This window comes from Schistocerca piceifrons, chromosome 7, assembly GCF_021461385.2.
Source record: "Schistocerca piceifrons isolate TAMUIC-IGC-003096 chromosome 7, iqSchPice1.1, whole genome shotgun sequence".
Classification (NCBI taxonomy): Eukaryota; Metazoa; Arthropoda; class Insecta; order Orthoptera; family Acrididae; genus Schistocerca; species Schistocerca piceifrons.
This window is the reverse complement of record NC_060144.1, coordinates 206,614,969-206,687,057: the sequence shown is the minus strand read 5'-3', so window position 1 is coordinate 206,687,057 and position 72,089 is coordinate 206,614,969. Positions and strand designations below refer to the sequence as shown.

Genomic DNA, 72,089 nt, shown 5'->3' with positions numbered 1-72,089 from the left:
TAGCGCCGAATTCGCCCTGTTTACATATCTATATACGAGTTTCTTTGGCGCTTCAATGTAGAAAGTTCACGCTTTCCGGTAATGCAGAATTTCGACGATTTTTTACTGTTTTGGATATTGATACTGGTGATGTATCGGCCCATAGTATTCCAAATTTTTCTAGATTATCTTAATTTCAAGTTTGACGTCATTTACTAAGTGACAAAAGAAATAACTTTTCGTGATATAGAATTAAAATTACCAATTTTCTGATTTTTTCCTTCACTTGTCCTGTGAAACATCGTCTCTTTTTCAAATCTCATGATCGTAAGTCGGAGAGTAGTACCGTATAGGTTTTAATGAGTGACTTTGCGAGTATCAAAATATGCGACATATATGGCCGTATTTTTGATTACATTGACTTAGAAGCTTCAATTTCTTGCACCACCAAGGGACTATAGATCTTAGTATAAAGTTCAACTTGACACGTTTACCCGTCCCTGAGAAAAACCTGTTTCAACAGACGGCCGAACAGCGAGACAGCCTGATAGCACATGATAAAAATGTTTTTTTCGTGTGATACAACTAAAATTTAACAATTTCGGATATTTCGCTTAACTTGTACTATGTAGACTTTCCTCTTACCAAATGCCAAGATTCTGTGCCAACAGGAAGCTCTCTTTAAGCTTTGATGAGTGAGATAGCCAATATCAAACGAGGCAACACAAATGGCCGTATCTATCGCTGCACTGATTTAGCAGCCAACGTTTATTACACCGCCAGGAACCATAGACCTTAGTATGCGATATAAATGTCATCTTTACAGATGTACTCGTTCCTGAGAAAAAGAGTTTCTAACAGTCGGACATACAGGCGACGGACCACCAAGTGATCCTTTAAGTGTTCCGTTTTCATCGGTTGAGGTCTAAACATTAAATTACTTTCAATTTCCCACTTGAGTTTAGCCACTGTGGAGACCGTGGGAAGTCCACGTGTTGTTACCTACATTTGTTTTGACCGGTGTGGAATTTTTAAAATATTTCGGAATAAGAGGAAAAATATTCATAAAGCAAGGCCGCTTCACATTGACCGACAGCAAGAAAACACTAACGTCATTAAAAAGTAGTTTTTAAAATTATTGAACTTAAATTGAAGCTCTCCTACTGCATCAGATTATTCTTAGAGTTAATTAAATATCCGATACATGTGTAGTTACATATCATCAGGCACAGAAGTCGTTGTTGGAAAGTGGAAAAGCTTCGTGACACATAAATACGTAATATTCATCTTCCATGCAACAAAATGAGTTTTAGGAGAGTAACAGTGACAATCGGACTTCGTAAAGAACATTAGATTGCAGGATAGATTTTCTGAAATTGAAATCCATGCACGATAGCACGCTGCTTACTTATTCACCGCTGGTGGTAACACTCCTGAGGAGTTATCGTCAGGTTGAAACGGGAAAAACGTATCCATTGCCATTTCAGTCCAGTGAGCTTGGAGCAGAAGGAATGATGTGAAGCCTGTAGCCTTTCTTCACCATGTTGTATACGAGTATTTTACCCAGTTTCTCTGTTAACATCAACTTAAATCGAGAGCACATCTGATTCGCTGTTTACTGCCTGCGGCTGACGCGATGTCCGGGGAGGGGTGCAGGCCGGGTTGCTAAGTGGCGCAGAGATCTCTGTAAACAGCGTTGCAGTCGCGTGGGACACACAGTAGTCGAAATGGGAATAAAGGCGGGATCCTACGAAACTAAACATTGTAAACTGGTTTACAACGTCTAAAGCAAAATGTCTTTCACTATCCTGTTGTATTGTATTTTTTAGCACTTTCACCAGCCTCCTTCTTCCCAATTACCTCAAAAATTCTCTTCGGCACTGATTTTGTTAGGGTTTATAATTCTTGCCGTGAAATTCTCTCCTACTCTTTTCACATACGACGTCAAATTGCCTTCTATTGTAATAAAGACGCCTTGAAAGTATTCCCGAATGGTTTTCTACGGGTTTCAGATCCGGGTACGTGCAGACCAGGGCAACATATGGATATGTTTATTGTCTAACCGCTTTTTGGTTGCAGCAGAAACATGCAGACGCATTATACTGTAGCAACATTAGGCTTTTGTCCCCTAGGTCACCATACATTCTAATCAGTTCAGTTTCTACCATCTCAGTGCACATGTCCGAGTTCGTTCTAGCTTTCAGTGTTTAGCGCAGAGGGCTGCTAAAATCATAACTCCACCACCACCCAAAATTTCTGCTCTTCTTACCTGCTGCTCTGTTCTCAGATCATGCCAATAATATTAAAATCCATTCAGCCCATCTAAATGAAACTTCTCATCACTGAAGATCACTTTATCCCATTCTGAAATTCAAGACGTACGTTTTTCAGAAAACTACAATCCAGCCCGTTTATGTTTGGGTGTTAGAGCATGTTTCTGCAGTCCTTTCTTGAATGCTAGATATTTGTTATGTGACAAAATTTGTCGTACATGTCTGGCACTTACTAAAAACTGTAATTCAGCAACAAGCCGAGGAAAATTACTGATTGTGGTCCTTGCTTTGTCCAAAAGTAACCATTTCCAAGCATCAGACCATTTTCTGTTGTGGTCATATTTTCCGTTCCGTCCATGTCGTGCGCCCAATCTAATGACAGTATCAGTCGCTGTATTTGAATGGTTGATATTCTTAGCACTTTGACGAGGAGGGTATTCCATTTCTTTCTACTCAATGATTTTTGGTTTTTAATCACATGACAACTATTCTCCGGGTGGCACTGTCACAATCGTGGTTTATGTACACAACACGCACTGTCAATAACGGTGCCCATTTCCTGTCTGCAGTAAAGGCTCGTACACAACACTAACACCGCACATAGCGGACTGCCTTTATACCAAGTTCAAACCTCTGCCACCTGAATCGTTGACGAGTTGTAACGTCAAATGCGATACGATTTGAGTGCATTCGTCGGTATACTGTATTTCATAATATTGCAATTACTTACACATCGTGCACAAGTATTCGAATCGACAGTGGTAATTTCCCTACGAATACTCACTTCCTTATCTACATCCACATCCATGCTCCACAAGCCACCTGACGGTGTGTGGTGGAGGGTACCTTGAGTACCTCTATCGGTTCTCCCTTCTATTCCAGTCTCGTATTATTCGTGGAAAGAAGGATTGTCGGTATACCTCTGTGTGGGCTCTAATCTCTCTGATTTTATCCTCATGGTCTCTTCGCGAGATATACGTAGGAGGGAGCAATATACTGCTTGACTCCTCGGAGAAGGTATGTTCTCGAAACTTCAACAAATGCCGGTACCGAGCTACTAAGCGTCTCTCCTGCAGAGTCTTCCTCTGGAGTTTATCTATCATCTCCGTAACGCTATCGCGATTGCTGAATGATCCTGTAACGAAGCGCGCTGCTCTCCGTTGGATCTTCTCTACGTCTTCTATCAACCCTATCTGGTACGGATCCCACACTGCTGAGCAGTATTCAAGCAGTGGAAGAACAAGCGTACTGTAACCTACTTCCTTTGTTTTCGAATTGCATTTCCTTAGGATTCTTCCAATGAATCTCAGTCTGGCATCTACTTTACCGACGATCAACTTTATATGATCATTCCATTTAAAATCACTCCTAATGCGTATTCCCAGATAATTTATGGAATTTGCTTCCAGTTGCTGACCTGCTATATTGTAGCTAAATGATAAGAGATCTTTCTTTCTATGTATTCGCAGCACATTACACTTGTCTACATTGAGATTCAATTGCCATTCCCTGCACCATGCGTCAATTCGTTGCAGATCATCCTGCATTTCAGTACAATGTTCCATTGTTACAACCTCTCGATATACCACAGCATCATCCGCAAAAACCTCAGTGAACTTCCGATGTCATCCACAAGGTCATTTATGTATATTGTGAATAGCAACGGTCCTACGACACTCCCTTGCGGCACACCTGAAATCTCTTTTACTTCGGAAGACTTCTCTCCATTGAGAATTACATGCTGCGTTCTGTTATCTAGGAACTCTTCAATCCAATCACACAATTGGTCTTATTTTGTTCATTAAACGACTGTGGGGAACTGTATTGAACGCCTTGCGGAAGTCAAGAAACACGGCATCTACCTAGGAATCCGTGTCTATGGCCCTCTGAGTCTCGTGGACGAATAGCGTGAGCTGGGTTTCACACGATCATCTTTTTCGAAACCCATGCTGATGCCTACAGAGTAGATTTCTAGTCTCCAGAAAAGTCATTATACTCGAACATAATACGTGTTCCAAAATTCTACAACTGATAGACGTTAGAGATATAGCTCTATACTTCTGCACATCTGTTCGACGTCCCTTCTTGGAAACGGGGATGACCTGTGCCCTTTTCCAATCCTTTGGAACGCTATGCTTTTCTAGAGACCTACGGTACACCGCTGCAAGGAGGGGGGCAAGTTCCTTCGCGTACTCTGTGTAAAATCGAACTGGTAACCCATCAGGTCCAGTGGCCATTCCTCTTTTGAGCGTTTTTAATTGTTTCTCTACCCCTCTGTCGTCTATTTAGATATCTACCATTTTGTCATCTGTGCGACAATCTAGAGAAGGAACTACAGTGCAGTCTTCCTCCGTGAAACAGCTTTGGAAAAAGACATTTAGTATTTCGGCCTTTAGTCTGTCATCCTCTGTTTCAGTACCATTTTGGTCACAGAGTGTCTGGACATTTTGTTTTGATCCACCTGTCGCTTTGACATAAGACCAAAATTTCTTAGGATTTTCTGCCAAGTCAGTACACAGAACTTTACTTTCGAATTCATTGAACGCCTCTCGCATAGCCCTCCTTACACTACATTTCGCTTATACGGATTTCCACTACTGTACTCGCGTCCATGTGGTCACGTACCCACTTTACCCCGCGCTTGTATTCCTCCGTGCGAGTACTTATGTGTCAGTCCAAGCTACTCGTCGGCCAGTTTAACCCCGGCTTCCCAACAGATCTTCAGCCACGCAGCGAGATTACGCCTGCAGCTGCTGCAACACCACCGGCATTGCTGTTTCGCTCCGCCACCAGACTACCAGGCACTGCAGTACGGCCGCCCCAGAGGATCCAACTCCCACAGCTCATAGCCTCTATCGATGATCAACACTTCTTCCTCGACGACCGGCTACGTAATCACCACAGAAGTTCATTTCCATTCTATTCTTTAGTCGTCACAGAAGTATTTTTTCAGTTTTACTACATGCGTGGAGTTCGTCCTCAAACAATACAAAATTGAGATCGTGTTCGATAAACAGTGCTTCTTCAAGCGTGCCAATATATCACTTCCGTGGTACATCACTCGGCGGGAAACTTTTCAGAAGAAATCAGCTGTCCCACCTATTACCGTTCCCCTGCTACCATATAAAAGAATTCTCATCTGCCAGTGTTCTGTCCGCCGGCCGTGGAGATATCAGACCTAGAAGGGATGGGACAGAGACTGGGGGCGGGCGTGAGGTGCAGACAGCAACTTAATTATATCAAAATATATTGTTCGTCCGAAACGGTGTAAATCTGAGACTGTCATGTGATCTAACAAGACGGAAATAAAGCCACAGCTGATGATTACTTGGTGCGCAGCCGTTTTGCTGTACGAAAAGGAAAGTACATGAAATGGTATCAAACACAAATGTCGTTGATCAGTTTCAGTACTTAGAACTGAAAGCACTGTTAATATAGCAGCAATGCGAAACCAAAATAGAACTTCCAGATGGAGATCGCTGCTATTTATACAAACAACAATTATTCCAGATTAGACGAGGGTGGTTCAATAAGTAAGCCCCACATTTTTTTCTCAGAACGTATTTATTGTTAAGAGTCAGAATTTTGTGACAATATACATCAACACATATATTTAAAAATGCGCCTCGGCTGCGAAAATTGTCTGGTCTTTACCCAGGTTTCGGCTAGAATAATGTAGTCTTCTTCAGAAACATAAAATTAGCATAACATGACAGAGTAAGGCACAGCCAACATTAAAAATTAAAGGCTATAGTACCGTGGTACTTTTAATTCGACATGGTACCACGGTACTATACGTTTTGATTTTTCATGTTGGCTGTGCTTTACTCTGCCATGCGACATGGTATCAAGGTACCATACGTTTTAATTTTTAATGTTGGCTGTGCCTTACTCTGTCATTTTATAGTAATTTTATGCTTCTGAAGAAGGTTAGATTATTCTAGCAGAAACCTGTGTAAAGAGAAGTATTTTAAATATGTTAGTCTATCACAGTTGCTGACGGGGCTGCAATATGCTAAAAATTCTTACATCAACATATCTTGCCAATGTCCTATTTTATAAGCAGTCTCCATCGCGTTCTATGGCCGTACCCCAACGATGTGGAAGAGCATATATTCCCTGCTGCTAAAAGCTCTTGTCCTGTATGCGTAACTATGTTTTCACTGCATGACTGACACTCTCGTCATCTTCAAAGTGTGTTGTCCACAGAGAATCTCTAAGCGGCCCAAAGAGAGGAAGCTGAGTGCTTAAGGCCTGGACTGTAGGGTGAATGAGGCAGTGGTGTCCAACTCAACAAGGCGATGTGTTCCCAGGTGAGCACCTCTCTGAATATTCGAAATTCTCGATCATTGCAGACGCACTTCCAGTGCTGACAGATAGCTGCAGAGCCTACTGTCGAGTTGTGATGCGCCGGTCGGCACGAATAATGGCATCCGCACGATTCAGAATGACTGCAACACTGGCTGTGACAGGACGTCCGCAGCATGGCTGACCATGGAACTATGTTTCTGCATTTCCTCAGGCTGCAACTTTCTGTACCCCATCACCCAACTGCACTCCTATCAACTGCAGCATCGCCACACATTGCACACAAACGTTTATGGATGTTCACCACGATTTCCATCTCTGCACACAAGAATTCAATAACAGCCCGCTGCTTGTAACGTGAGTCGTATGTAGACGCCATTCTGACGCTGTACTATGGCTCTGCTATTTGCCAGAACGGTTCGAAACTTCACTGCCGCACAGAACAAACATCAAATGTGAAGCACTAACAAGGACATTTGTCTGTGTATATTAATGTTTTTTTTAAAAACAAAGAGAGTCATTACTTACTGAACGACCTTCGTAGAAACATTACGAACATAAGATATTTCAAGAACGGTCCAGAAATGATAAACACTAAATACCGGCTGGTCGTCCGGGTTGAATTTGCGACCTGTAGCACACCAGCCATGCTAACGACTACGTCACACTGCAAGCACCAAGACCCGCCGCAGTACCGAAAAGTAAAAGTAATGACCCAGACAGATTTCTGTTGGGCACACCTGATTTATCTCTACTCTACATCCAAGATAACTTGGTGCTGTTGTACTACCAAGAAATCCTCAACTCAGTCAAAAATATCCTTTTACACCGAATACGATAGCGCTTTCGGTAATAACCGTAGTGTGGTGGTAAGTCAAATGCTTTTTGGAAGTCAAGAGGTATTGCATCTGTCTGCATCGATACAAGGGTTCCAGCGTGTCACGCTAAAAAATCGCGAGCGAACATCCGTGCTGGTTGCCATGGTGGACGTCAATCTGTTTGAGGTACCGCATTGTGTTTGGTCTCAGAATCAGAAAGATACCGCAACGGATGTCAAAGATATTAGGCAGAAGATTTGTGGATCACTTGTGCTACCCTTTTTCTTGGCGGTTGTGATGCATGCTTTTTTTCCAACTACTGGGCACAGTTTTTGTTTGACGGACCTACTTTGTGTTATAGTTAAAATAACAGCTAACGCGGCCGTAAGTTCTACTTAGAATCTGACAAGAATTCCATGGGGTCTTGGAGCATTGTTCAGGTTTATCGATTTCAGCTATTTCTCGACGCCACTGAAACTAATATCTGCATCATTCACCTTTGCAGTATACCGAAAATTAAACTGGGAAATACTGCTTGATTTTCTTTCATTAAGAATCATTTGAAAGCGGAGGTCAGCATCCCTACTTTTATCTTGCTACCCTCAATTTCAGTTCCTGTCTCATCTTTCAGTGTCGGACACGAACACTTTGATACTACTAGGAGCCACTGCATATGACCTGACTTTCTTTGAGATTTGTCAGAGTTGCTTCGAAAATATTCCGCTATGGTAGTCACTGAAGGCCTGACGATTTGCCCACTTAACAGCAAAATACGTTTTACTCAGCGTTTCTCTGTGTGCAGACCTATGCTTCGTTTCTATTTGCAGTGGCTGTACGCCGTAGAGCAGTGGTTCCCAACCTGAGGGTAATTACCACTTGAGGGGTAAAATGAAATTTTCTGAGGGGTAAAATCTAAACGATTCGGTTCTCTTTCAGACACGAAACTAAATTATTTTCAAAAGATAATTACTATTATCACAATTTTCTAACGCTATGATACTGATTATGTAAGTTACCAATAATTACTTTTTCTCCGTCAGTAGCATTAACGCAGTGAAAGTTACAGGTTGCTCACACAGTCCACCCACTACATACCTTATGTTGTGCCTTGTCCCGTACACCGTTGACGTAAAAAAAGGCTAAATATCTAAAAAAAATGTCTCTTCCAACTTGTATACAGTGGCTGTAGTAGTCCAGAAATTAATTCATTACTCGCTTGTAAACAGATAAATGAGTTAATTGACAGCACGACATAGCAGTAACTTCATAAGAGTTACTATAGTGCTGAACACAGTATTATCATTATTACTGTTATCATTATTATTTTATTACTATTATTATTAGTGACTGTGGTCAGAAACAAAGCAATAACAGTCTGAAGTCTTCCAATTTTTGCCAGTTCAGAAGTAAGGAGCGCAGCAAATTACGAACAGTAAGTATAGTGCACACACTTAAACTTCGTTGATTTTAAATGGGGTTGCAGTGTGCAGGTCAAACTTGTGCCTCAGTGGAGAAGAGTAAAATACGGGAAGTATGTTTTGTATTAAGTGTACCGTCTCTGTTAATAGTTAGTTTTCTTATATGAGAAAGAATTGTGAGTAGCACATGCGAAGCATCACGAATTCCTTCGTCATTCATTCTAACAGATCCCCCCCCCCCCTCCATCCCCACGGCACACATACACATACACATATACACACACACACACACACACACACACACACAGACTAAATATCACCCATCTTGGATCATTTTAAAAATAAAAGTGTTCCAAGAAAAGTCTTTAATTCTACAGTTTAGTTAGGTGCTAAAGGAGGTGGTAATGTGGGGGAGGTGGTCAGCAGATGAAGTGGAGGGGGGGGGGCCGAGGTCGGGGGGCATTACCTGATGTCTAATTGCGTTGAGGGGTAAAGGCCTAAGAAATGTTGCTTAGAAGCACTGCCATAGAGGGTCCCTTCCACACGATTTTTTCAGCGTAACTATCCAATGCATGTTCAAGTATTCTTCTACGGTTGAGCCATGGTTTTTCTACATGTTCCTGCCCAGAATTCAAAGATCCTCATTAAGATATGCCGGTGAATCTAGTTTCTCAATATGTAAATCTTTCAACTTGTTTTAGTTGCTGTTTCTATTTTGGCAGTCATTGTTGCTACAACCAACGGAAGGAAGATCAGGCGTTAACACCCTGCAGACGACAAAATCGTTAGAGGCAGAGGACAAGCTCACAACTGTAAAAAGCTGCGAAAGGAATCGGTCCTGTACCGTCCAAAGAGTCTATTACCACTCTTGCCTTTAACGATTTAAGGAAACAACGGAGAACCTAAATTTGGAAGGTCCAATGAGTACTGGGACCGCCATTCTCCCGTATCTCTGCGCCCGCAAAATGGTTCAAATGGCTCTGTGCACCATGGGACTTAACATCTAAGGTCATCAGTCCCCTAGAACTTAGAACTACTTAAACCTAACTAACCTAAGGACATCACACACATCCATGCTCGAGGCAGGATTCGGATCTGCGATCGTAGCAGCAGCGCGGTTCCGGACTGAAGCGCCTAGAACCGCTCGGTCACAACGGCCGGCCTCTGCGCCCACCTCGCTACAATTGTTACCAACGAAACACGAATGTTTGACAGGGGCTGGGAGATAGTTCGATGTGAGGAAGACAGAAGTAAGCGATGTCCTTGTTCGCCCATCTTAGGCTGCCGTTATCTGCCTGTAAATACCGAAGATCTAGCAGGCACGCTTGTAAACGACATTATCTACTTGTGAGCTATAGTATGATCAATAATCTAATGAAGTTAAATATTCGGCATTGGTAATCGTATCTTTGATTACCCTCATTGAGTTGGAGGATAAACTGGAAGTAGAGTAGATGGAGACGACTCAATTAGATAACCTCTCTGACATTCCGCATTACACGTACCAACAGACGTTAAACCTGAAGCACTTCAGAGGCACGAACACGGGATTTGCTCGCACTCTATGCACTACTTCGCCTTCCGTCTAGGAATAAAGTGTGATATGATGATACTGATTGATCACATGTCGTTGTACGAACCTTAATAATTGCATTATGTGTTGTACCGGCCAGGATTTTCTGGGAGGCCAGCAGCGCAGGTGTATGCAAAATTCTGTGTTCACTAAAATTCCTCGCTGGTGGGACGAGAGACGCTTGAGGCTCACTGTAATTGAATAGTGGCGCGTCGCAGAATTTTAGCATGGATGAACCAAGCTGAATGAGACAGCCGAGCGAAAGGGTTATTCTCTGGCCGGTGGTACTGCTAGCCGCCATTCTGCTGCGTCCTGGGCTGTTCTTCGGGTGGCTCCTGAAGTCCTTGAGAAACATAGTTGGGAGTTTCCTGCGAGCATAGCAGAGGAGATGCTGTTGCCATATTTTCGCACACTGTGTGTGAAACGAGCGACATTTTGTACGGCCAAAAGGACAGAGAGCACGACCTATTGCCAACTTCTGCTTAGTCTTCGTCAATACAACAAAAGCAAACTGGAAAACTTTGGCAAGCCTTCCCTGCAAAGAAGTGTGGAAAACGAAATTCACGCTTGTCGTGGTGGCAAATCTGGGGACTGGCTCTCTCCATGTGTGAGAGCAGAGGGGGGTAAACTGGAGAGGAGTCATGGAGCAGGCAGGTTACTGGACCGTCCTACCTGTCACCGCCGAGGCTGTCTGCAAGTTGTGTCCGGTCCAGCCAGGCGCTTCCTTTTGCTGTTACGAGTAAGTGTCAGTAATAGCATCTGCGCTACTTGCAGCATGCGCAGCTTTCAACTTGCGGGTGCTTCCCGCAACTTGGCGTTGTTGCTATTTGGTTCAGCGTTGGCATTACGAAGATCTTGTTCTGAGCTTCACCAGCTGCATTTGTGAGCAGCCCAGGCTGTGACAAGTAGTTTGGGAAAGAAGTTAACGGTATTCCAAATAGATTTCAGGTGCCGTCTGCTCTCAAATAATTTCAAAGTCACTTTTTAATTAATTTCCCCGAATAACTGGATTCGTCATACTTCACACTGAATGATTTTAACTGATCGAGAAAATATATTTGCCAACAATGGATACGTGAATGAATTCAATTTGCGTCAATGAATTTAGGTTCATTTTAAAGATTATTTTTATTCCAGCTATCCTACAACTACTTCGATAAGATTACTCTCTATTAATTTGAAAGAAACATCATCAGGCGGTCTTATGGCTCTGAATTGTGTGCTTAGTGTGTCGGCTTCTCAGTGTTCAACAGGTGCCACTACCTGGAACATTACTGGCTAACCAGGCGAAGAGAATTACTTCATTTCCGCTTTAAATAAATACTTTTATTAATTTTTGTTATTGATAATTTGAAATTCTATTTCCGCACGTAGCAGAAAGATTGTTCTGCTCTTTCAGTATAATTTTGTGGTCTGATAATTTCACAAGATACTAATTTGCTGGTAGAATCAGGCGTGAGCGGAGTTCGCTAGAGTGCTAGGCAGATTGCACTATTTACCGCCGAGCGTCTCACACGTTCCTCGGTTGAGCTTATTGGGTGTGAATTTGCTGGTAAATTTCATTGTGCTTTCAGACCGCGAGTGTGGCAGGCTGACTGCAGTGACCTCTGCCGAATACCGAGCGACCGCAGGCGCACAACACAGAAAGGGAAAGAAAAAAAAACGACAAGGAACAAAATAGGAGTTTAAAAGTGCCATGTAACTTTTTGTGATACGACTGATACTGGAGAAAGAAATCTGTTCTTTACTTTGTTGCTTATGTCTTCTTTATTTATTATCATCAAATATGAAATGCGTCAACAGGTTTCAGAGCAATGCAGTCGACGCTAACGTATTTTGAGAGTCATCGTTTCCTTTAGCACATCTTTTACAAAGACGGGAGAGCGCCTCTCCTTACGTCCGCTCAGCTTCGCAACTCCCGAGAGAAGTGAAATAGCATCTGCCAAAGTACACATAGCATATGCCTCTCATTCTTTCATATATTTAAGAGAACTGAATAAGAAACTGCGGAATAGATAAAACTGTGCAAGAGAGCGCTTAATTGATAACGAGGAATATTTACCAAGTAAAACGAAGAGTAGATTTTATATAAAGCCATAAAACTAAACGGAAGGACTTATTGTAGCACCACAGGATACGTATTACAAGTTTCCAGAAATGGCTCTGAGCACTATGGGACATCTGAGGTCATCAGTCACCTAGAACTTAGAACTACGTAAACCTAACTAACCTAAGGACAGCACCCACATCCATACCCGAGGCAGGATTCGAACCTGCGACCGTAGCAGCAGCGCGGTTCCAGACTGAAGCGTCTAGAACCGCTCGGCCTACAAGTTTCCGCCGTGCGGGTTGCAACGCAGTCTGCAAAAGTGGCAGAGAATACGGCCCTAATAATACTGCGACTGTTTCCCAGGGCACATCGCCTGGAGGAGTCAAAGCACTGGAACCGTACAAAACAACAGCAACTGCAGTGAATGTTCTTTCTGCTGAGTGAGTCGAGGAACTATTGTCTGACATCCTATTACTTTCGCCAATTACTCAGACACTTTTTCCTTTCTCAGCCTGGAAGACGACAGGGAACTCCACGGAAGCTGATCGTACAATTTGGGCAACGGTTGCTTCAAGAGTATATGCTTCATCTTCGTACTCCTGTGCACATTTAGGCGGAATGGTCCGCTGTTGTTTGATTCTGCAATTACCGAACATACGCTGGAAAGAGTCGTGTGGCAGTGAAATGGGCGATTTGGTGGCCCTGGAAATAGCACGTTACATTAGGAATCAGGAAAGGGGGTGGTACCATCTGAGCAACAAATCTTTCCCATTGACTCTGATATCTATTTTCAGGCAAAATGCAGTCGTCGACTGGTGATGAACGCACTGCTGCCGGAAGGCAGTTTACAAAACGGCGACAGCTAAGTGGCCACAAGGCGTATATTTCATGCTTACTACAGTCCAACACGACTTGCCCCAGGCCCATCGGCACGTGCTATCAAAGTGGAGTAACAAGACACTGAGGACCTTTGTCATCGGGGACGTCGCCTTTAAATACCGGCTCCTCGACCAGTGTTCCAGCTTTACAACCGAACATTTTGCTCTCTATAAGGCCGTTCAGTATGTCCGCCACCACCGCCATTCTCTGTATGTACTCTCCTCTGATTCATTCAGTGCTCTTCAGAGCCTTGGAGCTCCATATCCGGTCCATCCCTTGGTGCAACGGATCCAGCAATCCCTCCGTTCTTTTGCTGATGATGGCTCTCCTGTTAGCTTTATGTGGGTTCCAGGCGATGTAGGAGTGCCTGGGAATGAGGCTGCTGATGCTGCAGCCAAGGCTGCAGTCCTCCTGCCTCGGCCAGCCTCCCTTTGTGTCCCATCGTCTGACATTAGTGGGGTTGTTTGTAAGAGGTTTGTGTCATTATGGTGGGATACTTGGTCGTCACTTCAAGAAATAAGCTCCGGGCCATAAAACCGTTCCCAACAGCTAGGACAACCTCCTCCCGACCATCTCGGCGAGAGGAGGTCATTTTGGCCAGGTTGCGGATTGGGCATTGCCGGTTTAGCCACCGCTACCTGCTATCCGGTGACCCCGCCCCGCAGTGCCCTTGTGGTCTTGCATTGACAGTCATTGACAGTGCGCCATTTTTATCGTCGTGTCCCCGTTTTAATTAATCTCGTGTTTTCCTGTCTCTGCCATCTACCTTACAGGAAATTTTAGCTGATGACGCTCGAGTAACTGCTCGTGTTCTTCGTTTTATTACTTTGACAGAATTGCCCAAAGACATCTAACTCTTTTAATTATTTTATCTGCGTCATTGTATGAACTTTCTGGTGTCTCCCCCCCCCCCCCCCCTTGAGTTTTACCAGATTATATGTGCACTTACATTTGTGACTGGGCGCTAACGACCTTAGTAGTTGAGCGCTCTAAAACCCCACAAAAAAAGAACACTGAGGAAATGGGTGATACGATGCAAGAAATGGGTGGAAGTGTAAAATGCGACTGCACACCAGAAAATGTTTCTAGACAGGAAGAACCCTTCAGCCGAAGTCCCAGGTATTTTCCAGGAGAGAATGCGCTGCAACGTGAAGTACTGGAACTCAGTGTACGGTAAATATTGCACAAGCAACTGCAAAATCATCCATTCACAATTTGCATCGTGCAAAAACAGAATGCGGATGACCTCCTAAAGAAAGTGCGATTTGGATGGGAATTGTTGGAACTCTAGAACGACAACCCATGCCTGTGCGACAATCCGACCACGTCAATGAGGTCAATTTTTGTTTGCTGGGTTTTGTAACAAGTAAAATTTTAGGCACAGGTCACCTGAATGAAAATCCTGAAATGCTTTATGAAATACCACATCACACTCAGAAAGTGGTAGCGTGATGTGGCGAATCATAATTTGTAATCATAGGGCCTTACTCCCCCCATGAACCATGGACCTTGCCGTTGGTGGGGAGGCTTGCGTGCCTCAGCGATACAGATAGCCGTACCGTAGGTACAACCACAACGGAGGGGTATCTGTTGAGAGGCCAGACAAACGTGTGGTTCCTGAAGAGGGGCAGCAGCCTTTTCAGTAGTTGCAAGGGCAACAGTCTGGATGATTGACTAATTTTATATCCTCTCTACTTCGACCATCATCAGTTATTTTGCTCCCCAAATAGCATAACTCATTTACTACTTTAAGTGTCTCATTTCCTAATCTAATAACCTCAGCATCACCCGATTTAATTCGTCTACATTCCTTTATCCTCGTTTGGCTTTTGTTGATGTTCATCTTATATCCTCCTTTCAAGACACTGTCCATTCCGTTCAGCTGCTCTTCCAGGTCTGTCTCTGACAGAATTACAATGTCATCGGCGAACCTCAAAGTTTTTATTTCTTCTCCATGGATTTTAATTCCTACTCCGAAATTTTCATTTGTTTCCTTTACTGCTTGCTCAATATACAGATTGAATAACATCGGGGATAACCTACAACCCTGTCTCACTCTCTTCCCAACCACTGATTCCCTTTCAGGCCCCTCGACTCTTATAACTGCCATCTGGTTTCTGTACAAATAGTAAATAGCCTTTCGTTCCCTGTATTTCACCCTTGCCACCTTCAGAATTTGAAAGAGAGTATTCCAGTCAACATTGTCAAAAGCTTTCTCCACTTCTACAAATGCTAGAAACGTAGGTTTGCCTTTCCTTAATCTAGCTTCTAAGATAAGTCGTAGGGTCAGTACTGCCTCACAAATTCCAACATTTCTACGGAATCCAAACGGATCTTTTCAGAGGTCGTCTTCTACCAGTTTTTCCTTTCGTCTGTAAAGAATTCGCGTAAATATTTTGCAACCGTGACTTATTAAACTGATAGTTCGGTAATTTTCACATCTGTCAACACCTGCTTTCTTTGGAACTGGAATTATTATATTCTTCTTGAAGTCTGAGTGTATTTCGCCTTTCTCATACATCTTGCTCACCAGATGGTACAGTTTTGTCAGGGTTAGCTCTCCCAAGGCTGTCAGTAATTGTAACTGAATGTTGTCTACCAACAGGGCATTGTTTCGAATTAGGTCTTTTAGTGCTCAGTGAAACTCTGCACGTTGTATCATATCTCCTGTTTCATCTTCATCTACATCCTCTTCCATTTTCATAATATTGTCCTCAAGTACATCGCCCTTGTATAGACCCTCTATATACTCCTTCCACCTTTCTACTTTCCTTTCTTTGCTTAGAACTGTGTATCCATCTGAACTCTTGATATTCATGCAAGTGGTTCTTTTTTCTCCAAAGGTCTCTTTAATTTTCCTGTAGGCAGTATCTATTTTACCCCTACTAAGGTATGCCTCTACATCCTTACATTTGTCCTCTAGCCATCCCTGCTTAGCCATTTTGCACTTCCTGTCGATCTCATTTTTGAGACATTTGTATTCCTTTTTGCCTGCTTCATTTACTGCATTTGTATAATTTCTCCTTTCGTCAATTAAATTCATATTTTTCTTCAGTTACCCAAGGATTTCTACTAGCCCTCGTCTTTTTACCTACTTGATCCTCTGCTACCTTCACTATTTCATCCTTCAAAGCTACCCATTCTTCCTCCACTGTTTTTCTTTCCCTCATTCCATTCAATCGTTCCCTAATGCTCTCCCTGAAACTCTCTACAACCTCTGGTTCTTTAATTGTATCCAGGTCCCATGTCCTTAAATTCCCACCTTTTTGCAGTTTCTTCAGTTTTAATCTACAGTTCATAACCAATAGATTGTGGTCAGAGTACATATCTGACCCTGGAAATATCTTACAATTTAAAACCTGGTTCCTAAATCTCTGTCTTACCATTATATAATCTATCTGAAACCTTCCAGTGTCTCCAGGCCCCTTCCACGTATATAGCCTTCTTTCGTGATTTTTAAACCGAGTGTTAGCTATGATTAAGTTATGGTCTGTGCAAAATTCTACCAAGCGGCTTTCTCTTTCATTTCTTACCCTCATTCCATATTCACCTACTACATTTCCTTCTATTCCTTTTCCTACTATCAAATTCCAGTCAACAATGACTACTAAATTTTCGTCTCCCTTCACTATCGGAATGATTTCTTTTATCTCATCATACATTTCGTCAGTCTGTTCATCATCTGCGGAGCTAGTTAACATATAAATTGATACTGCTGTTTTAGGCGTGGCCTTCGTGTCTATCTTGGCCACAATAATGCGTTCACTATGCTGTTTGTAGTAGCTTACCAACACTCCTATTTTTTTATTCATTATTAAACCTACGTCTGTATTACCCCTATTTGTTTTTGTATTTATAACCCTGTATTCACCTGATCAGAAGACTTGTTCCTCCTGCCACCGAACTTCACTAATTCCTGCTATATCTAATTTTAGACTATCCATTTCCCTTTTTAAATTTTCTAACCTACTTGCCGATTAAGGGATCTGACATTCCACCTTCTGATCCGTAGAACGCCAGTTTTCTTTCTCCTAATAACTACGTCCTGCTGAGTAGTCCCCGCATGGTGATCTGAATGGGTTACTATTTTACCTCGGCAATATTTTACCCAAGAGGACTCCATCATCATTTAACCATACAGTAAAGCTGTATGCCCTCGGGAAAAATTACGGCTGTAGTGTCCCCTTGCTTTCAGCTGTCAGCAGTACCAGCACAGCAAGGCCGTTTTGGTTAGTGTTACAAGGCCAGAGCAGTCAACCATCCAGACTGTTGCCCCTGCAACTACTGAAAAGGCTGCTGCCCCACATCAGGAACCACACGTTTGTCTGGCCTTTCAACAGATACCCCACCGTGTGGTTGCACCTACGGTACGGCTATATGTGTCGCCGAGGCACGCAAGCCTCCCCACCCACGGCAAGGTTCATGGTTCATGGGGAGCAGTGAGGCAATAACTATGCTATTCAGCGGTCAGATTGCTACATATACCCCGAGCACGTGCCATTAACGTCATTTTAATTCTCAGATCTTCCATTGTGACCCACCACACACCGTCCTGGAAACCAAGGCTCAGATTCGGGAGGTTCAAATGGCTCTGAGCACTATGCGACTTAACAACTCAGGTAATCAGTCTCCTAGAACCTAGAACTACTTAAACCTAACTAACCTAACGACATCACACACATCCATGCCCGAGACAGGATTCGAGCCTGCGACCGTAGCGGTCGCGCGGTTCCAGACTGAAGCGCTTAGAACCGCTCGGCCACAATGGCCGGCGATTGAGGAGGAAATTAATCGAATTCCAGTGCTAGTCCTGCAAGACTTGATGTCTAACCTCCGTAAATGACCAGAAAATGGACATTTTGAACAGAAAGAAATGTAAATTGATGTCTTTAGTTTATGTCGCTGTGAGTAGTTTGTATCGCTGGTAGAGGTATCAAAAACGCCCGTTTCACTACTGCATCCTGTTACATTAAATATCTGGCAATAAGCGTAAGGAGCGATAAAACCAAGGCAGATGCAAGACCGACATTCATTGGTAGAATGTTCAGGCCGTGTACTCCACACAAGAGGAGGTAAATTACAAAAGCCTCGTCTCACCGATAGTTGGTTTTCGTATTGACACCCCTAAGGAAGTGAAGAAATTAGACAAGGTCCAATGAATATTATCTCGCTCCTTCTCTGGTTCGTTTCGTTAGCGTTTAAGAGTCGTGCAGATGCTCGTCACACTGCAGCGGCAGACGCAAGAAGAGGATCGTTGTGTATCACTGAGTGGTTTCTACTGATATTCGGTGAACTTACATGGCATGCAGTATCAGGGTAGACTTGGCAGCCAAAGTATATGTCTCGCGTGAAGAGCATGAAGGTAACATAAGCGAGATTCGAAGGCATACTAATGCTTACCAAAAGTAATTATTCCTATGCACCATTTGTGGCGGAACAAGTGTGGAAGCACAGGAAGGAATGGAGAGTGGTGATGGGAGGGGGAGAGAGGGGATTTGTACGCCAAACACCGTGACGTTTGTTGAGGTGTAAAGATGTAGATCTACTTCTTCTTCGCTTCATGGTTTAGGCAAACTGCCTTTTAGGGTACTCCATTTCTTGTATGGTACTCCTACATCTCCTCTTCCAGTGCATTTATAGTTGAGAGCCTTTACTGGGAAACTTTTTCCACCCACTTTCTCCCATTTTCCTTTATTTTTTCGTTTGGGTTACATATTTCTAAATCAGTCCTTATATCTTCATTTCTTTTCGATCTTTCTTATATATCCTTCTACTATTCTTAAAATTCTCATTTCGTGAACCTGTATTCCACCTTTTTGACGTCTTTTGTTGCCCGTGCTTCACTTCCACAAGTTAGGGTTGGTATTGCTATTGTTTCATAAAATTTCAGGTGAGTTTTTTTCCTGGCTTTACCCTGCAGACGTTTTACGATGTTTCATATATGGAACTATATTTATTTAATTTTTGATCCACCTCATGGTTATATTCGTAAGTGATGTCATATCCGAGACATTTAAAATGTTTTACTTGTTCCAAGATTTTATTATACAAGACTTACCGGTAGTCCGCCGTGAAGCGCCATTCCTTTGTTTTACCTACCGACAATGTTAGGTTATTATCTGAAGGTATCTGCTGCAGCTTATAGATTCCCATCCGAAGATCATCTTCAGTCTCTGTAATCAGAGTTAGGTCATCTGTACATAAAATTACATTTATTCTAGCGTCATGATCTAAAACAATTCCATTTATGTTTAATATTTTCCATTTGCTGCTAACCTCATCTTTGTATAGCTTCCATATATTGTAGAATGTTGGCGAAATACAGCATCCTTGTCGTACCCCATCGTTTGTGCCCATTGGCTTTTTTTTTTTGTATTTCCCTCATCCGTAACAATCTCGGTGTTTGTGTATAGACTCCTAACAGCATTTATGAGGTGAGATGGATAACCTCGTTCAGCCACAGCATTTCTCTATTCACGTTGTGGAATGCTTTCTCAAAATGCGGAAAAGCAAGATGGGTTTCCTTATTGCACTCTTATCTCTTTTCTATAGCTGGTCACAGTGGAAAAGCATTATCAATAGTTGATCGCCTTTTTATAAAACATGATATTTCTTCAGATATTAGTTTTTACATTATATTTTAAAGTTTGACATCAAGGATTTTGACTTATGATTTATAGAATGAATCCGGGAGGCTTATTCCTCGATAGTTAAAGACAGATATTATTTTGGCTCTCATCCAGTCTTTTGATTCTTTCTTATTTCTCTAACATTGATTAAATACGTGAAGAAATTCTAGACCTAGAACTGACCAGCCATATTTCCAGATTTCCATATTAATACCATTTAAACCAGTGGCTTCGCTATTCCTTTTCGGTTTTAGACCTTCCGTCAGTTCCCTCACATCAATGTCGTTCAGGCCTTTTGTGTCATTCAGTTAAGATAACGTCTGAATTTAAGTATTATTATACCACAACTTTTATAATGAATTTTGCATTCATTCTTTCATATATTATTAACACATATACCACCATTTTCTTGTCTGTTGTGTGATTCATTAAATTATAAGCGACAGTTTGTCTTCCAAATAAGTCAAGCTCTTTGTTGCTAATAAAGCGCTCTCCTGATTCTGCGTGCACTTTCCGAGTTATGTATTTCGCATTATTTCACTTCTCTTCATACTCAATATATTTTCTATCAGTGGGATTATTTTTATAGGTCTTGAAAGCTTTTTGTTTTCCTTTAATTCATATATCCATCTCTGGCGTCCAAATCTTTACTCCTCTACGTTTCCAGTGTTTCCTTTTCTTTCCCAGAACCTCATTTTCTATGTTCGATACGGATGTTTTCTAGTTTTTCCATGGTTATTCCAAGTCTTCTGCCGTTTCTGAATCTGCTAATGCTTTGTCACCCGCATTTAGTAGAGGTCTATTATGCTGCTGTCTTCTAAAACGTAAACTTCAAGAACTTTTTCTTCCTTTTCATCTTTAACTGGTTTCTTCGATTTTCTCCAATTTGCCTTGATGTCAGTTACTGAAAACGTCAGGAAGTGATCTGACCCATTCCTCGATAAAGTCTGCTATTTCTAACCTTTCTGGGACATCTCTCATAAATTATAAGATCTGTATCCTCTTACTGAGCAGGTGAAAGCTCTCCATTTGCAGCGTAGTCGATAGGGTCTACTGCGTATCCTTGGCACAGAGGCAAGTGAATGGCCTGAATCAGAGTCTCAGACAGTTCTGCGACCATACAGGCTGCAGATTCCTCAACTTGTACCATAGCGTGGTAGGGTATCGGGATCCGCTAATGAGTTTACCAGTCTCTTATGCGCAGGAGGAAGCTACACAGGTGTCGGGGGCCGTGTGGCGTAGACTCGACGGTTTTGTAGGTTAGAGGGTCTCGGCAAACACGAAAAAGTGCTTCAGGCTCAAAGGGTGCAGGCCGAACACAGGACGAACGTAGATCTGGGAATCATTGGTGTAACAAATTGTAAATTGTGGTAGCTGCGTTGGGAAAGTACCAAAGCTCCATGCGATAACAGAAAGCACTGATGCTTACATATTTATAGGCGCTGAAAGCAGGCTAAAGCCGGATCAGGTTAAATTTTGGGAAGATCCTAACGATGTTCAGAAAGAATAGGCTGAGCACAGCTGGCGGTGGGGTATTTGCTGCTGTCAGAAGTAGTTTACCCAACAGCGAAATAGAAGTAGATACTTCCTGTGAGTTGGTATGGGTACAGGCCATTTTTGGCAACCGGAATAAAGTAATAGTTGTACCTTTTCAACGACCTCCCAGCTCAGATGATACAATTTTCGAAAGGTCCAGAGAAAACTTGTATCTAATTTCAAACATGTACCCGACTAATAGAATTATAGGTGGTGGTAACTTAATAATTACCCCGAAATGTTGCCGACAATAAGTGTTTGAATCAGGAAGTGTGCATAATATATCATCCGAAACTGTGCTAAACACATTCTTTGAAAATTACTTCGAGCACTTAGTTCACGAGCCCACTTGAATAGTAAACTTTATCTCTTAGCAACAAATTATCCTGAGTTAATAACGAGCATCAAAATGTATACAGCGATTAGAGGAACATAGGGTTGTCGTTGCGAGACTGAACACCGTAACTCCCACATCTTCCAAAAATTAACTAAAAGTATGTCACTTCAAAAAAAGCAGATAAAAATTCGCTTGACGCCTTCCTGAGAGACAATCTGCACTCCTTCCAAATTAAACAATTTAAGTGTAGAAAAGAAGTGACTTAAAGTCAAAGAAATAGTATCGACAGCAGCTGAGAGACTTATACCAAAAAAATCAACAATCGACGGAGATGATTCCCATGGTACACAAACAGGTCAGAACACTGTTGCAAAAACAACGAAAGAGCATGCAAAATTTATGCGAACGCAAAATCACCAAGTTTGGCGATGTTTTACAAAAGCTCAAAATTTAACGCGGACTTCAATGCGAGATACTTATAACAATTTAGACAACGAAGTTTTGTCTCTAAGCCTGGCAAAAAACCCAAAAATGTTCTGGTCGTTTGCAACATATGCTAGCGGCAAGACTCAGTCAATGCCTTCACTGCGCGATAGCAATGGAAATACTATCGATGACGGTGCTGCTGTTAAACCAGAGTTACTAAACACAGCCTTCCGAAATTCCTTCACGAAAGAAGACCAAGTAAATATTCCAGAAATCGAATCAAGAACACCTATGATCATGACTAACTAACAAGTACACATTCTCGGAACAGTGTAGCAGCTTAAATCTCTAAAAGGCACTGTTATAATAACTGACTGTCTCCTCATCGTCCAGCACAAACCGCTAAGAATAGGAACTTAAAATTTGAAGAAGGTGTGGATCTTATACTGCAGGCGTCGTTTAAGACGCGATTTTTCGAAATTCCAAACATAAGCTGGAGAAATAGGAGATGGAGGATGTGTGTTTTTTTTAATGTCGCTATTAAGAAAATTCAGAAGCTAGACATACGGAAATTGGTATTTGGTTTCTCTGTCAGAAATAAAGAAATACGTGTTTCAAATTTTTTGGAAATTTAACCCTATGGGTGTCAAATAATGTGTGCAAGCTTTTTTTCATAATATAGCGTAATTAAATTACTATTCAAGTATGCTTAAAGCTACATCTATGAGCACTATCTGAATTATTGGTTACAGATAAAAAAATACGTGTGTCAATGCTTTTTAGAAAGTGAACCTTTAAGGGGGTGAAATAGGCGATGAGATTTTTTAATGAAAATAATTAATTATGAAAGTATTTTTAAACCTAAATCTATAAAAATTTAAATTTGGCTTCTCCTTCATAAATAGAAAAATACGTGTTTCACTGTTCTTGGAAATTCAACCCCTATAGAGGCGAAACGGGATAAGAAGCTTTTGTGGAAATATTTCACTATGCAAGCATTTTTGAAGCTAAATCCATGAAAATTTGTGTTTGGCTTCTCTGTTAGAAATAGAACATATGCATGTCACTATTTTTGGAAATTCGATCCCTAAGGGGGTGAAGTATGGTCAGACTGATACACTGACTCATTATCGTCCATCATAAACCGCCAAGGATAGAGAAACATGAAGTTTAGAAAGGGTTGGATCTTGTACTTCAGGCATCGTTTAAGAATGGACTGTCTAAAATTCCACTCCTAATGGGATGTAATAGAGGATGAAATGCTTTTTGAAAGTACTTCACTTTTAGCGAATTCTGAAGCAAGAACTTCGAAAACTTTTATTTGGTTTCTCAGCCAGAAAATAAGAAGTATATGTTTCAGCATTTTTGGAATTCAACCACTAAGGGGGTAAAGTTGTTTTGAAAATAAAAATTAGTAACGAACTGCAAAAGGATCTTTAAGGCTACATCTATGACATTTAGTATTTGATTTCTCGGTTAGAAATAAAAGAATATATGTTTTAACGTATCTGGGAATTCAGCCACCAATGAAGTGCAATAGGGATTGAACTTTGGTAAGAAATTATTTTGTTACATTAAACAAAAATATTAAACTATATTTATTAAAATTGATATTTCACTTCTGAGTTAGATATAAAAAAATATCTGTTAGAGGATGGAAGTTCGTGTAGAAACATCTCCACAAGAACGCAAAAGGCATGAGTAACAAAAACTTTGGACTCTAGCTAATAGCTTTTTAGTCAAAAGTACATTCAGAAAAGACCATGCTTAAATGGCCTTAATTAGCGTGACAAGCGTAGAAGGAGTTGCAATTTGTGAACAACATAAAATTTGATTAAATAAAAACAAAAAGGGTCTCTGCAGGCCATAAGTCTATGCGAGTGAGGCAGCTGGCGCTAACCAGTCACTTCATAAAAGCAAGTCTTTCGGTCCAGATTGCTATCAATTAGGTTCCCTTCAGACAACGCTGAAGCCATAGCTCCATGATTAACAATCATATACAACCGCTCGCTCGACGAAAGATCCATACCCGAGGCTGGAATGTTGTACAGGTCACACAAATATTGAAAAAAAGCAGTAAGTGTAATCCACTAAATTACGTGCCCATATCATGAACGCCGACAACCAGCACGATTTTGGAACATATATTGTGTTTGAATATTATGAATTACCTCAAAGAGAACGGTCTTTTGACACATAGTCAATAGCGATTTAGAAAACATCGTTCTTATGAAAAACTACTACCTCATGACTCACACGAAGTCCTGACGGCTACCGATAAGGGATTTCAAATTGATTCCATATTTCTAGAGTTGCAGATGACTTTAGACGCCGTACCTCATAAGCCGATTGTAATAAAATTGCGTGCTTATGGAAAATCAACTCAATTGTGCATTAGATTCGTGATTTCCTGTCAGAGAGGTCATCGTTGACAGAAGGGCATCAAGTAAAACACAAGTGAATTTTGGCGTTCCCCAAGACAGTATTATATAACCTCTGCTCTTCCTTATCTTTATAGACGATTTAGGAGACAATCGGGCAGCCGTCTTAGGTCCTTCGCAGATGATGCTGTCGTCTAGTTAACTGACCAGAAGATCAAAACCATTTGCAAAACGATTTTGATATCAGCATGAAGCGAAAAATGTCATTTGACCCTAAATGATGAGAAATGTGAGGTCATCCACCTGAGTGCTAAAAAGGAACCCATTAAACTTCAGTTATTGGATTATCAATCAAATATAAAGGCCGTAAAATCTACTGAATACCTAGAATTACAATCATGAACAACTTAAATTTGAAAGAGCACATAGAAAATATTACGGGAAAGGTGAACCAAAGGCTACGTTTTATTGACAGAACACTTAGAAGGTGTAACAGATCTACTAAAGAGTCTGCCTACGCTTGTACATCTTCTTTTGGAACACCGATGCGCGATGTGGGATCCTTACCACACAGATTTAACGGATTGCATGGACAAAGTTCAAAGAAGCGCAGCACAAATGGGGGAGAGGGTGTCATACACAAGAAATATGATTTGAGGTGGAACTTATTAAAACAAAGACTTTTTCGTTGTCGTGAGTTCTTATCACGAAATTTCAATCACCAACTTTCTCCTCGAATGCGAAAATATTTTGTTGGCGCAACCTGCACCGGGAGAAACTATCATCATAATAAAATAACGGAAATCAGAGATGTCACGGAGAGAAAGAGGTGTTCTTTTCTTCCACGCGCTGTTCGACAGTAAAATAATAGAGAATTAATGTGAAGGGTGGTTCGATAAACACTCTGCCAGGCACTTAACTGTGATTTGTGGAGTAGCCATGTAGATGTAAATGCAAAATTTTGTGTGTCTTTCTTCCTGAAGAAACTATGGATAAATTTTAAGTGATTAAAGGTAATCCAAAACATTACTCAGAGAGCTTGGAAGCTGTGAGGTGGCAGCCCCATTCACCAAGCTTAACCAGTTCAGCGCTCGTAACGCGGCCAGGGGATCCTATACCTACTGGTTCACATCAACGATTTGCCTCGCATAATGCATTCAGAGGAAACAGACATAGACTATGGAACAGGAGTTCGCGAAATGGAAACAAGAAACACTGCTTCACATTTAGGACATGGAACGTTCGTAGTCTTAATAAACCAGCTGCGGCAGCGACTTCGATATCTGAATTAAAAACATACAAGACTGACATTGTAGCTCTACAGGAAGTTCGGTGGATTGGAGAAGGGATACACACAGAGAATAATTGTGTCATTTTTTATGGGGGAGATGAAAAACATTGTGAATTTGGTACTGGTTTGGCTGTTAAGAACAGGATTGTTATCGGGTTTAGGAATTCTATCCCATTAACAAAAGCATGTCTCACATAACAAACACCAGTGGTACTATATGACATTCATAAATGTCCATGTACAGAATGAAGATTCAACTGAGGACGAGAAAGATAAGTACTATGAAGAATTAGAGAGAGTAATCGAAAGTATTCGAAAAAGAAATATGAGAAATATCCTAGGGGTCTTTAATGGAAAAATAGGTTAAGAGGATATGTTCATACCCACAATAGGAAAACATACCAAGCACTCGACCACAAACGAAACTGGATTAAAAATGATCAATTTTGCACTGTCAAAGAATATGAGAATTTGCTCGACGATGGTCCCTCACTAAGAAGAACGCAAAGGTGCATGGTGCTCTCCAGATGGCAAAACAGTAAATCAGATTGACCATGTGATGACAGATCAACGTGGCATTTCATTTAAAACTGATGTCAGAAAGTACAGAGGAGCTGAAATTGGTTCAGATCATTTCCTAGTGGTAGGAAAGATAAAAATCAAGATGATTTGGAATCAACAACCAAAAGCCGCACCGAAACCTAATTTAGACTGTCTGTTAAAAAAAACTATGCGATTGATTTAAATAACCAATTTTCAGCATTGCACGAAGCAGAGGAGGTAAATATTGTCGAGAAGGCTTGGGATAGAATAAAGACTGTAGTAACAGATGCAACAGAAGGAACACTGGGCAGGAAAAAGAAAAAGAAAAATCGGAAATGGTTCAACGAAAAGTGTCAGAAAGCAGTGGAAAAGAGGAAAGAAGCCAGGATGCTGTGGCTGCATATCAAGGAGAGTGAGGCGGTTAGAAGAGAAACAGCAAGAGTTCTACGAACAGAGAAAAGGAAGTATCTAACTGGAGTCCTAGAATCTATGGAAGTGGAAAGCAGGCGGTTAGAAGAGAAACAGCAAGAGTTCTACGAACAGAGAAAAGGAAGTATCTAACTGGAGTCCTAGAATCTATGGAAGTGGAAAGCAGGAACGGAAACTCAAAGAACTTGTTTCAGCATACAAAGAAAATAAAGAGAGGTTTTCAAAGTGAAAACCTATTTATAAAAGATAAAAATCAAAATAAGCTAACACAGCTGGAAGATATCCCCGAAAGATGGAAAGAGTATTTCTCAGAAATCCGCACAAAACCTTCAATTACGCCATGTCTGAGAGTGACAGCATTAATAACGCCGAATGTAGAATCACAGAACAGGAAATGATCCAAACCATTCAAAAGTCAAAAAACAGCGAGGCAGCAGGCGAGGACCAGATACCAACAGAGATGTTAAAAGAATGCGGAAGCAAACTACGCAAAGAAATTTGTAACATTATCACGATGACATGGAAAATTGAAACACTGCCTGAAGATTGGAGAACTGCAATAATTTGTCCCACACACAAGAAAGGAAACAGAATGGAATATGTAAATTACAGAGGAATCTGTTAGCTGAAAGTAATATACAAAATCCTGTCAATTATCATTCTGGAAAAACTTTAACCTTACGCAGTAAACATTATTCAAGATTACCAGACTGGATTTCGAACAAACCGTTCCACAACTGATAAGCAACCGATAACTTGTTTACTATACGACAGCTCTTTGAGAAATACTGGGAATTCAACAAAAACATCCACCATCTCTTCATTGACTTCCAGCGAGCCTATGAGAGCATCCAAAGAAGTAGCCTCTACAACACGTTACGAGAATTTAGTATACCCAGTAAAATCATTAGGATGATACAACTGGGCATGGATGGCTCCCAGGCAGCAGTGAAGTTCAGAGGATCCATATCACCTTTCCAATTAAAACAGGCTTACGACAAGGAGACGCTCTTTCATGTGTCCTGTTCAACCTTGCATTAGAGAAAGTGGTTTTGGAGAGTAACCTACATCTATACAATGGTCTACGACTCGAACACAGTGATGTAAAACTCCCGGTTTATGCAGATGATACAGAGTTGCCGACCGAAATCAAAGAACAACTGAAAGACATTTACAGATCTCTCAGGCACAGTGCCAGCAAAATGGGGCTTTCGATTAACCAAGAGAAAACAGAATATATGGAAATGGGACTAGTCATAAACCCAAATTTTTATTTTGAAATTGACCAACATTGGAAATTGAGAAAAGTTTTTCAGTTTAAATACCTAGGATCTAGTTTCAACAGTAAAAATATCATAACAATGGATATAAACGAAATAATAACCTCAGGGTCAAGATGTCTGTACTCACTAAGCAACCCACTCAAGAGTAAATCTTTGTCAATCACCACAAATATGAAGATATACAACACTATCTTTTGCCCCATAGTACTGTACGGTTCAGAAAGTTGGACGCTTACAAAGAATGAAAGAGAAAAACAGAATGTTTTCGGAAAAAAAAGTATTGGCGTATCGAGAATTCGAAAGAACAATGAAATTTATCAGCTAATGAAGCAACCCACTATCATCCAGAAATTAAAAAGTAGGAGACTGTAATGGGCTGGACATGTGGCTAGAATGCAAAATAGCAGAATCACCAAAAAAGCATTTGAAGGAACTCTCCAGGCAACAAGACCATTGGGCCGACCTTGTACAAGGTGAAAAGATGACATAGAGAAGGACATCGCAGCATTAGGAATTTCCGCAGGGTGGAGAGAGACTACTAGAGATAGAAGACGGTGTAAGCAGATAGTTGATGCAGCGAGTGGTCTACAGGGCTTGTGATCTCTGAGGAGAAGAAGAAGAAGAATTAAAAGGTAGCAAAATCTCCGACTGTTTTTCCGTTTCCACTACACTCATTTAATCCAAATGTCGTTACTATTTGAGGAATTGGTATATTTCCAGTACTAGCAGCGAGATCTCCCATAAATAAAATCTGACTTTCATTGTATCTATTTCATTCAAGATCACTTGTAAATGTTTCTAACAGGTCTTGGACTCATCAGTTTTTCCTTCTTCTGGTATATAAGTTGTTATTGTCCTTACGATTCCTCTTGGACATTTAATTCCTTCTAGTACAACGCATCCATTAACATATATCCTTCCATTTTCTATGAATGCAGACTGCAAAATCTTTACTTGATCTTCTTTCTTGTTTTACTCCGCTGTAGATGACAATTTAGTCGTCTACATAATTAGTCCCAGATGTTTTCTTTTTTGTTTCTGTAACTGGCGCAAAACCTATTTCCTTTTCATTCATGCGTTTAGCTGAATCGACTTCCCTAAGAGCACTTCCCCTAGCGTTGCAGGTGGCAACTTTTCAAGTTCCATTAAACCATTTTCCCTTGTTCCTGTTTCTGTAGAGAGACAGAATATATTAGTCCATTTCCAAGACGGTGTTACAATGTCCAGACGCAACAAGCACTTCCCACAGGTCCACTTATCTCTGCCCTTTTGCTTGACCGATCCAAATTCGGTAGTAGGCATTGGTACTGAGCAGTGTAAGCAAAATATGATAAATAGGTTATGCGTGCATTCTGGCTTCTTGAGAATGGATGTGATATGGAAAACTTTGTAAAAAAAAATTCCAGCGACCCTCCAGCTAAAACATGAATGTCAACTTTGCTCTTTTTACACAGCAAATAGTTACTTAAAATAGTTGCATTATTATTTTCAAGATAGAATTCATTCATAACCCGACGATGGTAGGATTCAATCAAGTGCTGACATTGAGTTTAACCTGTATTTCTGGACTCAAATCAAGACGGTGAGAGGACCAACTGGTGACGGGAGTTATAAGGTACAGTGCATTGACCTAGTCATCTATGACAATTGAGTGTACGAAGAGACTTCGAGAAGCACCAAGGGGTGCAGAAAACAGTAAAGTGAATCAAATCTTCCGTTTCACTAAGCCGAGCGTATTGTGAATGAGAACTTGAGTCATAGAGGAACGTAAGAGACGGTTAACAATAAAAGAGAAGTGTTACTTGGCGTTCCACAAGGAAGTGTTACAGATCCTCTGCTGTTATTAATCTACATAGATGATTAGGAGACAATATGAGCAGCCCTATTTGATTCTTTGCAGATGATGCTGTCATTAACCATTTAGTAAAGTAATCATAGAATCAAAACCAATTGCACAATGACTTTAGACACAATATGTGTATGGTGCTAAAATGGCAGTTGTTTCTCAATAAGGAAAAGTCTGGGCTCATCCACGTAAGTACAAAAACAAATTCGTTAAATTTTAGTTACACGACGAATCACACAAATTTAAAGGTTGTCGATCCGACTAAATATCTAGTAATTACAATATAGATTGGAATGCTCAGTCTGTAGTCGTTTATACAGGCATCTGGGCATCAATGAAAGGCTGTCTATATAACATATCGAAGAATATCAGACGCTCATGGTGTCATTACTTTGAGCATACTCTGCCAACCCTGTCATGTCAAGTGAGGAAAGAAAAAGGTGTGAGAATGAACGAAATAAAACGAATTGTTCGCTGTTTCTAGCAATCTTACCAGTGTTGCAGAAAATATATAATGGTCGGAGGTTGCTGCTGTGATGTGGAAAAATTTTGTGTGCATGTTTTGACATCATTCACTATCTTCTTCACTAATGTGGCAGAAGTAATGAGATACCGACATAAACTTTTTCAGATGTCGGTAGCATGTCGTACGCAAAGTATAATATGGCAATGCGTGGGCGGAGCCGTTATTTGTACTCAGGTGATACAAGTGAAAAAGTTTCCGACGTTATTATGTCCGCACGGCGGGAGTTAACGGACTATGAACGCAGAACAGGAGTTCGAGCTAGACGTATGGGACATTCCATTTCCGCAATCGTTAGGAAATGGAATATTCCGCCATCCACAGTGTGAAGAGTGTGCCAAGAATACCAAATTTGAGACATTCACTACGGACCACACAGTGGCCTTAAGTTAACGACCGAGAGCAGCGAAGCTTGCATGGATTTGTCAGTGCTAATAGACAAGCAACACTGCCTGAAATAACAGCAGAAATCAATTATGGGGCTCACGGCAAACGATAGTACAGTGTGGCGAAATTTGACTGCATTCAGCCTGTAACGCTCTTTAAAAAATAACTCTTTGCAAAACATTGGGTGAAAGCGTGACTGAGGAATGGATTCAAACTGGTGCTATCGTGTAGCGTGTTGTAACTGCAAGTGGTGTGCTTACTCTGTGTTATTGGGAAATGCAACACCCAATACCAGTAAAGAAATACAGTCGTAACAAAATACATTCAACCCCTTAGGCACTCAAACCTCGAGCCCTGTTCTAAACTGATAACTTTGGTTCAAAAATGATAAAACGAAATTATTATATTATAAACGATGTCTGTCTCTGATAGGCTTTATAGTGCGCATCGCTGACTGTTCACGACCGCTAAGCCAGAGGTACTGCTTGTAGTCTGAGATTGTAGTGTTGGAGTAAGAGAGTGCATGGTGCCCAGTAGTGTGTAGCTGTGAGCGAAGGAGCAAGATAAAGATGTTAAATATTAACGATTTTTGTTTTGCCAGCGAGTTAGTATAGATGAGTTGGTTGATAATTAGTAATTGTTGGGTAATCAAAAATGGTTCAAATGGCTCTGAGCAGTATGCGACTTAACTTCTGAGGTAATCAGTCCCTTAGAACTTAGAACGACTTAAACCTAACTAAGCTAAGGACTTCACACACATCCATGTCAGAGGCAGGATTCGAACCTGCGACAGTAGCGGTCGCGGGGTTCCAGACTGAAGCACCTAAATCCGCTCGGCCACAGCGGTGTACGATAACTTTGGCCCCTGTGCACATAACAAGTAAATTGAACTGTCTTACCTCTAAAGCTACAACGGTGGAACTCGATATATTCTGGTCTCTCATTAAAAAAATAAAAAATTATGCTATCTACAAGCTCAGTGGTGTGCAGTGCTGGTGGTAATCGTTTGAAATGCACATGAAATACTCTTGGCTGATAAATGAAAACATTTAAGAAAAATCTAACGTCTCTGAAAAACATGATCTGGACAGGGAGGAGGTACTGACTGTGGTGAATTACTAACATTTATTTTTTTGTGAAATTATAATCCAAATTAAGTTTGGGTTTTCAAAACATCTGACAATTGAAATTACTTTACTCAGAAAAATTACATTCTTTTTGCCAATTGATTGTCAAACAATGAGATATATACAGCAAGTACTACGTAACCTCACTGAAAAAACGTTAATACAAATCATCAAATTGCATATAGCTGTGTTAACAAATCTTAGAAACATTACAAAAGGGAAATATCTAACTAGCCTTTACATCACATCAGTTTACATACAGTCTGGGATTACTCGACAATTACAAATTATCAACCAACTCATCTATACCAGCGTGCTGGTAAAACAAAAGTCATTAATATTTATCATCTTTATCTTGCTGCTTGCATGTTGTAATTCCTACGTTAATCTAAAACTCGATGGCTTTACAGAGCACACAAACTGCATACTTTATCCTCCTTCGCTCACAGACAGCTACACACTACTGGGAACCATGCACTCTCTTACTCCTACACTACGGTCTCAGACCAGAAGCAGTATCTCTGGCTTTGCGGTCGTGCACAGTCAGCGATGCGCACTAGAAAGCCTATCAGAGACACACATCGTTTATAATATAATAATTTCGTTTTAGCTTACATTAATATTATTACCATATTCGGGTGGCACATACAAGTGTTCCCAAATAGACTCCTTCCAGTCCATGGCAGCAGAATACTGACGCGGGTGCCTTTGTTAAAACCATGACATCGACAGTATTGTCTTACCTGGAATTGTGACCATGTCGGTTGGATCCTAGACGACTGCAAAACCGTAGCCTGGTCACATGAGTCCTGATTTTAGGTGGTAAGAGCTGATGGTACGGCTCGAGTGTGGCTCACACCGCATGAAGCGATGGATGCAGGTTGTCAACAAGGCAAGCTGGCGGTGGCTCCATAATGATGTGGGCTGTGTTGACATGGAAGGGACTGTGCCCTCTGGTCGAACTGAACCAGTCATAGATTGGAAATGGTTATGTTCGGCTACTGGGATACCATTTGCAACCACTCTTGAACTTCATGTTCCACAACAACGAGGGAATTTTTATAGATGGGAGGCGCGTCATGTCACCGGGGCACAATTGTTCGTGATTGATTTGAAGAACATTTTGGGCATCTTCAATGAATAATTTCCACTCAGATCACCCGACGTGAAGTCCATCGAACATTTAAGGGACATAATCGAGATCACAGTTCGTACACAAAATCCTTCCGCGGTGATATTGTCGCAATTATGGACGGGTATAAAGGCGATATGGTTCAGTGTTTCTGCAGGGGATTTCTAAAGACTTGTTGTGTCCATGTGACGTCGAGTTGCTGCACTAAACCAGTCGAAAGGACATCCGACATGATATTAGGCGGTATCCCACTACTTTTTCGCCTCTGTGTAAGACAGTTCCTGTGTTACGGCTCTCTAAGTATGATAACAGCTGCACAGCAAGAACAGTTATTCTCGGAAATAGCACTTACTTCTCTGCTGTTTTAAAATTTTTATCGTTACCGACAGGTTGCCTTTGGTGTATTACGTCATATTACCTTTTCATGGTGATGTGCCACTCATTATTACATAAAAAGGTATCTGATCAAAATATATGAAGTTAGTACAGTAACAAAATATAAATATAACTATAACGACACTTCCCCTCATAAAAACCAAAATTAGGAGTAGTAGTAATAAAGTTGTGATGATCACGTCGAAAAATAAAATCACGAAATTAATTTTTTGTTTGGTTGCCTCTACATGTCTGCAGTTATGGTACTCACTAAAATCTCTCTGCCATAATACCACAGCATACGAGTAGAGGGGCCAAAACAAAATCGATTGTCTCCTCTGTCCTTTCTCCTCTGTTATCGTATCAGTCCACTTAATATTCGCTAACTTTCTGTTTGGTTGCCTCTGCGTGTCTGCAGTTATGGTACACATTAAAATCTCTCAGCCATAATAACACAGCACACGAGTAGAGGAGCCAAAACTAAATCGATTGGCTCATCTCTTCTTTCTCCCCTGTTATCAGTTCACTTAGTATTCACTAACTCTCTGTTGACACAAAATATCAAATGCTTCGTTTCTGTTTTTTGCTCTTTTTCCATGGTCCATGATTCACCTAATACCGCTGAAGTTCCTGATCGTATCCTCAATGTGATCCTTTGCCATTTTTTAATGAACTGGTTCCCATTTTGGTATCGCCAACGGAACGGTTCCTTGCACCATAGGCGGCGACGGCCTTTCCCGAACAAAACATGCTCATCAGGGTGAGCTGGGCTGCAACAGCAGGAGGTACGACAGAACACGCCCACATTGTAGTTCCGCTCACATTGAGGGCTAACCCTTTACGGGCCAATTTCGTACTCGCATCGCTCCGTCTAAATGGCCCCTCGCAACTTTTTCGCGCCAGTATTGTAAACACACTTTTATAGAAAGAAGTGACTGTAGAATAAAGTAAAAAAGGAGCAAACCCCCTTCAATTGGAGCAAAAAACAATAGGATGAGATTAATAACATACAAGGGAAGATAGAATTGTCGGTGGCATTCAAGAAAAAAATGCATAAACAGCGCAAAGCCGGCCATGGTGGCCGTGCGGTTCTAGGCGCTGCAGTCCGGAACTGCTGGACTGCTACGGTCGCAGGTTCAAATCCTGCCTCGGGCATGGATGTGTGTGATGTCCTTAGGTTAGTTAGGTTTAAGTAGTTCTAAGTTCTAGGGGACTGATGACCTAAGATGTTAAGTCCCACAGTGCTCGGAGCCATTTGAACCATTTTTTTTTAAACAGCGCAAAATAGAACGAGGAAAGCTTCAGTATATAATTCATTGAGAACCTACCAGGAAACAGAATCAGATGGGAAGTTGCAAGAAATGCATAGGTAGTTGCAGAAGAACGAACAGAGGTATAGTACAAAACTGAGATTATAATACATACACCTTCAAAGAAGGAGATAAAAGGAATGTTTTAAAAATCGTTGCATGTTATGGTAAAAGATAGATGTCGCGGAACTGAGCAGTAGGAAGGAAGGGTGGCACCAATTCATTGAGTTCTCTTACAAATACAGAAACTTATACAGGGTGAATCAGGAGGAATGGTACTTGCTTTGATGGGTGATACTAGTAGTGATTCTGAACAAAAAACTCCTAATAAACATATGCCCTTCTCTTAACCGTTTCCGGGTAAACGAATGAAAACAACTAGGAACGAGAAACGTGTAGTGTCGTCCTTACTAACCGTGTCAGCACGCAGTTCACTTGCCGGCCGCTGTGGCCGAGCGGTTCTAGGCACTTTAGTCCGGAACCGCGCTGCTTCTACGGTCGCAGGTTTGAATCCTGCCTCGGGCATGGCTGTGTGTGTTGTCCTTAGGTTAGTTAGGCTTAAGTAGTTCTAAGACTAGGGGACTGATGACTTCAAATGTTAAGTCCCATAGTGCTTAGAGCCATTTGAACTGTTTGAGCAGTTCACTTGCGCATGGTGCAGCTGTTTACCTCAAGTCTCAGTCCGACCTTGCTTGTCGTAGTGCACGGTACTACGGTGTTGTTACGTGAACAATGAATACAGTTTTGTGTAGTCGAAATGCCATGGATCATCATACGTGCAGAGTACGCTGACATGGTGTTTGTCTGTGGTTTGTCCAATGGGAAATCCAGAGCTGCTGTGCGAGAATACCAACAACGATTTCCAAGTCGCAGAGTGCCAGATAGCATCGTGTTTAGCAGTGGGTTTCAAGAATTGCTTGAGCGTGGTACGCTTCCCAGCGTTAATGTTGTCTGTGAACGTCCCGTACAACAAACTCTTCATGAAGTTGAGAACATTTTTCAAGTAGTGGAAAGCAACCCTACTACTAGCTCTACAAGAATTGCTGCCAACTTGGAATTCCACAAACACGAGCGATGCACACAGTACACGAGCACCGTCTGTATCCCTTTCATCCGCAGAGTGTACAACATCTGCATGAAGGAGATGCTGCCACCCGGCAAGAATTCTGTCAGTGGATCATTGCCAATGAGCGATAAATTCCACGTATTCTGTTCACTGATAAGTCAACATTTATCCACAACGGAATCAACAACACGCGCAACTCTCAAGTATAGGCAAATGAAAATGAGCACGCTACTACTGAAACGAATTTTCGAAGACGTTTCTCAGTCAACGTGTGGTGCGGTGTTATTGATGACCAACTCATCGGTCCAGTTGTATCAGATAACCGTCTTACTGACACCCGGTACCATGTGTTTTTTCAAAATGTGTTACCAAAATACGTGGAGGATATGCTTTTGGCAACACGATCTAGTATGTACTTTCAGCATGACGGAGCTCCTACACATTCCGTATGGCCTGAACTACACAATGTATCCTGGTCGTTGGATCGGTCACCGTGGAGTCATTGCTTGGCCACCGAGGCCACCCGATCTTACCCCATTGGATTACTGTTGGTGGGGGTGTATGAAGAGAGACACACGAGAGTAACTTCTCTCTCGTATTTTACATGCTTGTGCCCAGGTAAAGGAATGCAAAGCTGATCTCCCACCGGCGACACAACATCTGTCTACAATAGTAGCAAAAGTGCATTGAAGTTGACGGTGAACTGTTTCAACATCTTCTGTGAGGAAACGTACACAAGTAACCAAACCGTAACATAACAGTATCTTAATTTACCGTCACGAGAACCTTTCCCGTTTCTAGCTGTTTTCATTGGTTTACCCGGAAACGGTTAAGAAAAGGGCACATATTTATTAGAAGCTTTTTGTTCATAATCACCAGCAGTCTGGTAGTGGTAGGCGCATCTTCCTAGTGAGCAGGAGACCTGGGTTCGAATGCTGGCCTTGGTACCAACTTTCAATCATCGTTTCAGTCTGCATATATCCATCACAGGTGTTTGTGGCTTAAGAAGGTCTCGGGAACCATATAGTTTCTTTTGATTATGTGGACACCAACGGACAGAAATCGCAACACAAAGAAATAGTTAATGTACATTAATGAAATTTCTGGATGCGTTTGTTTACACAACATATTTAAGTGAATAATATTGCAAGATGACAGGTTAATATAAGCGTGACATAATCCATGGCAGATGTGAAATCCTATTACATTAATAACCGGTGTATCCACCAGGACGTTGAATGCAGCCATGGAAATGTGCATGCATTGTGTTCCACAGGTGTCGGATATTAGTGTGTTGGATGGAGTTCCATGCCTGTAGTACTTGGTCGTTCAATACAAGGAAGATCATTGCTGAATCTGGATGACACTGGAGTGGTCGTCCAATGATGTCCCCATACATACTCAACTGGAGACACATCTGGAGACCGAACAGGCCAGTGCAACATGTTGACACTCTGTCGGGTCACAACAGCGGTATGCGGCCGAGCGTTATCCTGTTAGAGAACATACCATGGAATGCAGTTCATGAATGGCAGCACAACAGGTCGGATCACAAGACTGACGTAAAAATCTGCAGTCAGGGTTTGTAGAACAATCGCAAGAGGGCTCCTGCTGTTACACGAAATCGCACCCCAGACCATAATACCAGATTTAGGTCCAGAGTGTCTAGCACACAGAGATGTTGGTTGCAGCCCCTCAACTGGCCTCCTAAACAACACACGGCCACCAGTGACATGAGGTAGATCCAGATTTAATTAGAAAACACAACAGATATTCAACCTTCTCTCCAATGAGATCTCACTTGATACAAATGAATTCGCAAATGACAGTGGTTTAGGGTCGGTTGAATACGCGCTACAGGGCGTCTGGCTCGGAGGTGTCCTTGAAGTAACAGAGTTGTAACAGTTCATTGTGCCACTGTGGTGCCAGCAGCAGCTCAAATTGTTGCTGCAGGTGCAATACGATGCGCCCGAGCCATACACCAAACACGATGGTCTTCCTTCAAGCCTGTTCTTCTTACGAACGTAGGCGTGTCTGTTGCCTTAAAGGCATTCTTGCCTAAAGCTGTCGGCACACGGACCGTGCATCAGAACGTTGAGCGTTGAGCGTGCCGAGTTTCTGACGTCATAGCACGGAATAGCACGTTCGGGAGTCTTTCCGAACGTGCAGAGCAATATGTAGCATGTCAGATATTCTGAGCGTTGACCAATGAGATGGCACAACGCCACCTACGTCACATGCACGCCATCTCTTTTCAACACACAGTTGTGAGGCGCCATATTGGCATTCATTTCAAGACTGTACGTATGTATGCCATTTCTGCGCACCAGCAAATTAAGAATCACTCTAAAACCCATTGTTAACTGTATGATTCGTTGCAAAAAGATAATGAGAGACATCTTATTCGTGGCAATAGTATTATCGTAACTTGGGTGTTATGAGAGTATGCCATTTGAAGGCAACAACACACTGAGGATCCACGAAAAACCCATTTACAATTTGTTATAATTAAATTTCAATTAGTAACATAGGTACGATTAAAGCTTTTAACAAGTGGGATACATTAGGATTTGCCATTCGAGCGTTATTGTCAGTTTAAAGTAGTGAGTAGCGTTACAGACTTATCAATTTTTTCCCTTAATATTCGCGTAATAGGTCCTGACGCATTATTATTAGTTTAATATAAGTAAATACTACAGTATTTGATGTTATGTAAGTATAATTTCACCTTTTTTTGAGGACAGAGTTTGTTCGATTGGCTTAATCTACAGGACAGCTTGCGCTACTTGTATAAGTATAGTTTGCTGCTTTTTCTTTTACGTTTCGTAATCCACATGTTGCAAAAATTCTGCTGAAGGGTAGAAACAGTGATCAAGTAAGAATTACCTTAGGGTTTTGCTAAAATGTGGGTATGCTGAAATAATGCTTATCTTATGTAGAGAACTATTGCAAATTTGTATCGCACCGTTTGTAGTAGAACTTTTATAAGCCTTACTTGTTGGACATGGTACTTTCCTTTTCGCCTTCAAACATGTACATGGATAGTGAAGTTTTTATTTGTGTATATTACATATAGAACAAAGTGACTAGCCTATGAGCGGTGAAGGAAATGTGCGTTTTGATAGGGTTAATGTGGGAATTTTAAGCGCACCCGTTTAGTAAACAGTGTGATTTACAAGCTCGAAACATCCCGCAACTGACGCTGGAGTGCGTTGTGATCGCGTATACCACGTTGAGGCCCACGTACCGTATGCACAAGTCGCATCGTTCCTGAGCGTTCAGCAGCACGTTGAACTTGGCACGCTCAACGTTGACGTTCGACAGCACGGTCCGTGTGCCGACGGCTTAACATCGACTCACCAAGTTCAGTCTCAAAGGTAACTAACGTTCACGACCCTTACAGCGAGTACATAAATCAAAACTCATTTACATCCTCATAGTGGTGCTACTGGCGCCACTCTTATGAGACTGGTGCGAGATCTGGATAATCGACTTTCAGGTGTAGGAACACGCCTATTAACTTTGGTTTATGTCGCACCGCTCCTTCTTGGTGTTGCGATTTTTTTTCTGTCAGAGCAAATTCGAAACCATCCCATGTCTCCAGATCTCTTGCACGTACGTAACCATTTTCAAGAATCTTCAACCCAATTTCAGCGATGGTTAAATTTCGCTCTGTGCAAAATTATACCGGGAGGCTTCCTCTTTAACACTTTTCCCTCTTTCCACGGCCCCCACTGTTTTTCATTCCCTCTATTTTGCTACAATCGTATTATAACTTCCCATCACAATTGAATTTTCGTTTCCTTAAGTATCTCAATAATTATCTTTCTCTCATTACACGTTTTTTCAGACTTTTCATCATCTGCGGGTTTAGTTGCTGTGTGCTGGATATAGAAGCTTACACACATTCATGTTTTATGGTTCATTAATAGACCTGCTACTGCTAGTTAGTTAGTTACTTAGTTAGTTAGTTACGTGTTCCATATATCATTTGAACAATTCTTTAGCCGAAGTAATATGGAATGAGTCAGTTTACAGGCAATGTATACATGATTAATGTCAACATTAATGAACAAATTATTATTTGTAGCCCTACTCATGGAACTGCACTTAAATATCTTCCTTATCTAGTGGAAACGATTCTAAATTAAATTTAAAAGTGGCTTCGCTACCTGTCAGACATTTTATATTATTCGGCGAAGGATCAAATTTTTGCTGCAGGATATTGCACTCTTGTCTGAGTACTGTCAGCTTTAACAATAGGTAACAAAGATCATTTTTCCCTCTAGTCTTGTAGGTACGTGCACCACTGTTCTTCTAAAATAGTGATGGATAATCTATGATGAATTTATTTTTCGACTATAAGTATCGTGACGGCGAAGTTAAAATGTACAGCTCCTTGAAGGGCTACCTACATAACGTCCGTGAGTGAGCAGCGCATAAATATTCTTACTGATCTCTTTTGTGTAGTCAGTACTTTCTAACTGATTCCAGAAAATTACTCTGTACGACATTACTGAGTGGAAATGTGCAAAATATATCAGGCGTATGATACGTTGGTTTCCGAAATTAGCAACTGTATGAAGAGAAAAAGTAGCTGAACTTAATTCTTTGCGAATCTCAGTAATACGCTTCCTCCAGTTCAGGTTCTTATCAATAGGTACACCCAGAAATTTGGGGCTTTCTACCCTGTTTACTGTCTCCTGCTTATGTGCTACATCAGTAGTTGGTAATACCCTATTTGTTAAACGGTACTGGATGAAGTGTTATTTTCAAACGTTAGGGGGAAACCATTTTCACAGAACCACTTGCTAATTACTCAGGAAATATCATTTACCAACTCTTCTGTTGCTTTCTCTCTAATTGGATTTATCATAAGACTAGTGATTCCTGCCAAAAGTATCAATTTTGCTCATTCACACACATAAGGAACAGAAGTACACTCAACATTGAACCCTGTGGAACTGCCTTTGTGACTGTCCCTCAGTAACTTATATTTTCCACCTTTCTGACACTAACTTATTCAGCAAAACTCTTTGCATTTTGTTTGTTATGTTTGATTCAAACCACCTGATTGAAGAATCATCAGTTCCATAAAACGTAAGTTTTTCTAAGAGAGTATCATGATATACACAATCAAACGCCGTGGAAAGATAACAAAAAACACCCGCTGGCGATATTTTATTATTTAAGGCTTGTAATATTGTATGGGTGAATGTATAAATACGAGGGTTGCTCGGAAAAAAATAACCGCTTTTTTTCCAGGGCGAAAACAGTGCTATGAATGTGAAACATTAGGTATGTATTATTTGAAGTCTCTTGAGTGAGAGTGCCAAGTTTCCGTCACTTACGATAGATAGCGTAGCTGCAGAACAGTTTACAAATGGTGGTTGTAGGTGACTGCAAGCAACTTGCCGTCAATGAATTTCTCACTGCAGAGATAAAAACTGTGGGGAATATTCACAAACGCTTGTGCAAAGTCTGATGTCGACAGAAGCACAGTTATTCGCTGGGCACAGAGGATGAGGTCATCAGACGGTGGTTCGGCAGAGCTCCACGATTTGCAGCGGTCGGGGAGACCCTTCCAGGTTGTCACACCCGGCATGTTACAGTGAGCTGATGTTGTCATTCCCGAGGATAGACGCATTACGATTTGGCAGTTGGCGTTGCATCTGTCAGTCAGCAAAGGAAGTGGGGATGCAGTTATCCACACTTTTGAACATTCAAAAGTCTATGCAGGATGGGTTCCGCAGTGCCTAACAACGGATCACAAATCGCACAGAAAAAAACACTTCTGCTGATTTGTTGCAAAGTTTTGGAGCTGAGGAGGAGCTCTTCTTGTCCCTGATTGCGACCGGTGATGAAACCTGGATCACCGTTTTGAGCCCGAAGCAAAATGACAGTCGATGAAACGGCGCCTCTCCCACTCCCGAACCAGAAAAAAATAAATAAAAAAAAACAATAGCTTCCGCCGGTAAGGTCATGGTCACTGTATTCTGGGACTGTGAAGGTGTGATTCTCATTGATGTGATGCCGAGAGGCGGTACCATGAATTGAGAAGCATATTTCAACACATTAGAAAAACCGAAGACGCGCTTCCGGCGACTTCGGCGCCACAGCAACCCAGGAGATGTTATGCTGCAACACGATATCGTTCGGCCTCACACAAGTCTGAGGACTGCTGAACACATCGCTAACCAGAGTAGGAGAGCTTCTGTAAAGTTTGGAAGGTAGGAGACGAGGTACTGGCAGAAGTAAAGCTGTGAGTACCGGGCGTGAGTCGTGCTTCGGTAGCTCAGTTGGGTGCAGTCCGGCTTTCGCCGCCGTGCAGTGCGGACGTGTTGTTTACATTTCAGCGGCCGTCACTTACGTGTCGCTTACGTGCACTAGAATCATGGCCAACCGTTTTCGAAAATCAACTTTACGTTTCAACTTCTGCAACGACTACGCACGACCAAAGGCCTTGGAAGTGGAACGCTTCCTACGCGACGTTGCTAAGATCCCAGCTTCTGACATCTTGGGCATCCATTTGTCCATATTAAACAGTACTGTGTACGTCAAAGTCGTCAATGACGCGGTATGTGAAAGAATACTTCGTGACACCAACCATGGATTACGCTTTTGCCACGCCGACGGCAATGTCGGAGCGGTCACTGTCGACCATGCCGGCTTAGGAATGCGCACCATACGAGTTTTCGAACTCCCGTTCGAGCTTCCAGCGGAAGACGTTATCGCGGCTTTCCGCCCCTATGGCACTGTACATGGCCACACTGCCGAACGCTGGGCGCAATTCCAAACGTACCCTGTTCTTAACGGTGTACGGCAGATCACCATCGACCTCCATCGCCACGTGCCGTCTTACCTGCAAATTAGCGGGTGCCGCGCGGTTGTCATATACGACGGCCAACCCAAGACCTGTTCCGGGTGCGGCAAAGAAGGCCACCTCAGATCTGAGTGTCTTCAGCGACGGATCACCCAATTGCCAGCCGCTACCGTGGCACCTCCGGCTCCGACTACGGTTTTACCGATCACCTACGCATCGGAGCTCTGTTCTCCTCCCACCGGCCGCCGCCCATCGGACCATGCACCGGTGACCCTTCCAGCTGCTACGGATACCGCTGGGGCCGACGCGTCGCGCTCAAAGCCTGACGCTACTCCGGCGCCACTACCAACAGCGACGACTTCCGACACCCACCCGCCTGAACATATGGACGTTCCCGCGACGGCCTTCCTCTCAGAGCGACGCGACTCCCTCCCGTCTTCCGACACGGAGGGACGAACCCGCAAACAACGTTCACCTAAGAGGCGCAAGAGGAGGCGCCGTACGGTCTCGGAATGAGACGGATCACCACCCCCCGATGCTCCAGAGGCCGTCCGACCCGACGAGGCCTCGGAGAACCTACACGACGATACGAATGACGACAACATGACGCCGACTGTGGATACGTCGATGCCTACTCTACTGGCTCGCTCAGGTGCTCCTGAACCAATGGACTCCACAGATGCGATTGCCGCCGAGACGTCCTCTGCTCCTACGACCGAAGTGGAACGTACGACCATCACAACGACAACGCCTTCAATGGTGTGGAGTGAGGACGTCGATGAGGAGCCGGACCACACGCTGGGGACAGAGTTACCCCAGACGGAAGCATCGTTACGCCGCTGATAATGCCGTCAGGTGGCGTACGGCACGACTCACCGTTGCCTCGTCCCTCTTCATCCTCCGCCGGTGGAGTTCCCCTCCACGGCGGGTTACAGCTCCAAACCTACCGAATAGCGACGATCAACACTAACACCATTAGCTCACCCGTGAAACTTCAACTGCTGCGAGAGATGATATGGGCGTCGGACGTCGATATCGCACTACTACAGGAAGTACACCTGGCCACACTACCAGACGTCGCGGGATATAACACTTATCCTTCTCCTGGTGACCACCTGGGACGCGGCGTAGCCATCTACGCCAGAGAAGGCGTTCCAGTGGCCGATATCACATACCTTCCATCTGCCAGAGGCATGGCCGTCACCGTCATGGGGACGCGTATCATCAACATTTACGCTCCGTCAGGCTCCACCCGCAGACGCGACAGGGCCCTCTTCTATTCAGAAGAAATCGCTCCTTTGTTTCTTGGACGCTGCGACCATTACTTGCTTGGGGGTGATTTTAATTGTGTCTTGCACCCTAAAGATCAAGTGCCCCACTACAACACCTGTCAAGAACTGCGTCTTGTCGTCCGAGATCTGTTGCTCCGCGACACTTGGGAAGTTCGGCACGGCGACGCGCCTGGACATACTTACCAGACGAGTCACTCCGCGAGCCGCCTTGATAGAATTTACGTCTCTCGGGAACTCACACCTGCAGTCCAAGGTGCAGAACTTTGGCCCCTGGCCTTTTCGGACCACTGTGCCTACATCTGCAACGTTCTCTTCCCCAAGCAAGTGGTCTGGCGTAGTCGTCCACCGTGGAAGCTAAACACCTCCCATCTTCATGATCCCGAATGTCTTCAACGTGTTACCGAGACATGGGCCACCTGTGAACGTCGCTTACCTAAATACTGCACGACCTTGACCTGGTGGCTAGAATGTGCCAAACCTGCCATTCGACGTACTTTGATTCAGTATGGAAAGGAAGTTGCTATGTGGCGCCGGCACACTACCGACTATTTCTACGCCGTTCTCCGCGACCTGGACGCCCAACCGCCCACCCCCGACACCCAGAGGGAACGCAGCAGGATTAAGGCGCAAATTGTAACTTTGACACGCCGTAGACTACAGGGGGCTATGGTGCGTACCCGACGTCAAGATTCGGCGGAACAAGAACATCCGACCATGCATCATATCGCCTCCGATAGGAAACATCGACGACGACAACTCATCACCGAGATCACCACCTGTCGCGGCCAGCACGTCACTTGCCAGGCCGAAATCGTCAGTGCCTTTGTCGACCACTACCGCACAATGTACCAGGAGGAGACTACCAACAACCACGCTGAGGAGTCTGTGTTACCACACGTAACTCGCACCCTCACCAGCGACGAAGCGGACGAGCTGATGGAGCCCATTGCGCGTGACGAAATCCACGATACAATCAAAAAAGGTGCTCTGAATAAGTCACCTGGTGTCGACGGATTGCCGATAGAATTTTATCGCGCTTTCTTCACACTAATGGCATCACGGTGGACAACGATGTTTAATGAACTGCTGACGATAGGGAACGCCGTACCGCCGTCCTTCGTCACGGGAATTATTATACCCATCCACAAACCGACACCAGGTGTGACGACAGCACATTACCGTCCCCTGACTCTGCTTAACGCAGACTGTAAAATTTTCACACGCCTACTGGCAACGCGATGCCGCAAGATCCTGCCTAGCATTCTATCCCCGGAACAGACAACTCCGGGCGGCTCAGTTAATATACAAACGGCCACAGGAGAATGTCGCGATTTAATTGCACTGGCAGCGGCGTGCAGACTCCGCGCCGCAGTGGTTGCCATTGATTTTGACAGCGCATTCGACAAATTGCGGCATCTTTTTCTGTTCTCAGTGATGAACCGCATGGGTTTTCCACCAGCCTTTATCGACGTGATCCGGCGCCTGTACGGCACCGCCGAATCTCTGATTCAGGTTAACGGCCGTGTGGCGGGACCAGTGGCGATCCGGCGTTCCGTACGGCAAGGCTGCCCACTTTCGACCCTACTGTATGCCATAAGCCTGGAGCCACTCATCGGGAGTCTGACGAGCCACCTTTCTGGTCTCACTTTGCGACAGCACAGTTTTCGGTGTCGTGCGTATGCGGACGACCTCCTCCTCTTGATCCGCTCACGGAGTGAAACACACACGGTACTTGATTTGATATCAACGTACGGCACTGCAGCGGGCAGTAACATGAATGTGGCTAAATCCGCGGCGATGCCCATTGGACGCGGCCTCTCACACGAAGACTTAGCACCTCTCCCGTGTGTACAACAACTACGATATCTTGGTATCATTTTCACCTCCACCGTGCGCCGCTCCGCTGCCATCAATTTTCGGCGTGCACTCCAAACTATCCGCACGACGGTGCGACAAAATCTTCTCCGACGACTCGATTCTTTACAACGTGTCCAATACCTCAATCAACATGTGGCGGCCAGAATGGTCCACATCGCACAGGTCCTCCCGCTGCCATCAACTATTGGACGCAGCCTCCAGGCTGCCCTCGGATACTTCCTTACAGCCGGTACGATCTTTAAGGTCCGCTGCGACACGCTCACCCTTCCCCCGCGAGCAGGAGGCCTCGGCCTTGTCAATGTGCGACTCCGAGCGGCGTCCTTGTACATGTCCACCATGCACAAGCAGTGGCACGGGGGCACCTCCCTTACGCGCAGCTTGCTGGAAATTCTTGTGCCCGCGACCATAACACCACCAGTACCAGTCGGACACATCAAGCACCATTTGACGCACATTTCTGATTTCATCGTCGACTTCAGTTATGCTCACACACACTTACCGACCACGCGTTCTCCTCGACCTAAAGATTTTTACACCCCTCTCCTTCGTTCCATATTCAACAACAATATCGAACTGAGACATCCGTCCACGCGGTGGCCAACGGTTTAGCGTCACATCCACCAGCCTTTTCTTCCCTCCAACGTCCGGGCAACATGGTACCAAGTCGCAAATGAAAAATTCGCCACAAACCATCGCCTTCACGCCATCGGACTACAGGACTCTCCACTTTGTTCCATTTGCCACCTCGTGGATGACGATGTCCATCAACTGACTTGTACTGCCACCAGTGACGTCTGGAAACTTGCCCGACAGTTCGTTGCCTGTTACCTCCGCGTTCCGCCGGACTCGATTGACCCATGGACTTTATCCATCCTGAGAATACTTATTTCCCCGCCTCCAAAAATCATGCGATTGTCTGGGTCAAGGGATGGACGATCACCTACATATATAATGGTGGTGACAAATCACGCCTTGATTTCTGGCAGTACTTACAAACCGCCCACAGTGAAGTCGAACAGCGACCGCGCTACCGCGCCTTCTTCGCCAATTACCTACATGCGATCTTTACTTCACCCCCGCTCAGTTGGATGGTGCCACACGCCGACAGCACTCCCGTCCCCCTGCTGACATCTGAGACTCCCTGCGCTACTTTCTACATTGTAACCCACAGTGGAGTAGGCGCATGGACACGCGCCTCCTTTCTTTAATGCACTACCCCAGACAACACTGGTCTTTCCCTCACTCCATTGTATATTGCTTCACACCTCTTAGATTACATCAGACCTATTATTCTTTTTTTCCCTACACCATGTTCATTAAAAAAAAATTCCTCGCCTTGTACGAGTATATTGTCTTGTGTTATTTTCGCCGGAAGGATGGCATTTCTGTTGTATTTAAGTTTGTACCAATAAAGATCTTTTTTTCCATTTACCCTTTTCCTGGTAAAAAAAAATAAATAAAAAAAAATAATCAAAAAGCTACTTTGAGTGAGTGATTCAGGGATGGGAGGGGGGAGACATCGCGGCCAGGCCTCGGGATTCGACCCCTGCCCGCCTTGTCTCCACCTACCCATATCTGAACACTCTTAAAAATAAAAAAAATTAAAAAAAAGTGGTAAGCGTGACAGAAAAAAAGGGACAGTGTCTTAAAAAAAAGGGGGTAGCGTGCGTTAAAAAAAAATAAATAACAAAAAAAAAAAGTTGGTAGAGCACTTGCCCGCGAAAGGCAAAGGTCCCGAGTTCGAGTCTCGGGGGGGCCGTTAATGCATTTATAAACAAATAAAAAAAAAAAAAAAAAAAGTTGGTAGAGCACTTGCCCGCGAAAGGCAAAGGTCCCGAGTTCGAGTCTCGGTCGGGCACACAGTTTTAATCTGCCAGGAAGTTTCATATCAGCGCACACTCCGCTGCAGAGTGAAAGTCTCATTCTGGAAACATCCCCCGGGCTGTGGCTAAGCCATGTCTCCGCAATATTCTTTCTTTCAGGAGTGCTAGTTCTGCAAGGTTCGCAGGAGAGCTTCTGTAAAGTTTGGAAGGTAGGAGACGAGGTACTGGCAGAAGTAAAGCTGTGAGTACCGGGCGTGAGTCGTGCTTCGGTAGCTCAGTTGGTAGAGCACTTGCCCGCGAAAGGCAAAGGTCCCGAGTTCGAGTCTTGGTCGGGCACACAGTTTTAATCTGCCAGGAAGTTTCATATCAGCGCACACTCCGCTGCAGAGTGAAAGTCTCATTCTGGAAACATCCCCCAGGCTGTGGCTAAGCCATGTCTCCGCAATATCCTTTCTTTCGGGAGAGCTAGTTCTGCAAGGTTCGCAGGAGAGCTTCTGTAAAGTTTGGAAGGTAGGAGACGAGGTACTGGCTGAAGTAAAGCTGTGAGTACCGGGCGTGAGTCGTGCTTCGGTAGCTCATTTGGTAGAGCACTTGCCCGCGAAAGGCAAAGGTCCCAAGTTCGAGTCTCGGTCGGGCACACAGTTTTAATCTGCCAGGTAGTTTCATATCAGCGCACACTCCGCTGCAGAGTGAAAGTCTCATTCTGGAAACATCCCCCGGGCTGTGGCTAAGCCATGTCTCCGCAATATCCTTTCTTTCAGGAGTGCTAGTTCTGCAAGGTTCGCAGGAGAGCTTCTGTAAAGTTTGGAAGGTAGGAGACGAGGTACTGGCAGAAGTAAAGCTGTGAGTACCGGGCGTGAGTCGTGCTTCGGTAGCTCAGTTGGTAGGGCACTTGCCCGCGAAAGGCAAAGGTCCCGAGTTCGAGTCTCGGTCGGGCACACAGTTTTAATCTGCCAGGAAGTTTCATATCAGCGCACACTCCGCTGCAGAGTGAAAGTCTCATTCTGGAAACATCCCCCGGGCTGTGGCTAAGCCATGTCTCCGCACTATCCTTTCTTTCAGGAGTGCTAGTTCTGCAAGGTTCGCAGGAGAGCTTCTGTAAAGTTTGGAAGGTAGGAGACGAGGTACTGGCAGAAGTAAAGCTGTGAGTACCGGGCGTGAGTCGTGCTTCGGTAGCTCAGTTGGTAGAGCACTTGCCCGGGAAAGGCAAAGGTCCCAAGTTCGAGTCTCGGTCGGGCACACAGTTTTAATCTGCCAGGAAGTTTCATATCAGCGCACACTCCGCTGCAGAGTGAAAGTCTCATTCTGGAAACTTCCCCCGGGCTGTGGCTAAGCCATGTCTCCGCAATATCCTTTCTTTCAGGAGTGCTAGTTCTGCAAGGTTCGCAGGAGAGCTTCTGTAAAGTTTGGAAGGTAGGAGACGAGGTACTGGCAGAAGTAAAGCTGTGAGTACCGGGCGTGAGTCGTGCTTCGGTAGCTCAGTTGGTAGAGCACTTGCCCAGGAAAGGCAAAGGTCCCGAGTTCGAGTCTCGGTCGGGCACACAGTTTTAATCTGCCAGGAAGTTTCATATCAGCGCACACTCCGCTGCAGAGTGAAAGTCTCATTCTGGAAACATCCCCCGGGCTGTGGCTAAGCCATGTCTCCGCAATATCCTTTCTTTCAGGAGTGCTAGTTCTGCAAGGTTCGCAGGAGAGCTTCTGTAAAGTTTGGAAGGTAGGAGACGAGGTACTGGCAGAAGTAAAGCTGTGAGTACCGGGCGTGAGTCGTGCTTCTGTAGCTCAGTTGGTAGTGCACTTGCCCGTGAAAGGCAAAGGTCCCGAGTTCGAGTCTCGGTCGGGCACACAGTTTTAATCTGCCAGGAAGTTTCATATCAGCGCACACTCCGCTGCAGAGTGAAAGTCTCATTCTGGAAACATCCCCCGGGCTGTGGCTAAGCCATGTCTCCGCAATATCCTTTCTTTCAGGAGTGCTAGTTCTGCAAGGTTCGCAGGAGAGCTTCTGTAAAGTTTGGAAGGTGGGAGACGAGGTACTGGCAGAAGTAAAGCTGTGAGTAACGGGCGTGAGTCGTGCTTCGGTAGCTCAGTTGGTAGAGCACTTGCCCGCGAAAGGCAAAGGTCCCGAATACGAGTCTCGGTCGGGCACACAGTTTTAATCTGCCAGGAAGTTTCATATCAGCGCACACTCCGCTGCAGAGTGAAAGTCTCATTCTGGAAACATCCCCCGGGCTGTGGCTAAGCCATGTCTCCGCAATATCCTTTCTTTCAGGAGTGCTAGTTCTGCAAGGTTCGCAGGAGAGCTTCTGTAAAGTTTGGAAGGTAGGAGACGAGGTACTGGCAGAAGTAAAGCTGTGAGTACCGGGCGTGAGTCGTGCTTCGGTAGCTCAGTTGGTAGAGCACTTGCCCGAGAAAGGCAAAGGTCCCGAGTTCGAGTCTCGGTCGGGCACACAGTTTTAATCTGCCAGGAAGTTTCATATCAGCGCACACTCCGCTGCAGAGTGAAAGTCACATTCTGGTAACATCCCCCGGGCTGTGGCTAAGCCATGTCTCCGCAATATCCTTTCTTTCAGGAGTGCTAGTTCTGCAAGGTTCGCAGGAGAGCTTCTGTAAAGTTTGGAAGGTAGGAGACGAGGTACTGGCAGAAGTAAAGCTGTGAGTACCGGGCGTGAGTCGTGCTTCGGTAGCTCAGTTGGTAGAGCACTTGCCCGCGAAAGGCAAAGGTCCCGAGTTCGAGTCTCGGTCGGGCACACAGTTTTAATCTGCCAGGAAGTTTCATATCAGCGCACACTCCGCTGCAGAGTGAAAGTCTCATTCTGGAGAGTAGGACATTGTTACCCCATCCACCACACAACCCTTACCTAGCCTCCTCGGACTTCCACTTGTTTGGGCCATCAAAAGATGCCATTCGTGGAAGACATTTTGAAGACGATGAGGAGTCGATTCACACCGTGAAGCACTGGCTTCATCACCAGGACAAGAATTAGTACCCTTTTCCCCCCGGAGGAAAACCGCAGAACGGAATGGTGATTACGTGAAAAAATAGGGTGTGAAGATAAAACACCATTCTCTCGTGTGTGTATTATGTTCGATAAGGAATCGTTGAAGAAAAAGAAAATGAGGTGCATCACTTTCTGGGCAATCCTCGTGACACTCACAGTCGAACAAGCCTTCTGTAACTCAAACTGTGATATGGTAAGCAAATAGTTTCCACTTAAGTGTGTGAGTATCCTTAAATACATAACTTTTTTGAATATTTTAAAAAAAGAAGTCAGTAAGGAGATTCGACGATGACTGTTTACGTCTCTCTTACCACCTTAATTTTGAAGTGGTTTAATAACTGCGTATTTTGAAAAGCCTTAAATAATTCCCTGATATGTTGCATATATTACTAAGCACATTACTAATTAAATTCGAACAACTTTTCAGAATTTTGATCGAAAATCTATCACGCCTACATGACCTATTGCCTTTTAGAATTTTTACAATTGTATGACTTTAAGTGAAGGTTGTTGATGTCACTCCTAGTTGCTTCAACCTTGATGGATTGACTTTTTCAATATACTCTCTTGCTTCTTCAACTGAACCATTTAATTGTATGTTTGCTGCTACGTTGAGAAAGTGATTGTTAAAAGTACTTGCAACTTGTAAATTATCCGCCACAATATTATCATTTAGTTTAATTGCTATGGAGTCTTGTACATTCAGTGACTGTCTTGTCTCCCATTTGACAGTGTCCCAAATAGTTTTTTTTATTTCTATTCAGTTTATTTATTTCTGTCTGGACTCGCATAATTCTGGACATTTTAACGACTTCCCTTAAAATGCAATAGTATTTTTTGCAGTATGCAAGCCTAATGTGGAATATTGACTTACTCTGGCCCATACAATAATTTCTCTCTTCCTCATACATGAGATTTTAATTCGCTCAGTTATCTACAGCTTATTTGTTTTTAATAGATCTTTTGGATATTTTTTTAGGAAATAAAATCGACAAATTTACTATGCAATAAACTGAATTCGACATTACCATCACTTTTCTACGTATGTATCACCCATCATACCCCTTTTAGCCTACGCTTAGAAAATGGATCCTGTTCTTATTAATAAGCCTCATGGCTTTTTATAAACCTTGCTTAGGGTTTTAAGGTGTCATACTGTTTATTGCCACTAAGTATACATCATCATCAGATAGTCCATTAGCAACAGTTTCAGCCTGATCGTAGTCTATGAAAATGTTATCAGTTAGTGTCCTAATATTTTGCTGTACTCGAGTTGGAAAATTGAGTCCTGAAATTAGATTGAAACACCCAAATAATAATGATAGTTTATTTTTGCTGTTCGTATCTTTTAAGAAATCTACATCGAAATCTACACAAACCATGTTTCTTCTTGTCTGACACATAGCTCAATAATGCATCTACATTTCTCATAAATACCTGAAAGCTTCGTAGAGGATATCTGTAGACTCTTACGATTACCAGAGGAGTATGCTGCAATAACAACTCACAAGCATAACCTTGTAACTTGACTCTAACCTACGAAACGTACCAGTTTGATTCCGGTAATCAGAGGGATTTTGTCTTGTGTGCTTGTTGCTCCTTTACATTTTTTGCAAGATGCTCAGCTAATCTTTCCTTCCGCCTCCTATTCAGGTGCAGGCCATGATTAGTAAGTCCTCATCTCCCAAACGCAGAAAAAGACATGGCATAGATATGAGACTCTGTTTCAGTCAAAAGTCACTCAACCCTTTGTTGACACGGCTAACAGATAGGTTAACCCAGGGCGGGTCATGTCGTTGTTGCTGCTCCTATTTCTTCCAGGTCACCTTCAATGTTATTTTCTAAGCTGCTTTGCAGGGTGTTTCTGGCTCCTCTTACTATAACTACCTTATCCTCGCCCCAAAAATCTGTACACAAGGCCCCTAAATTCTCTGTCATCTGTCTAAGCTTGGCGCTATGTTTCACGATGCTTGTGACTTGATATTCTAAATCTAGCTTTTCCTGCAGCAGTTGTCTTACACTTCTCCCGTGACTGCTCCCTAGTACCAAGACTCTTTTCTTTCAATGATACTTCTCTACCGACCTAGCCGTAAAGTTCTTCCTAAGAGTCTGTTGCACCCTATTAAGCTCAAAAACTAGCTGAGGGTTTTCCCCTACTTCAGGTAATAAGCCAGACCGATTACTAACTAAAATTTTGAATGTCATTGCTGAGGTTTACTTCTTTTGACTGTTACTTGTCACCTTCTCCCAGCGCTCTTTGTCTCTTTTCCGGTCAGCGTATCTAATTTGAAATATGCCACTTACAATTCTGCATGGAGGGTACAAATCATTAACTAGTGTTTCACGAATTTCTTGTCTCGACTACATAATCTACAACTTCATCGAAGAGCCTCATCTAACACTTTTATTCTTCCCTGTTGCATTCTCCCCAGTGAAACACCAATCCACAGTACAGAAATGTTTCTCCCTTACAAATTAGCCCACGGAAACACCCACATGTTTCACACATGACTCTGCTGTTATAGTAAACTAATAAGTCCTACAACATACTTAACCTGCATTAAAATAATCAACAATAAAAACTTACCTTTCGGTGAGTTGTGCAGCTTACTTCCGAGCGTCAGGCAAACATAGAATAACACGATCGAAATTCGTTGAACCTGGGTAGTACCAGATACGAAGTGAATTAAAACTAAAAAAGAACGATATATTCTAACAACGCTCTTAAATCGAAATTAAAAATCAATTATTTAAAGCACTGCAATGGATTCAAGACAACACGCAACGATATATGCTGAATAGAAGTTAACACTAGCTTGTAAACACAACACTCATTTTCACTTAACGTAGGTTTTGAACCACAGAAGACACGAAACGAATGAAAATTCTAAACGCACGATATTTCTATGAACAGAATTAAACTGACTCAATCCGGAAAGTATTAAGAGCACTGCGCCGGCTGGAGTGGCCGTGCGGTTCTAGGCGCTACAGTCTGGAGCCGCAAGACCGCTATGGTCGCAGGTTCGAGTCCTGCCTCGGCCATGGATGTGTGTGATGTCCCTAGGTTAGTTAGGTTTAAGTAGTTCTAAGTTCTATGGGACTGATGACCTCAGAAGTTGAGCCCCATAGTGCTCAGAGCAATTTGAACCATTAAGAGCACTGCGCTGTATTCAAAACAACTAGAAATGCTCCGCTGCTGCTGTTGCTTACTCCTGAGCGCTTCGGTGCGTCCGACCGCCACGGCTACCAACACCCAACCTGCATCACTTCTGTTTGATTTTGTATTTGTAGCCATGTACTTAGCCGACCAGAAATTCTGATCCTCCTCTTACCTCAATTCAGTATTTTCCATTATATTTAACCTCAGCTTATCAACTTACCTTCCTTAAATTCTCTTGCGTATCTACCTGACTATGAGACGTAACTTTTCACCGAGCGAGGTGGCGCAGTGGTTAGCACACTAGACTCGCACGTCGGAGGACGACGGTCCACACTCGCGACCGGCCATCTTGATTTTGTTTTCCGTGATTTCCCTAAATCGCTCCAGGCAAATGCCGGGGTGGTTTCGTTGAAACGACACGACCGGATTCCTTCCCCACCCTTCCATAATCAGATGGGACTGACGACCTCAGTCTATGGTCCCCTCACCCCACATCAATCACCCAACCAACCTAACTTTTCACACTCTCAGCCGTGGGAAGCCACTTTGCTTTTCCTGATGACGACGTCCTTTTAAGTAGACACCACTCGGAGATTCAAGTTGGGGACTATTTTATCTCCGCAATATTTTATCGAACTGGATGCCATAATAATTCAACGATACATTAGAGCTGCATGCCCTCAGAATAAATAAAGGCTGTAGTTTCTCCTCGCTTTCAGTCGTTTACAGGCCGCTGGCTGAGCGGTTCTAGGCGCTTCAGTCTAGAACTGCGCTGCTGCTATAGTCGCACGTTCGTATCCTGCCTCGGGCATGGATGTGTGTGATGTCCTTAGATTGGTTAGGTTTAAGTAGTTCTAAGTCTAGGTGATTGATGACCTCAGATGTTAAGTCCGATAGTGCTCAGAGCCATTTGAACCCTTTTTTTCAGTCATTCACAGTGGCAGCACAGCAACACCATGTTGCTACACTGACAAGTCAGTCAGTCATTCAGATTGCTGCCCTGCAGCTACCGCTGCCACTGACCATTTTCGGAAAACACAAATTAGTCAGATCTCTCCATACATCGTAGATATCCCTCCGCTGTGACTGTACCTACGGTGCAGCTATCTGTATCGTTGAGGTACACAAGCCACACCACCTCGTTAAGGTCAATGGTTTATGGCGGGTGGGGGACGTTGAACTGTGTCAGAGTTCAGCTGGGTACGTATATGATGTCGTCTGCCCTGTTTCGAATGTTATCGAGCTATCTAGAGCAGCTTACGCTTTAACTCTACGTAAGTAGTGTTAGTATTCAGCAGACTATAGGAATGACACTCATCGCGCTCTTATTTGACACACATATACCCAGCAAAATTAAAATCATTTTTATACGTGATGCACAGTCGCTTCCAACTACTTTCACAGTGTCCAGTGTGCGACAAAAAGTCAACCGTTGTGGGATTAGTTCAGCTGAGATGACTTTAACTATTTTTCCTAATCTCGGTGACACTCTGGTTCTTGACACCGGCTTGAAGAGGTAATAACACCACGTGACACTCACAGTTTACATGTGAACACAAGAAACCAGTATTGTCACTATCAGACCTACACACAACGTATACGTAACAGCTTTAATTACGTAATGTATTATCAAAACTACTGCTTTAATAGCTGTTCTGTATTTGCAAACACTCCCAAAAACCATTTTAATTACTATGGCAAAGGTATTCTCAATAGAAAACCACTGTAATTAATGCAATGTCTTATCTCCACGTGACGATAATACGACGTAATTAAATTTAATTAATCCAGCAAAATGTTAAGAGATCGTCGGTTTATTCTCTCGTACCACTACTGACTGCAAAATATTTTGACGCCCTTCTTAAAATAACTGAGATTAAATTGCTTTGATACTTTTTGTACGTAATTATTTCTCGAGTCTTGTTATTTAGCGTAAAAATGTAGCCTTCTTTTGTTGACTCAGAGATATGATAAACTCTCTTACTCAGATGCCACTATTACGTAAATAGTGTGTGTGATCTAGAATTCTTATTACTAAAATATTAACAATAATTTAATTTAATTTTATTCTTTTAACTCCACTTTGGAGTCTCTTCCTGGTAAATTTGACACATTTTAATAACTTTCGAGTTTTGTCTTTTTAATTAATGTGAATTCATCGACGTAAAGCAAACAATAAAAATATCTTTGATTCAGAATACTGTTACACGTCACGTGTATTGGTAGGCAGTTTCTCATATGTATATCTCTTTCAAATAACTGGAAACTATACTTGGAATTTGGTCGCACTGCTGTATATTATGTCAATAAAGACCTTTCCAAATAACACGACAAATATGCACACTACTTAAAATTTGTTGCATCTCAAGCACACGTTAACACACACTACGAAATTAGAAGACGAGTTTTTAAGTTTTGCTTGCTTTGGCAGTCTCGTGTATCTTTTCTACTCATTGATAAAAGCTCAATTATTTTTACATACTTCGTATATATATGTGACAAAAAAGCTATGTCCCCTGAAATGAAATAAAAAAAGAACTAACTGGTAATATGATGGCAACTTTCTGACGTTCAGATCCTTTTCTTTACACGTTAGACAGATGGCAAACTTCACATAAGACGCTGCGTTCAGCAGCAAAATAAAACATCGTTCCCAATATATGAATCATTAGCGACTGGAAAACGAAATATAAAGTACATCGAGACCTCCTCTCGGAAACCACAGTAATCCTACAACCAACAACCACGGAAAAAGCACGAACTCTGTCACCTCAGAGGTGGCCAACAGATTCGTTAACACTCTGAAGGACCCCTAAAGTCCAAATAAACTACCTTCCATTGGAATTATCCAGCATCACAGATATACAGCTTACACCACCAGCATTTAACTGCATTCTCCCCTTAATTAGTCAAATTCTAGCATGCGGAACCTCACAATTAGGAGCACTACTAAATTTCCTAAACTATACAGGTTTCGGAACCAGCTAACCGCGACATTCAGCCGTTAGACTTATCGATCCAGGCAAACTATTACCAATATTATATCCCGTCGGACGATCTGCTGTGTCCTAAGGCAAATCGGTGAATCAACTGTCTGACAATGTCAAGATCTCCAGGAATCGTATCACAGACAAAAGGTAACGAGTTTTTGACTTTACAATAATGTTGAAATTGCAGAAAATAGCTCTCACGGCGTCGTATAGCGGCTAGATAACTGTTATGGCGGACTATCTCTGGACTCCGCCGTCGCCGCTGCCCAACCTCTAATTTGCTGCGCAGTTGAGGGGTCTTGCAGCCGTTTGACGAGCTGGATATCTGCAACATATATACAAAAACGCTTAGGCAACAATTACAACATGATTACATTAAAACCCGTCGTATTTGCTCTCTATAAAGCACGTAACGTAACACGTATGAGGAGGCGAACAACGTCTTTTGATGTTCGTTAAATCTGACACAGTTCAGCCACCAAATCCGTAAATGCTATAAATGTGTGTGGCTGCTGTCAGTCTTACTTCTAAGTCGTAGGGTTCGTTTCGCGTCGTGCGTCCCAATATGTTTTCACAACCAAACGTTATCTTCCCTAAGTTCGGCTTCTGCTACGTTTTTATTAAATAACCCTAGTCAGTGTTCCACAGTCATGAGTTGTTCGTCTAACGAAGTGGTAATATTCACACCTGTCAACACCTATGGTAACTGCATTTATTACATTCTTCTTGAAGTCTCAGGCTATTTCATCAATGTCATATACACTCCTGGAAATGGAAAAAAGAACACATTGACACCGGTGTGTCAGACCCACCATACTTGCTCCGGACACTGCGAGAGGGCTGTACAAGCAATGATCACACGCACGGCACAGCGGACACACCAGGAACCGCGGTGTTGGCCGTCGAATGGCGCTAGCTGCGCAGCATTTGTGCACCGCCGCCGTCAGTGTCAGCCAGTTTGCCGTGGCATACGGAGCTCCATCGCAGTCTTTAACACTGGTAGCATGCCGCGACAGCGTGGACGTGAACCGTATGTGCAGTTGACGGACTTTGAGCGAGGGCGTATAGTGGGCATGCGGGAGGCCGGGTGGACGTACCGCCGAATTGCTCAACACGTGGGGCGTGAGGTCTCCACAATACATCGATGTTGTCGCCAGTGGTCGGCGGAAGGTGCACGTGCCCGTCGACCTGGGACCGGACCGCAGCAACGCACGGATGCACGCCAAGACCGTAGGATCCTACGCAGTGCCGTAGGGGACCGCACCGCCACTTCCCAGCAAATTAGGGACACTGTTGCTCCTGGGGTATCGGCGAGGACCATTCGCAACCGTCTCCATGAAGCTGGGCTATGGTCCCGCACACCGTTAGGCCGCCTTCCGCTCACGCCCCAACATCGTGCAGCCCGCCTCTAGTGGTGTCGCGACAGGCGTGAATGGAGGGACGAATGGAGACGTGTCGTCTTCAGCGATGAGAGTCGCTTCTGCCTTGGTGCCAATGATGGTCGTATGCGTGTTTGGCGCCGTGCAGATGAGCGCCACAATCAGGACTGCATACGACCGAGGCACACAGGGCCAACACCCGGCATCATGGTGTTGGGAGCGATCTCCTACACTGGCCGTACACCACTGGTGATCGTCGAGGGGACACTGAATAGTGCACGGTACATCCAAACCGTCATCGAACCCATCGTTCTACCATTCCTAGACCGGCAAGGGAACTTGCTGTTCCAACAGGACAATGCACGTCCGCATGTATCCCGTGCCACCCAACGTGCTCTAGAAGGTGTAAGTCAACTACCCTGGCCAGCAAGATCTCCGGATCTGTCCCCCATTGAGCATGTTTGGGACTGGATGAAGCGTCGTCTCACGCGGTCTGCACGCCCAGCACGAACCTGGTCCAACTGAGGCGCCAGGTGGAAATGGCATGGCAAGCCGTTCCACAGGACTACATCCAGCATCTCTACGATCGTCTCCATGGGAGAATAGCAGCCTGCATTGCTGCGAAAGGTGGATATACACTGTACTAGTGCCGACATTGTGCATGCTCTGTTGCCTGTGTCTATGTGCCTGTGGTTCTGTCAGTGTGATCATGTGATGTATCTGACCCCAGGAATGTGTCAATAAAGTTTCCCCTTCCTGGGACAATGAATTCACGGTGTTCTTATTTCAATTTCCAGGAGTGTATCTTGCAAGCTTGGCGTAACAGTCTGGTCGTGATATGATCTCTAAAAAGTCTCAGATATTCTGAAGGAATTTCGTGCCCTCCATGTGCCTTCATTCGACATACCTTTCAACGCTCTGTCAAATTAACTTTTTCTGGCGGTATTACATCTTCGACTCATGTTCATTTGCTTCTTCTTGCTTTTCAATAGTACTATTTTGATACACACACACACACACACACACACACACACACACACACATACACACGGACACACACACACTTACACATTTTTTATTTTTGTCCGCAGTGCTGGATAACTAACACACATAAATAAAAGTAAATCCTGCCCCCAGGTTTCGATGAAGGATTTCGGAAAGTTTCCCTTGGAAGCTCCTCTGTCCCAGTCAAAGCTTACTGGGACATCCGCTGTGAAGCACAGTGTTGTTAAAAGAACGAAGTTCTAGAACAGCCGATCCAAGCCCTATGAGTAACAAATTAAATATTGGAGTTGGTTGGGTTGTTTGGGGAAGAGACCAAACAGTGAGGTCATCGGTCTCATTGGATTAGGGAAAGATAGGGTCGTGCCCTTTCAAAGGTACCATCCCGGCATTTGCCTGAAGCGATTTAGGGAAATCACGGAAAACCTAACTCAGGATGGCCGGAAGCGGGATTGAACCGTCGTCCTCCCGAATGCGAGTCCAGTGTGCTAACCACTGCGCCACCTCCTTCGGTATAAATTAAATATGACAGAGTCAAAAACTTCAAAGTTGTTTCCTTATTATAGCACTTCCAAGATGACTACCTAGAACAACTAAAGTGTATAATGTCACTTTCTAATTTGGGAATTGGTGGTTTGTGTAGTTTATGGCATACGCCCTCGGATACTACAGTGTTGGTAAATACCGCCTCACGAATGATTAAGATAAGAGAAATTTTAGTGGTCACTGGAGTATAGGCGTCACAGCGCGCTCCAGATACCGTCACGTCACGCCCGGCTGAGTGATGGACAGCTGGGGGAGACACGTATTATGTGATGGCCCCCTAGCGTGACACCGGCTTAAGGCCCGTCTCCTTCGTGTCCGTCGCGCCACGCCATGTGATTAACTAAATACAGCCCACATGCTACACGGGAGGCGCATTACCCCAAATACCTCGGCATGCGAATGCTGCCCACTTGGAACCGGCTTGCAAAAGCGGTGACAGCAGCGACGTTCTGCCAATAACGAGCCACACTGTCCTTCGTTGCTTTGTCTCACTAATTAGGCGTCCATCTGTGTGTCAAAAGATCTAGTCCGCATAGAGTCCCTATATAGACAGTGGCATTCAAATCCATGCATATTATTAAAATGTATGCATATGTGTGTGTGTGTGTGTGTGTGTGTGTGTTTGTGTGTGTGTATGTGTTCGTAGGCGGCTGGGTGGGTATGTCCCACTTCTCCTAACCAGTGGACCGATTTCAACCAAACTTGGTACACACGTTCCTTACTGTCAGTCAGCAATCGCCGTCTGCGTAAGAACCATTTATCTATAATAGTTCACGCATAACGTTTAAATCCATTACGAGGGTAATCCCAAAAATAAGGTCTCCTATTTTTTTATAAGTACATAGACCTGTTTATTTCTACAGTGGTTTACATCAGTTTACAGCTTGGACATTTAGCTACTTTTCGACATAACCACCATTTCTGTCGACGCATTTTTGTAGACGCTGTGGCAGTTTTTGTATGCCCATGTCATACTAGCTCGCCGACATGCTGTTCAGAAAGTTATGAACATCTTCTTTCACCTCGTCGTCGCAGCTGAATAGCTTTCCGGCCACATGTTCTTTTAACCTGGGGAACAGATGATAGTCACTGGGTGCCAAGTCAGGACTATAGGGTGGGTGGGTGATTATGTTCCACGGAAACTGTTGCAGGAGAGCAACGGTTAGCCGAGCGATGTGTGGACGAGCGTTGTCATGGAGAATGAGTACGCCCTTGCTAACTTTCCTCTTCTCCGGTTCTGAATTGCCAGTTTGAGTTTTTTCGGAGTCTCACAGTGCCTGTCAGCGTTAATTGTGGTCCCAGTGGGCATAAAGCCGACCAACAATACCCCTTTCCGATGCCAAAAAACGGTTGTCATGGCTTTACCGGCAGACTGTGTTTGTTTGAATTTCCGCGGCTTTAGCGAAGAAGGATGCCGCCACTGGCGTGATTGTTGGTTGGTCTCAGGTGTAAAGTGGTATGCCCAGGTTTCATCACCCGTGACAATTGAGTCCTGAAAGTTGTCCTGTTCGGCTGCAAGGCGGTGAAGAAATGCGCGGGAAGCATCAACTCGTTGCCGCATGTGGTCCTCAGTCAGCATGCGTGGCACCCATCTTGTGCACACCTTCCGGTAGTTCAATGTTTCCGTTAAAATTCTGTGAGCGGTGCTTCGGGAAACCTCGGGAACCAACGTGCAGAGATCATCAAGGGTGATCCGCCGATCTTCACGCATGCTTTGCTCAACCTTCAGCACTGTCTCCTCAGAAATTGACGGTCTCTCCCGCTCCTTTGTTCGTCGTGAATTGCAGTCCTACCAGCTGCAAACTCTCTACACCACTTAGCAACTTTTTTGACATCCATGCACAACTCACCTTACAATTCCATCAATTGGCGATGGAATTCAATCGGCGCAGTGCCCTTTGCGTTCAAACACCGAATAACTGCGCGCAATTCGCACTTGGCGGTAACACCCAACGGCAGCTCCATTCTCAACGGCTGACAAGCCAAGACTGAACGCCTCAGCGCGGCGTGCGCATGTTTACACACAGCCCGCGAAGCATTCTTCATAACAGTGTGACCAACTGCCACACAGAGTTCTGTACTTATACAAAAATAGAGACCTTACTCTTGAGATTACCCTCGTACTTCTGTGCTACTAACTTAATTCTCAATAAATTCCACACACAGTATCCATACACGCCTCTAAATGCTTCTACAAAATCTTATCGTGGTATCAGACATGATACAGTAGATATGACGTCATAAATACTGAGATACAATTAAAACTGCCACATTGTTGGTGAATTTTAAATTTATTACTTCTTTGCTACTATCAATATCGAACGGCAGCTTACGTCTTAACTCTAATTGCAACATATTTCACAGACGCTATTTACATATGTCGCTAAATATACCTACACATGTATGTCATTGTACGTCAAGTAGTTCAAGATGTACGACGTCATAAACACTGATACTAATGAAAAAGTACCGTGCCATTCATGGCGTTTTAATACATTTGTTCCTTACTACTAGGACACTCCTACGGTCGAATCATTTTAAGAAAATTCGTGACACTCGGCAGCACTTTTGACAATCTTCAACTGCGAAGCAAAAACGACAGTAGACGAGAACAATAGCCGTATGTAGAGCTATGAAGAGGCGCTGCCATAGAGACGCTCACAAGAACGCGTTCTAGATACGCGAATCAGCTGCTGTTACACATTTGTACATTATGCATATTTCATTGTCTGAATGTTTCATAATTTCAAAAGTGTTTTCACAAATGTATGGAAATAAAACTTTTTCGATATCACGTTACAAACACATATCATTGTTCGTTTCCGTTTCTGACAGAAAACTGGGAAAAGGAATACCCGGGCAAGGCCGGGTTTGTCAGCTAGGGTATGCACGTTTTCTTTACTACAACCAATTACATCCACTAAGGACTAAACCTCTCTTTCAGCTCACATTCTGCTACAAGGAATTTCCAATACTTGTCACTAAGCACAGATATGTAAAAGATGCCTTTATTTCATGATGACAATGGTGACAATGGTGATGGTGATGATTATGATGATATAACCATAGAGTCGCGTAATGGTTTAAGTAAAAGCTTGTGACTGACGCAGAATTATCCGTATTTATTTCACCAACTGGCGTGTGATGCTTAGTGCATTGATTTGAGTTTCTTATGGTAAATATTAAAATTCTTGACGTGTACGCCACTTTTCATGGTATCTTAATATTTCAGGCTGATGCTTTCATACGGTACAAACTTCAAGGAAGGTATAGACAGTCGTACGTATTGCTCAAAAGGTGGGCGGTACGAAAGTTTATTAGACGACCGTAGCCTAAGGCTCATATCTGTAGTTTCCGATCAGGCTCCTCCTTCCTCCATCACACTGTCATTTGTGGCGATGCTGGAACGTTCCAACGCAGTACATAAAGGCTACACACCAATTAACATAACACATTTATGGTAACATACCTGTATCTCACATGTAGTTCTTTCACAGGGTTGAACTGTTTACAAGCTACTCTCTTACATGAATCGGATCACCTTCACCGTCTACAGATCTCTGTTTCGTCAGAATTATTAAGCGTTTTCTGTTGCAATAATCACTTATTTGCAGAAATCACAATGATATGATCAGGATCAGAGTATAATAGACAGCATGATATTTTCAATGTTAATTCTTATGTTCTTATGATACAGTTCATTCTTCAAAAAAGCAGCTCAATCAGCGTGGCGCGGCAGATCTATTTGACCATAATTTATAACACGCGCGACATGTCTTAAATTGTGTATTGAAATGTGTTTCTGGTCCATTGCGCGGCATATATATGCATGTACAACTAGTTACTTGCTTTTTTACCGTTTAAATACGTCTTTTAACGTGACGTTCCACATCGTGCTTCCTTGGCCAAGCCAAGCACACCTACCTCTTTGTACTGAGGTATGCCGACACTTTCTGGATTTCCTGGGCAACAGGCATCGATCGTGCGCCAAACGAACAAACGTGACGCTAACGGCTGACAATCGACAGCCTCAAGAAAGATGAATTTTCGTTTAATGGTGTTAAAGACAACGGTAATAACAGTTTCATATAACACTATTGATCTAAACGTACGTATTACCATTTTTGTATGTTTTCCAGAATGACTCTCAACCGAGCTTCTCACTTACGACCGGCTCACGGAAAGAGGTACTTCGGAGAAGTCAGCGGAGAGGAGAAAAAAAAGAAGTTGAAGAAACGGTAGAAAAGAAGGACAGACTGAGATAAGGGTAGCTTCTATGCAAGAGATGCCAGTGCTCTCTTGGACACGAAGTACTGCCCGAAATTTTACCGAAAGGTGTACGGCGTGGATGACGGTGGCAAATTCTGTTCCCGCTATGAATTTAATGCGGATTTTGCTAATACGTAAGCCACTGGGTAAATATTTTGAGCGTAACTGTCACCAGAGCAAAGTTTAGTGCTATCAAAATTTTTGGAAGATTGTCTTAGGAAAAACAGTGTTATTTATTACATTATAGCTTCTTTCAAAACACGCTTTCATTTTCAGATGACCGGCTTAGGTCTTTTAAGACGTCACCTTCAAATCTTACATACCTTGACGAGGAATTGTTGGCGAAGCGCAGGACCATCAGTGCAAACGTGGAATACTCTCTTAGAAAGTCGATACAGGCCACCTGACAATAAGAAAAAAACAACTTAAATGTGATCACAACTGTGCGTATCGGAATAAGTTTTCGTGTTATACCTAAGTATGGTTCTAGGCACTTCAGTCTGGAACCGCGAGACCGCTACAGTCGCAGGTTCGAATCCTGCCTCGGGCGTGGATGTTTGTGATGTCCTTATGTTACTCGGTTTAAGTAGTTCTAAGTTCTACGGGACTGATGACCTCAGAAGTGCTCAGAGCCAACCTAAGTATGGCGCAGGCAATGATCACGATAAATATTGCATGACAGTTATGTTTTGGCAAGAATCATCTGACATTAAAGGTGATGCTAGAGGGATACGTCTACGGAGAAAATGACGTAGAGGACATAGCATGTAAAAATTAGAGTTACAACAATCCTTGTTTAATATTACAGCCAACAAAAGCGAAATATGAGAGGCATGGTTTACTGAAGTGCTCGTGACTATATCTATACTACAAGAAAGGTGAAAATGATGATGGTTCGCAGAGGAAACGGAAACACCTGAGGGTGAGCATGTACCCATTATCTGGGCCAGGGAGGAACAGTGACGGGGGGGGGGGGGAGGGTGGAGTCGAGGGAGGGGGGATGAGGAAGGGGGTGTTGCAAGGCATCTGATTTTCGATCCGTCCTCTAATCACCAAACGAACTGACGCTACTGCGTTACAGTAGTTAAATATTGTCTGTGGTATCCTTTACTGAAAGTAATTAGCTTGAGAATTGTATATATCATTTTGCTCTCAAGCTTGTAACATTTAGAGATTCAGATACATGCGATACTTTCTATACTCACATTCTTAAATGCTTTTCTCAGTAGTTGGTAATACGAAAAGAAAACAAGGCCGTGTCCTTAGTAAAGTGACAGAACCGCCCGACAGCGCACATTACCTCAGACGACGAAACAACTGCAGGCATAGTTACGAAAGTGTTCAAGGAAAGTGACGTCCGCAGCGCTGCATATCCTCTGCTACAGTTTACGAACTCTGAATTAAAAACGTTTGTATCTTCTCGCTGCAGTACTCGCAGACAGTGAGAGTACCAGGTGTGAGTCTTCTAAGCAAAGTGCTGGAGTGGGCGTGCCGTCTGTTTTGAAATATTTATCGTCCGTTTTGAAGAAAACTATTCGGTGAAAAAATTTGATTCTTCCGGATCTTCCAGTTGGATATCTTCGCTCGATAAACGACTGAATTTATTTTCATTATTCGTCATAGTGTGCTGCACGAATCTAAGTAAATTACTGCACGAAAGTTATAAAAGTTAGCGGAGGCATGTGTGCATTACGTAGATTTCGCGTGTTGTTCATTTTACGTCATATATGTGCGTGGATGAAATGTAGCCAAGATACTGAGATTGTATTTAAAGATGAAAACAGAAAGATATGACTCTTAGTGCTCAAGACTTTGATCGTATACGTGGCGGACGGCCGCGCGCAGTCCGGTCTTATCCATCGCTGAGCATCGCGAATCATGTGATCGAAGAAACCGTCAGAGTACGTAAACGGTTCAGTATAAATCACAGCACTCACAAAGGACGTACTTCGTTGCATGATTAACGATCGAAACCTTTTGGTCAATTCTTCGAGCAGAGCAAAAGCAGGACTACCTATAAATTACAGAATGGGTTTTTGTACAAATTTTCATAGCCAAACGAGTAGTGACTAATGAGCAAATGGGGCATCAAAGCGACCAGTGTGAGGTCTAGATTTGGATAAAACTATTTAGTTGTTGGATAGTAATGAGGGTATTTAAGGAAAACTTAATTATTGATTTCAGGGGAAATTGAAATATTTTAAGATCATCTTCGCCTATCTATGTAAATGAAGTGTCTGAAAGTACATCTCTTCAAGGGCTAGGTGTTTTGCTCATAAAAGGCCGGCTGGAGTGGCCGTGCGGTTCTAGGCGCTACAGTCTGGAGCCGAGCGACCGCTACGGTCACAGGTTCGAATCCTGCCTCGGGCATGGATGTGTGTGATGTCCTTAGGTTAGTTAGGTTTAATTAGTTCTAAGTTCTAGGCGACTGGTGACCTCAGAAGTTAAGTCGCATAGTGCTCAGAGCCATTTTTTTTGCTCATAAAAAGACACATTGGTGTGATATTAAACTGTCAGAAAGGCTTCCTTCCAACCAAATATTAAGTTCAGACATTTCAAGAACGGAGGACGCTAGGAAGAAATATGAAGTTTCAGTAAGCTCATGTTTTCTTAATAAAAGTTTAGATTAAAGAATGAAGGAAACCGGTCAAATAATTTGTGAAGTGATCTGTGTAAAAGGAGTAAAAATAGAGTAATGAAACATTTGAAATGCCTTTGAATGATGCTCGAAATCATGTACAGCGAATGAGTTTCATCAATTGTTTCTCGAATCCATTTTAATTCATACTTTTATACAAATCATTTCACAGAACGTTCGACCTTTGTTTTCAAAAATGTATGTGCTTTATTTATGCAGACTATTTAGATTAACTGAAAAAATTGGCTTTAAAACTGACTGCTTATAAATGACACTGCCAGCAATCAAATAACAGTAAAATTTCATGGTTGTTCAGTGTGATTTGTTAGAAATTCAATGTATGTGATATATTGGAATAGATGTGTTTGTAGTTAAGGATGAAGCACTTTGGCGAGGTCTTAAAAATATACTATGAGATGCAATGTAAAGGCTATAGATAAAACTTAGTACACAGAACATGTGATAGGATTGTAGTTGAGTAAGTTAAGATGTATAAAGAAACCAAGGCCAAAAGAAGGACCCATGACGATTCATATTACAAGCCAAAGACGGTACCACCAGACCACGAACACCTCATGACCACAATACTCACTTTGTCGTACATACATTGGTCACTCACTCTTCCGCATTTATCGGATGTTCAAAGGCTTAGGTCACTTAAGGGGAGACGGAAGACAAGTGGCCTTCAAAAATTCGATTTTTAGATTTTAGCATATTTGAAATGCCTGGTCTTCCCTGTGTGAAACAGTTTATGTTTTATATAAATACAACAATTTTTTTCGTGAGATATGATGGTTTTCCTGCCACTCTGTGCAATTTCGCATTTAAACGCCACGCCTTCCTTTTTGCGCCATGGAGAGATAATGCACAGCATTCTTTTACTCCATGTATATTGTTTCATATTTTCATTAGTAATGGATGAAATTAAACTCATATTTGGAGACCTTTGTAAAGATACTTTGATGGAGAAATGTCTTCATGAGAATGCCCAAAATTTAAATGAATGTGTGAATTCTGTCGTTTGGAACCGGTTACCGAAAACTTCAATGACTGTATAATAAGAAAACTGGATGTTTTGGAATTATTGGGCATAAAACCTACTTGGAATACTGCAAAATCCTTGGTGCAAATAGATAAAGAGAGAATCGGCAAAGTAGATATTGCTAATTTAAAATGCACAAAAGAAGACAGACAGAAATGAAGAGGGACCAAGAGAAGAAGAGAAGATCAGTATGATTCAGATGTTGCTCAGTAAGATGCAGGAAAATATTAGTGGTAAGTAATTCTCATCAATAACTACTAGAATAGCAATATTAAACTTTAAATGGATTTTTCCCAAAACTACATTTTTTTACTTTCAAGTACCATTATTTGATAAACTAATGGGGTTAGAAACATAAAATCTGGTCAATTTGTGCTGCAGATGGTAATAAGTTATTACAAGTAAATTGAGAACCACCAAACAATCAGAAACTGTTTTATAATAATTAATGTACAAGTGAAAGAATATTTTTTTTCTTCAAAACCATAAGAGGTATTGTGTTAATTTTACCTGTAAATTGAGACATATATTGAAACGTCCCCTTTGAACAATTATACATGACTGTGCTTAACCTGACACACAATATTTTTTAGCGCAACGCAATCTGACTTTCAAAATTCCCTACAAAAGAATGGCCCTGACTAACATTAAACTATACCTTTCACAAATCACTTACCTCACAAAAGTCTTCGCTGCTCAAGCTACTGCAATACAGCGAGTGCCACTACTGCCAGCTAAATAAAAGATTCAAACTACAGAAGGCACTAACTACTGATAGGGATAGTTAGCAAATGAAAGATATTAATAGAGAACAAACAATGTATTTACCTTGATATCATCATATATAAATATAGCAGTTCATGACAAATTTCAAAACTCCGCCATCTCTCTCCCCACATCCACCACTGCTGGCGGCTCACCTCCAACTGCGCAACGCTACGCGCTGTTCACAGCCAGCTGCCTAACACTACAATGGCGAGTATTACAACAATGCAAAGCAGCCACAGACTGCACACAGCACAGCCAGTGATTTTCATATTGAGCGCTACGTAACGTTGCCAATAAGAAAACATAAACAGCCTACTTACATAGAGAAAACATAAACAGCCTACTTACATAGCCCCCATGCTCCCCACAAAAAATTTTACAAATTGGTTTGGGCAGTGCCCAATACAGATTTGAAAAAAATTTTCATAATTACAATAACAAAGAAATGAAATGCACACACTTATTGATACTATGTTGGTCAAAAGCTAAAATTTTCTCACAGTCCATGAAGATAGTCCCGATCATTCATCATAATAGTAATTACAGTTTCTCATTAGTAAAAGAAATTGCACACAGAAGTAGTGGATTTCCATACAGTCTTGAAGAAATAGTGTTGTCCTTCCAATGGAAAGACAGTGCTGACTCTTGACATACTGACAGGTAATGGGCCACAACATAGCAAACCCACAGCAGAGTCATTCGACGTTTTGAAGAACATTGGTAGGTAGGTCATCACAGAGCAGACCCACTGTAGTCCTGGTAGAAATTACGGTATTGGTGGGCCACCAGAGGTGTAGACCCACTGTAGTCCTTGTAGAAATAATGGTGTTGGTGGGTCATCAAAGATGCAGACCCACTGCAGTCCTTGTAGAAATAATGGCGTTGGTGGCTCATCATAGATGCAGACCCACTGTAGTCCTTGTAGAGATAATGGTATTGCTGGGCCACCAGAGATGCAGACCTACTGTAGTCCTTGTAGAGATGGCCAGCAGCCATCTATTGCGATTGTGCAGGTGCACATTCACATCGAAGAGTCTTGCGGAGAATATAGCAAGTCCATAAACCACCACTTGTGCACTCACAAAGTTTTTGGAATTGTCCTTAGAACCAGCAATGCTGTTATCCAGTCCCTTGCTGAATCAGTAACACACGTGCAAACACTAACAGTCCCTACTTCTCACATATTGTCCATATACTATGCCCAACAGAAACGTGTGCAGTGAAATGTAACTTACAAGTTAATAATAAGATGAACTGGTGTCAATTACAATTTTATAACATGAGAATACAATTACAAAGGTACAAAATACAGCACTAAAAACATAATAATACAGATAACATTTGTAGTAATACGGGCTTTACAAAAGAATTGAAATAACATATACATCAGTGTTACAGGAATTATGACATAAGTACATACATAAAAGATCAGAATAACTTTTGGAACATCAACTTTACACATGAGCATTAAAACAAAACAGAATAAATAATGTCTAAGCATCTTTACAAAGTAAATAACAGAGTATTAGAAAAATTCTACAACATAGCTCTCATCAGCTGAACACATAAAGACAGGAAAAACACAAATACACAAGGGTACACAAACATATAGAGGGATGACACCAAAGGAAAGGACAGGGTTTGTTTTACTGCAGTATTTTGCATGGAGATCTCCCTTCGTTCATCATTATTCCCAAAAAAGTCCTATCTAAGCCTGCTTTCTGTATTCTGTTCACATCCTCTGTCAAAAATAGTTTTTCTCCACTGTACAGTATCCTTTTTTTTTTTTTTTTTTTTTTTTGGCCAGACCATTTTCTGATAGCTTCTCAATGCATTTCTTATAAATTCATCATAGTTAGTTTCTTATATAGTCTACCCCCTCTTAAGCTAACTTAAATCTACTGAGCTCAGATGCTAAACTAAGAGACGAGGCAATGCAGCAGCATACAACAAATCAACACAAACAGCAATGACAAAAAATGCCAATTTGCAAAGCAAGCAGCAGTAAATCTAAATTAACAGAAAAAATGCAAAATTACAACTAATATGAGCCAATGTGCAGCAACAAGAAAAGCTTAACAGAGTAATACAAAGTTAAATTTAGCAGCACTATGCCTGGCAAACAGCAGCAGCAAACATGACAAATCTCAAGCGGAAAAAATATTACAGTAAAGACAACAATGCAGAAAAGGGAAATGTCTATTCACATCTTAATGTCTATGTAATTAAAGTGGTGCACCACAACAACTGATTGTAAAAAGAAATATTACCATGTACTTGAAAAGAAAATTATGTGTTACTGTTACTAGTCCCTTCTTATTGTTCTTTCCTTTCCAAGTGCTCCTTTTTTGAAGAATGTGGATCACAAAATTATTATTTAATAGATCTGTTGACAGAAAGCGTTCACATTAGCAAATGCATTTAATTTTATTTTATGAAACCAATGCTGCAACACAGCTGAAAAACAGATGTCAAATGAAATAAGCAATTACGCAAACCAAAGCATAAAAAATCATTCAATAGTCATGCGGCATTTCGTAAGTCAGTAGCTCTCAACTCTCGTAGAAAGACACTTGTCATAATCAGGTGTGCAGATGTACGAATATTTCCCATCAATTCATAAGCATTTCAGTAATTAGCACAAAGTACGAGTAACTATATGTTTTCAGGTAATGAGCGTGTAATATTTGTGATGCTTTCTACAAAGGAACGTCAATAGCCAGGATAATGGCCTCCCTTTTTTTTTCTACCTGTGCCGCTGAAAGGCTAATGGCTTTTTTTCGTGCGGCTGTCGCCCAGCTGGGTGCCCGCAACGCATTACGTGCAGGTGGTCACTTAACTTTCTTACGGAAATATTTACGACAGCAGTTTCCGCTACAGTGACAGTCTCACATAAAAATATTTCACAGGTCAAGAATTAGCGTTGCAAATCTGTAGAAAGAAAATCCTATAAATATAAGTGTCCAAATAAAATATTCGTCAGCATTGTGATACAGTCACGCATTTACACACATTTCATAACTCTTAAAGTACGATTCTTGGTTTCCAACATACTTCTTATTCCTCATATACGGTAGCATCATCTTATTGATCATAAACATATCTCAACAGCATAGTACACATCGTCGTCATAATAATATCATAACATCTCAGTCAATTCTCAAAATCGTCGTAGCTTCCTCCAATAATTTCAAAACCTAAAAAAAATTCTCTCCTCATTTCAATAGTGTCATCTACCTCAAACGTATTTTAAAATCATGCTCCCTTACCAAATACATCATTCAAAGCTCTCATAGTATCACAATGATTCCGAAAAAATATGAACAGTTTACAAAGTACAGGCAAAATACAGTTTCATAAGTGTGAAGTTACCCAACTGTGTATTGCGTAAACATGTGTCACTGATGTAGTAAAAAAATGTTTATCTCTCAGTTAAATGATCAGATAGCTGTGTAATTTGTGTGTTAGAGAAATATGGTACCGATGTGTAAAGTTGTATAAGCAAATACCATATTAGCTAGGGTTCCTTGTGGTTGCCACATGCATGGTACACAAAGTAAGCGT

At 42.7% G+C, this 72,089-nt stretch overlaps 2 non-coding genes across 2 annotated transcripts; both read left to right on the top strand.

Annotated features, from left to right (window-relative positions):
• Positions 1–49,201: 49,201 nt before the first annotated feature.
• Trnas-gga lies at positions 49,202–49,276 on the top strand. Its single transcript has one exon. It is a non-coding gene; the product is annotated as a tRNA-Ser (tRNA).
• Positions 49,277–50,104: 828 nt separating this feature from the next.
• Positions 50,105–50,179, top strand: Trnas-aga. Its single transcript has one exon. It is a non-coding gene; the product is annotated as a tRNA-Ser (tRNA).
• Positions 50,180–72,089: the final 21,910 nt, after the last annotated feature.